The following is a 72,089-nucleotide window of genomic DNA, read 5'->3' as shown; positions in this document are numbered from 1 at the left end:
GAACCATCATCATGTTGTTGTATATAACTGACAGTAATACACAGTGGAACCATCATCATGTTGTTGTATATAACTGAAGTAATACTGGAACCATCATCATGTTGTTGTATATAACTGACAGTAATACACAGTGGAACCATCATCATGTTGTTGTATATAACTGACAGTAATACACAGTGGAACCATCATCATGTTGTTGTATATAACTGACAGTAATACACAGTGGAACCATCATCATGTTGTTGTATATAACTGACAGTAATACACAGTGGAACCATCATCATCATGTTGTATATAACTGACAGTAATACACATGTGTATATAACTGACAGTAATACACAGTGGAACCATCATCATGTTGTTGTATATAACTGACAGTAATAATGGAACCATCATCATGTTGGAACCATCATCATGTTGTTGTATATAACTGACAGTAATACACAGTGGAACCATCATCATGTTGTATATAACTGACAGTAATACACAGTGGAACCATCATCATGTTGTATATAACTGACAGTAATACACAGTGGAACCATCATCATGTTGTTGTATATAACTGACAGTAATACACAGTGGAACCATCATCATGTTGTTGTATATAACTGACAGTAATACACAGTGGAATCATCATCATCATGTTCATGTTGTTGTATATAACTGACAGTAATACACAGTGGAACCATCATCATGTTGTATATAACTGACAGTAATACACAGTGGAACCATCATCATGTTGTATATAACTGACAGTAATACACAGTGGAACCATCATCATGTTGTTGTATATAACTGACAGTAATACACAGTGGAACCATCATCATGTTGTTGTATATAACTGACAGTAATACACAGTGGAACCATCATCATGTTGTATATAACTGACAGTAATACACAATGGAACCATCATCATGTTGTTGTATATAACTGACAGTAATACACAGTGGAACCATCATCATGTTGTATATAACTGACAGTAATACACAGTGGAACCATCATCATGTTGTATATAACTGACAGTAATACACAGTGGAACCATCATCATGTTGTATATAACTGACAGTAATACACAGTGGAACCATCATCATGTTGTATATAACTGACAGTAATACACAGTGGAACCATCATCATGTTGTTGTATATAACTGACAGTAATACACAGTGGAACCATCATCATGTTGTTGTATATAACTGACAGTAATACACAGAGAACCATCATCATGTTGTATATAACTGACAGTAATACACAGTGGAACCATCATCATGTTGTATATAACTGACAGTAATACACAGTGGAACCATCATCATGTTGTTGTATATACAGTAATACTGAACCATCATCATGTTGTATATAACTGACAGTAATACACAGTGGAACCATCATCATGGAACCATCATCATGTTGTATATATAACTGACAGTAATACACAGTGGAACCATCATCATGTTGTATATATACAGTAATACACAGTGGAACCATCATCATGTTGTTGTATAAACACAGTAATACACAGTGAACCATCATCATCATTGTTGTATATAACTGACAGTAATACACAGTGGAACCATCATCATGTTGTATATAACTGACAGTAATACACAGTGGAACCATCATCATGTTCATCATGTTGTATATAACTGACAGTAATACACAGTGGAACCATCATCATGTTGTATATAACTGAACCATCATCATGTTGTTGTATATAACTGACAGTAATACACAGTGGAACCATCATCATGTTGTATATAACTGACAGTAATACACAGTGGAACCATCATCATGTTGTTGTAACTGACATAATACAGTGGAACCATCATCATGTTGAACCATCATCATCATGTTGTTGTATATAACTGACAGTAATACACAGTGGAACCATCATCATGTTGTTGTATATAACTGACAGTAATACACAGTGGAACCATCATCATGTTGTATATATAACTGACAGTAATACACAGTGGAACCATCATCATGTTGTTGTATATAACTGACAGTAATACACAGTGGAACCATCATCATGTTGTATATAACTGACAGTAATACACAGTGGAACCATCATCATGTTGTTGTATATAACTGACAGTAATACACAGTGGAACCATCATCATGTTGTATATAACTGACAGTAATACACAGTGGAACCATCATCATAATACACAGTGTCATCATGTTGTATATAACTGACAGTAATACACAGTGGAACCATCATCATGTTGTATATAACTGACAGTAATACACAGTGGAACCATCATCATGTTGTATATAACTGACAGTAATACACAGTGGAACCATCATCATGTTGTTGTATATAACTGACAGTAATACACAGTGGAACCATCATCATGTTGTTGTATATAACTGACAGTAATACACAGTGGAACCATCATCATGTTGTTGTATATAACTGACAGTAATACACAGTGGAACCATCATCATGTTGTATATAACTGACAGTAATAACAGTGGAACCATCATCATGTTGTTGTATATAACTGACAGTAATACACAGTGGAACCATCATCATGTTGTATATAACTGACAGTAATACACAGTGGAACCATCATCATGTTGTATATAACTGACAGTAATACACAGTGGAACCATCATCATCATGTTGTATATAACTGACAGTAATACACAGTGGAACCATCATCATGTTGTTGTATATAACTGACAGTAATACACAGTGGAACCATCATCATGTTGTTGTATATAACTGACAGTAATACACAGTGGAACCATCATCATGTTGTATATAACTGACAGTAATACACAGTGGAACCATCATCATGTTGTTGTATATAACTGACAGTAATACACAGTGGAACCATCATCATGTTGTATATAACTGACAGTAATACACAGTGGAACCATCATCATGTTGTATATAACTGACAGTAATACACAGTGGAACCATCATCATGTTGTATATAACTGACAGTAATACACAGTGGAACCATCATCATGTTGTTGTATATAACTGAACAGTAATAACACAGTGTGGAACCATCATCATGTTGTATATAACTGACAGTAATACACAGTGGAACCATCATCATGTTGTTGTATATAACTGACAGTAATACACAGTGGAACCATCATCATGTTGTATATAACTGACAGTAATACACAGTGGAACCATCATCATGGAACCATCATACATGGAACCATCATCATGTTGTATATAACTGACAGTAATACACAGTGGAACCATCATCATGTTGACAGTAATACACAGTGGAACCATCATCATGTTGTATATAACTGACAGTAATACACAGTGGAACCATCATCATGTTGTTGTATATAACTGACAGTAATACACAGTGGAACCATCATCATGTTGTTGTATATAACTGACAGTAATACACAGTGGAACCATCATCATGTTGTAACCATAACTGACAGTAATACACAGTGGAACCATCATCATGTTGTTGTATATAACTGACAGTAATACACAGTGGAACCATCATCATGTTGTATATAACTGACAGTAATACACAGTGGAACCATCATCATGTTGTATATAACTGACAGTAATACACAGTGGAACCATCATCATGTTGTTGTATATAACTGACAGTAATACACAGTGGAACCATCATCATGTTGTTGTATATAACTGACAGTAATACACAGTGGAACCATCATCATGTTGTATATAACTGACAGTAATACACAGTGGAACCATCATCATGTTGTATATAACTGACAGTAATACACAGTGGAACCATCATCATGTTGTATATAACTGACATATAACTGAACAGTAATACATAGTGGAACCATCATCATGTTGTATATAACTGACAGTAATACATAGTGGAACCATCATCATGTATATAACTGACAGTAATACACAGTGGAACCATCATCATGTTGTATATAACTGACAGTAATACACAGTGGAACCATCATCATGTTGTATATAACTGACAGTAATACATAGTGGAACCATCATCATGTTGTATATAACTGACAGTAATACACAGTGGAACCATCATCATGTTGTTGTATAAACTGACAGTAATACACAGTGGAACCATCATCATGTTGTTGTATAACTGACAGTAATACACAGTGGAACCATCATCATGTAATAACACAGTAATACACAGTGGAACCATCATCATGTTGTATATAACTGACAGTAATACACAGTGGAACCATCATCATGTTGTATATAACTGACAGTAATACACAGTGGAACCATCATCATGTTGTTGTATATAACTGACAGTAATACACAGTGGAACCATCATCATGTTGTTGTATATAACTGACAGTAATACACAGTGGAACCATCATCATGTTGTTGTATATAACTGACAGTAATACACAGTGGAACCATCATCATGTTGTATATAACTGACAGTAATACACAGTGGAACCATCATCATGTTGTATATAAACTGACAGTAATACACAGTGGAACCATCATCATGTTGTTGTATATAACTGACAGTAATACACAGTGGAACCATCATCATGTTGTATATAACTGACAGTAATACACAGTGGAACCATCATCATGTTGTTGTATATAACTGACAGTAATACACAGTGGAACCATCATCATGTTGTATATAACTGACAGTAATACACAGTGGAACCATCATCATGTTGTATATAACTGACAGTAATACACAGTGGAACCATCATCATGTTGTATATAACTGTTGTGGAACCATCATCAATATAACTGACAGTAATACACAGTGGAACCATCATCATGTTGTTGTATATAACTGACAGTAATACACAGTGGAACCATCATCATGTTGTTGTATATAACTGACAGTAATACACAGTGGAACCATCATCATGTTGTATATAACTGACAGTAATACATGTTGTAGTGGAACCATCATCATCATGTTGTATATAACTGAACAGTAATAACACAGTCATCATGTTGTATATAACTGACAGTAATACAGTGAACCATCATCATGTTGTTGTGGAACCATATAACTGACAGTAATACACAGTGGAACCATCATCATGTTGTTGTATATAACTGACAGTAATACACAGTGGAACCATCATCATGTTGTTGTATATAACTGACATAATAACTGGAACCATCATCATGTTGTTGTATATAACTGACAGTAATACACAGTGGAACCATCATCATGTTGTTGTATATAACTGACAGTAATACACAGTGGAACCATCATCATGTTGTTGTATATAACTAATACACAGTGGAACCATCATCATGTATATAACTGACAGTAATACAGTGGAACCATCATCATGTTGTATATAACTGACAGTAATACACAGTGGAACCATCATCATGTTGTTGTATATAACTGACAGTAATACACAGTGGAACCATCATCATGTTGTTGTATATAACTGACAGTAATACACAGTGGAACCATCATCATGTTGTATATAACTGACAGTAATACACAGTGGAACCATCATCATGTTGTATATAACTGACAGTAATACACAGTGGAACCATCATCATCATGTTGTATATAACTGACAGTAATACACAGTGGAACCATCATCATGTTGTATATAACTGACAGTAATACACAGTGGAACCATCATCATGTTGTTGTTTGATATAACTGACAGTAATACACAGTGGAACCATCATCATGTTGTTGTATATAACTGACAGTAATACACAGTGGAACCATCATCATGTTGTATATAACTGACAACTGGAACCATCATCATGTTGTAATATAACTGACAGTAATAACCATGGAACCATCATCATGTTGTATATAACTGACAGTAATACACAGTGGAACCATCATCATGTTGTATATAACTGACAGTAATACACAGTGGAACCATCATCATGTTGTATATAACTGACAGTAATACACAGTGGAACCATCATCATTTGTTGTATATAACTGACAGTAATACACAGTGGAACCATCATCATGTTGTATATAACTGATAGTAATACACAGTAACCATCATCATGGAACCATCATCATCATTGTTGTATATAACTGACAGTAATACACAGTGGAACCATCATCATGTTGTATATAACTGACAGTAATACACAGTGGAACCATCATCATGTTGTTGTATATAACTGACAGTAATACACAGTGGAACCATCATCATGTTGTATATAACTGACAGTAATACACAGTGGAACCATCATCATGTTGTTGTATATAACTGACAGTAATACACAGTGGAACCATCATCATGTTGTATATAACTGACAGTAATACACAGTGGAACCATCATCATGTTGTTGTATATAACTGACAGTAATACACAGTGGAACCATCATCATGTTGTATATAACTGACAGTAATACACAGTGGAACCATCATCATGTAACTGTTAATATATAACTGACAGTAATACACAGTGGAACCATCATCATGTTGTTGTATATAACTGTAATACAGTGGAACCATCATCATGTTGTTGTATATAACTGACAGTAATACACAGTGAACCATCATCATGTTGTTGTATATAACTGACAGTAATACACAGTGGAACCATCATCATGTTGTTGTATATAACTGATAATACATGTGGAACCATCATCATGTTGTATATAACTGACAGTAATACACAGTGGAACCATCATCATGTTGTATATAACTGACAGTAATACACAGTGGAACCATCATCATGTTGTTGTATATAACTGACAGTAATACACAGTGGAACCATCATCATGTTGTATATAACTGACAGTAATACACAGTGGAACCATCATCATGTTGTATATAACTGACAGTAATACACAGTGAACCATCATCATGTTGTATATAACTGACAGTAATACACAGTGGAACCATCATCATGTTGTTGTATATAACTGACAGTAATACACAGTGGAACCATCATCATGTTGTATATAACTGACAGTAATACACAGTGGAACCATCATCATGTTGTTGTATATAACTGACAGTAATACACAGTGGAACCATCATCATGTTGTATATAACTGACAGTAATACACAGTGGAACCATCATCATGTTGTTGTATATAACTGACAGTAATACACAGTGGAACCATCATCATGTTGTATATAACTGACAGTAATACATGGAACCATCATCATGTTAACTGACAGTAATACACAGTGGAACCATCATCATGTTGTATATAACTGACAGTAATACACAGTGGAACCATCATCATGTTGTATATAACTGACAGTAATACACAGTGGAACCATCATCATGTTGTATATAACTGACAGTAATACACAGTGGAACCATCATCATGTTGTTGTATATAACTGACAGTAATACACAGTGGAACCATCATCATGTTGTCATAACTGACAGTAATACATATAACTCATCATGATAACTGACAGTAATACACAGTGGAACCATCATCATCATTGTTGTATATAACTGACAGTAATACACAGTGGAACCATCATCATGTTGTCATGTTGTCATCATATAACTGACAGTAATACACAGTGGAACCATCATCATGTTGTATATAACTGACAGTAATACACAGTGGAACCATCATCATGTTGTAATAACTGACAGTAATACACAGTGGAACCATCATCATGTTGTTGTATATAACTGACAGTAATACACAGTGGAACCATCATCATGTTGTTGTATATAACTGACAGTAATACACAGTGGAACCATCATCATGTTGTATATAACTGACAGTATAACTGGAACCATCATCATGTTGTATATAACTGACAGTAACCATCATCATCATCATGTTGTATATAACTGACAGTAATACACAGTGGAACCATCATCATGTTGTATATAACTATATAACATCATGACAGTAATACACAGTGGAACCATCATCATCATGTTGTATATAACTGACAGTAATACACAGTGGAACCATCATCATGTTGTATATAACTGACAGTAATACACAGTGGAACCATCATCATGTTGTATATAACTGACAGTAATACACAGTGGAACCATCATCATGTTGTTGTATATAACTGACAGTAATACACAGTGGAACCATCATCATGTTGTATATAACTGACAGTAATACACAGTGGAACCATCATCATGTTGTTGTATATAACTGACAGTAATACACAGTGGAACCATCATCATGTTGTATATAACTGACAGTAATACACAGTGGAACCATCATCATGTTGTTGTATATAACTGACAGTAATAACCATCAGTGGAACCATCATCATGTCATCATGTTGTATATAACTGACAGTAATACACAGTGGAACCATCATCATGTTGTATATAACTGACAGTAATACACAGTGGAACCATCATCATGTTGTATATAACTACAGTAATACACTGAACCATCATCATGTTGTATATAACACAGTGGAACCATCATCATGTTGTATATAACTGACAGTAATACACAGTGGAACCATCATCATGTTGTATATAACTGACAGTAATACACAGTGGAACCATCATCATGTTGTTGTATATAACTGAATACAGTAACCATCATCATGTGGAACCATCATCATCATCATTTGTATATAACTGACAGTAATACACAGTGGAACCATCATCATGTTGTTGTATATAACTGACAGTAATACACAGTGGAACCATCATCATGTTGTTGTATATAACTGACAGTAATACACAGTGGAACCATCATCATGTTGTATATAACTGACAGTAATACACAGTGGAACCATCATCATGTTGTATATAACTGACAGTAATACACAGTGGAACCATCATCATGTTGTTGTATATAACTGAACAGTAATACACAGTGGAACCATCATCATGTTGTATATAACTGACAGTAATACACAGTGGAACCATCATCATGTTGTATATAACTGACAGTAATACACAGTGGAACCATCATCATGTTGTATATATATAACTGAACCATCATCATGTATATAACACAGTGGAACCATCATCATGTTGTTGTATATAACTGACAGTAATACACAGTGGAACCATCATCATGTTGTATATAACTGACAGTAATACACAGTGGAACCATCATCATGTTGTATATAACTGACAGTAATACACAGTGGAACCATCATCATGTTGGAACCAATCATCCATCATCATGTTGTATATAACTGACAGTAATACACAGTGGAACCATCATCATGTTGTTGTATATAACTGACAGTAATACACAGTGGAACCATCATCATCATCATGTTGTATATAACTGATATAACTGACAGTAATACACAGTGGAACCATCATCATGTTGTATATAACTGACAGTAATACACAGTGGAACCATCATCATGTTGTATATAACTGACAGTAATACACAGTGGAACCATCATCATGTTGTATATAACTGACAGTAATACACAGTGGAACCATCATCATGTTGTTATAACTGACAGTATATAACACATCATGTTGTTGTATATAACACAGTGGAACCATCATCATGTTGTTGTATATAACTGACAGTAATACACAGTGGAACCATCATCATGTTGTATATAACTGACAGTAATACACAGTGGAACCATCATCATGTTGTTGTATATAACTGACAGTAATACACAGTGGAACCATCATCATGTTGTATATAACTGACAGTAATACACCATCATCATGTTGTATATAACTGACAGTAATACACAGTGGAACCATCATCATGTTGTTGTATATAACTGAACAGTAATAACACAGTGGAACCATCATCATGTTGTATATAACTGACAGTAATACACAGTGGAACCATCATCATGTTGTTGTATATAACTGACAGTAATACACAGTGGAACCATCATCATGTTGTATATAACTGACAGTAATACACAGTGGAACCATCATCATGTTGTTGTATAACTAACTGAACCATCATCATGTAATAACTGACAGTAATACACAGTGGAACCATCATCATGTTGTTGTATATAACTGACAGTAATACACAGTGGAACCATCATCATGTTGTATATAACTGACAGTAATACACAGTGGAACCATCATCATGTTGTATATAACTGACAGTAATACACAGTGGAACCATCATCATGTTGTATATAACTGACAGTAATACACAGTGGAACCATCATCATGTTGTTGTATATAACTGACAGTAATACACAGTGGAACCATCATCATGTTGTATATAACTGACAGTAATACACAGTGGAACCATCATATAACTGACAGTAATACACAGTGGAACCATCATCATGTTGTTGTATATAACTGACAGTAATACACAGTGGAACCATCATCATGTTGTTGTATATAACTGACAGTAATACACAGTGGAACCATCATCATGTTGTTGTATATAACTGACAGTAGTGGAACCATCATCATGTTGTATATAACTGACAGTAATACACAGTGGAACCATCATCATGTTGTTGTATATAACTGACAGTAATACACAGTGGAACCATCATCATGTTGTTGTATAAACTGACAGTAATACACAGTGGAACCATCATCATGTTGATATAACTGACAGTAATCACAGTGGAACCATCATCATGTTGTATATAACTGACAGTAATACACAGTGGAACCATCATCATGTTGTATATAACTGACAGTAATACACAGTGGAACCATCATCATGTTATAACTGACAGTAATACACAGTGGAATATAACTGACAGTAATACACAGTGGAACCATCATCATGTTGTATATAACTGACAGTAATACACAGTGGAACCATCATCATGTTGTATATAACTCATCATGTTGACAGTAATACACAGTGGAACCATCATCATGTTGTATATAACTGACAGTAATACACAGTGGAACCATCATCATGTTGTATATAACTGACAGTAATACACAGTGGAACCATCATCATGTTGTTGTATATAACTGACAGTAATACACAGTGGAACCATCATCATGTTGTATATAACTGACAGTAATATAAACCATCATCATGTTGTAATACACAGTAATACACAGTGGAACCATCATCATGTTGTTGTATATAACTGACAGTAATACACAGTGGAACCATCATCATGTTGTTGTATATAACTGACAGTAATACACAGTGGAACCATCATCATGTTGTATATAACTGACAGTAATACACAGTGGAACCATCATCATGTTGTTGTATATAACTGACAGTAATACACAGTGGAACCATCATCATGTTGTATATAACTGACAGTAATACACAGTGGAACCATCATCATGTTGTATATATATAACTGGAACCATCATCATGTTGTTGTAACTGACAGTACAGTAATACACAGTGGAACCATCATCATGTTTGTATATAACTGACAGTAATACACAGTGGAACCATCATCATGTTGTTGTATATAACTGACAGTAATACACAGTGGAACCATCATCATGTTGTTGTATATAACTGACAGTAATACACAGTGGAACCATCATCATGTTGTATATAACTGACAGTAAACCATCATCATGTTGTAGTGGAACCATCATCATGTTGTATATAACTGACAGTAATACACAGTGGAACCATCATCATGTTGTATATAACTGACAGTAATACACAGTGGAACCATCATCATGTTGTATATAACTGACAGTAATACACAGTGGAACCATCATCATGTTGTTATATATAACTGACAGTAATACACAGTGGAACCATCATCATGTTGTATATAACTGACAGTAATACACAGTGGAACCATCATCATGTTGTTGTATATAACTGACAGTAATACACAGTGGAACCATCATCATGTTGTATATAACTGACAGTAATACACAGTGGAACCATCATCATGTTGTATATAACTGACAGTAATACACAGTGGAACCATCATCATGTTGTATATAACTGACAGTAATACACAGTGGAACCATCATCATGTTCATCATGTTGTATATAACTGACAGTAATACACAGTGGAACCATCATCATGTTGTTATAACTGACAGTAATACTGGAACCATCATCATGTAATAACAATACACAGTGGAACCATCATCATGTTGTTGTATATAACTGACAGTAATACACAGTGGAACCATCATCATGTTGTTGTATATAACTGAACAGTAATACACAGTGGAACCATCATCATGTTGTTGTATATAACTGACAGTAATACACAGTGGAACCATCATCATGTTGTTATAAACTGACAGTAATACACAGTGGAACCATCATCATGTTGTTGTATATAACTGACAGTAATACACAGTGGAACCATCTGACAGTAATAGTGGAACCATCATCATGTTGTATATACTGACAGTAATCATGGAACCATCATCATGTTGTATATAACTGACAGTAATACACAGTGGAACCATCATCATGTTGTTGTATATAACTGACAGTAATACACAGTGGAACCATCATCATGTTGTATATAACTGACAGTAATACACAGTGGAACCATCATCATGTTGTTGTATATAACTGACAGTAATACACAGTGGAACCATCATCATGTTGTATATAACTGACAGTGTAACCATATAACTGACAGTAATACACAGTGGAACCATCATCATGTTGTATATAACTGACAGTAATACACAGTGGAACCATCATCATGTTGTTATAACTGACAGTAATACACAGTGGAACCATCATCATGTTGTTGTATATAACTGAGTGGAACCATCATCATGTTGTTGTATATAACTGACAGTAATACACAGTGGAACCATCATCATGTTGTTGTATATAACTGACAGTAATACACAGTGGAACCATCATCATGTTGTTGTATAACTGACAGTAATACACAGTGGAACCATCATCATGTTGTTGTATATAACTGACAGTAATACACAGTGAACCATCATCATGTTGTATATAACTGACAGTAATACACAGTGGAACCATACACAGTGGAACCATCATCATGTTGTATATAACTGACAGTAATACACAGTGGAACCATCATCATGTTGTATATAACTGACAGTAATACACAGTGGAACCATCATCATGACTGACAGTAATACACAGTGGAACCATCATCATGTTGTTGTATATAACTGACAGTAATACACAGTGGAACCATCATCATGTTGTTGTATATAACTGACAGTAATACACAGTGGAATAACCATCATCATGGAACCATCATCATGTTGTATATAACTGACAGTAATACACAGTGGAACCATCATCATGTTGTATATAACTGACAGTAATACACAGTGGAACCATCATCATGTTGTTGTGGATATAACTGACAGTAATACACAGTGGAACCATCATCATGTTGTATATAAATACACAGTGGAACCATCATCATGTTGTATATAACTGACAGTAATACACAGTGAACCATCATCATGTTGTATATAACTGACAGTAATACACAGTGGAACCATCATCATGTTGTTGTATATAACTGACAGTAATACACAGTGGAACCATCATCATGTTGTATATAACTGACAGTAATACACAGTGGAACCATCATCATGTTGTTGTATATAACTGACAGTAATACACAGTGGAACCATCATCATGTTGTATATAACTGACAGTAATACACAGTGGAACCATCATCATGTTGTTGTATATAACTGACAGTAATACACAGTGGAACCATCATCATGATATAACTGAGTAATACACAGTGGAACCATCATCATGTTGTTGTATATAACTGACAGTAATACACAGTGGAACCATCATCATGTTGTTGTATATAACTGACAGTAATACACAGTGGAACCATCATCATGTTGTATATAACTGACAGTATACACAGTGGAACCATCATCATGTTGATATAACTGAGTAATACACAGTGGAACCATCATCATGTTGTTGTATATAACTGACAGTAATACACAGTGGAACCATCATCATGTTGTATATAACTGACAGTAATACACAGTGGAACCATCATCATGTTGTATATAACTGACAGTAATACACAGTGGAACCATCATCATGTTGTATATAACTGACAGTAATACACAGTGGAACCATCATCATGTTGTATATAACTGAAATACACAGTAATATCATCATGTTGAACCATAATACACACCATGTTGTTGTATGTTGTTGTATATAACTGAACTGACAGTAATACACAGTGGAACCATCATCATGTTGTTGTATATAACTGACAGTAATACACAGTGGAACCATCATCATGTTGTATATAACTGACAGTAATACACAGTGGAACCATCATCATGTTGTTAACTATATAACTGACAGTGGAACCATCATCATGTTGTGGAAACCATCATCATGTTCATCATGTTGTATATAACTGACAGTAATACACAGTGGAACCATCATCATGTTGTTGTATATAACTGACAGTAATACACAGTGGAACCATCATCATGTTGTTGTATATAACTGACAGTAATACAGTGGAACCATCATCATGTTGTTGTATATAACTGACAGTAATACACAGTGGAACCATCATCATGTTGTATATAACTGACAGTAATACACAGTGGAACCATCATCATGTTGTTGTATATAACTGAGTAATACAGTGGAACCATCATCATGTTGTATATAACAATACACAGTGGAACCATCATCATGTTGTATATAACTGACAGTAATACACAGTGGAACCATCATCATGTTGTTGTATAACTGACAGTAATACACAAACTCATCATGTTGTACAGTAATACACAGTGGAACCATCATCATGTTGTTGTATATAACTGACAGTAATACACAGTGGAACCATCATCATGTTGTATATAACTGACAGTAATACACAGTGGAACCATCATCATAATACACAGTCATGTTGTATATAACTGACAGTAATACACAGTGGAACCATCATCATGTTGTATATAACTGACAGTAATACACAGTGGAACCATCATCATGTTGTTGTATATAACTGACAGTAATACACAGTGGAACCATCATCATGTTGTATATAACTGACAGTAATACACAGTGGAACCATCATCATGTTGTATAACCATCATCATGTTGTCATGTTGTATATAACTGACAGTAATACACAGTGGAACCATCATCATGTTGTATATAACTGACAGTAATACACAGTGGAACCATCATCATGTTGTATATATATAACTGAACAGTAATAACTGACAGTAATACAGTGGAACCATCATCATGTTGTATATAACTGACAGTAATACACAGTGGAACCATCATCATGTTGTTGTATATAACTGACAGTAATACACAGTGGAACCATCATCATGTTGTATATAACTGACAGTAATACACAGTGGAACCATCATCATGTTGTTGTATATAACTGACAGTAATACACAGTGGAACCATCATCATGTTGTTGTATATAACTGACAGTAATACACAGTGGAACCATCATCATGTTGTTGTATAACTGACAGTAATACACAGTGGAACCATCATCATGTTGTTGTATATAACTGACAGTAATACACAGTGGAACCATCATCATGTTGTATATAACTGACAGTAATACACAGTGGAACCATCATCATGTTGTTGTATATAACTGACAGTAATACACAGTGGAACCATCATCATGTTGTATATAACTGACAGTAATACACAGTGGAACCATCATCATGTTGTCATCATGTTGTATATAACTGACATATAACCATCATCATGTTGTTGTATATAACTGACAGTAATACACAGTGGAACCATCATCATGTTGTATATAACTGATACACAGTGGAACCATCATCATGTTGTATATAACTGACAGTAATACACAGTGGAACCATCATCATGTTGTTGTATATAACTGACAGTAATACACAGTGGAACCATCATCATGTTGTTGTATATAACTGACAGTAATACACAGTGGAACCATCATCATGTTGTATATAACTGACAGTAATACACAGTGGAACCATCATCATGTTGTTGTATATAACTGACAGTAATACACAGTGGAACCATCATCATGTTGTATATAACTGACAGTAATACACAGTGGAACCATCATCATGTTGTTGTATATAACTGACAGTAATACACAGTGGAACCATCATCATGTTGTATATAACTGACAGTAATACACAGTGGAACCATCATCATGTTGTATATAACTGACAGTAATACACAGTGGAACCATCATCATGTGACAGTAATACACAGTGGAACCATCATCATGTTGTATATAACTGACAGTAATACACAGTGGAACCATCATCATGTGGAACCATCATCATGTTGTTATAACTGACAGTAATACACAGTGGAACCATCATCATGTTGTTGTATATAACTGACAGTAATACACAGTGGAACCATCATCATGTTGTATATAACTGACAGTAATACACAGTGGAACCATCATCATGTTGTTGTATATAACTGACAGTAATACATAGTGGAACCATCATCATGTTGTTGTATATAACTGACTAATACATAGTGGAACCATCATCATGTTGTATATAACTGACAGTAATACACAGTGGAACCATCATCATGTTGTTGTATATAACTGACAGTAATACACAGTGGAACCATCATCATGTTGTTGTATATAACTGACAGTAATACACAGTGGAACCATCATCATGTTGTATATAACTGACAGTAATACACAGTGGAACCATCATCATGTTGTTGTATATAACTGACAGTAATACACAGTGGAACCATCATCATGTTGTTGTATATAACTGACAGTAATACACAGTGGAACCATCATCATGTTGTATATAAATACTGACAGTAATACACAGTGGAACCATCATCATGTTGTTGTATATAACTGACAGTAATACACAGTGGAACCATCATCATGTTGTATATATATAACTGAACAGTAATACACAGTGGAACCATCATCATGTTGTATATAACTGACAGTAATACACAGTGGAACCATCATCATGTTGTTGTATATAACTGACAGTAATACACAGTGGAACCATCATCATGTTGTATATAACTGACAGTAATACATAGTGGAACCATCATCATGTTGTATATAACTGACAGTAATACACAGTGGAACCATCATCATGTTGTTGTATATAACTGACAGTAATACACAGTGGAACCATCATCATGTTGTATATAACTGACAGTAATACACAGTGGAACCATCATCATGTTGTTGTATATAACTGACAGTAATGGAACCATCATCATGTTGTATATAACTGTGGAACCATCATCATGTTGTATATAACTGACAGTAATACACAGTGGAACCATCATCATGTTGTATATAACTGACAGTAATACACAGTGGAACCATCATCATGTTGTTGTATATAACTGACAGTAATACACAGTGGAACCATCATCATGTTGTTGTATATAAATACTGAACAGTAATATAACTGACAGTGGAACCATCATCATGTTGTTGTATATAACTGACAGTAATACACAGTGGAACCATCATCATGTTGTTGTATATAACTGACAGTAATACACAGTGGAACCATCATCATGTTGTTGTATATAACTGACAGTAATACACAGTGGAACCATCATCATGTTGTTGTATATAACTGACAGTAATACACAGTGGAACCATCATCATGTTGTTATAACTGACAGTATATAACTCATCATGACAGTAATACACAGTGGAACCATCATCATGTTGTATATAACTGACAGTAATACACAGTGGAACCATCATCATGTTGTTATAACTATAACTGAACCAGTAATAACACAGTGGAACCATCATCATGTTGTTGTATATAACTGACAGTAATACACAGTGGAACCATCATCATGTTGTTCATCATGTATATAACTGACAGTAATACACAGTGGAACCATCATCATGTTGTCATCATGTATATAACTGACAGTAATACACAGTGGAACCATCATCATGTTGTTGTATATAACTGACAGTAATACACAGTGGAACCATCATCATGTTGTTGTATATAACTGACAGTAATACACAGTGGAACCATCATCATGTTGTATATAACTGACAGTAATACACAGTGGAACCATCATCATGTTGTATATAACTGACAGTAATACACAGTGGAACCATCATCATGTTGTATATAACTATAATACACAGTGGAACCATCATCATGTTGTTGTATATAACTGACAGTAATACACAGTGGAACCATCATCATGTTGTATATAAACTGACAGTAATACACAGTGGAACCATCATCATGTTGTTATATAACTGACAGTAATACATATAACATCATGTTGTATATAACTGACAGTACACAGTGGAACCATCATCATGTTGTATATAACTGACAGTAATACACAGTGGAACCATCATCATGTTGTTGTATATAACTGACAGTAATACACAGTGGAACCATCATCATGTTGTTGTATATAACTGACAGTAATACACAGTGGAACCATCATCATGTTGTATATAACTGACAGTAATACACAGTGGAACCATCATCATGTTGTATATAACTGACAGTAATACACAGTGGAACCATCATCATGTTGTTATAACTGACAGTAATACACAGTGGAACCATCATCATGTTGTATATAACTGACAGTAATACACAGTGGAACCATCATCATGTTGTATATAACTAACTGAATAGTAATGGAACCATCATCATCAGTGGAACCATCATCAACCATCATCATGTTGTATATAACTGACAGTAATACACAGTGGAACCATCATCATGTTGTTGTATATAACTGACAGTAATACACAGTGGAACCATCATCATGTTGTTGTATATAACTGACAGTAATACACAGTGGAACCATCATCATGTTGTTGTATATAACTGACAGTAATACACAGTGGAACCATCATCATGTTGTATATAACTGACAGTAATACACAGTGGAACCATCATCATGTTGTTGTATATAACTGACAGTAATACACAGTGGAACCATCATCATGTTGTTATAACTGACAGTAATACACAGTGGAACCATCATCATGTTGTTGTATATAACTGACAGTAATACACCATCATCATGGAACCATCATCATGTTGTTGTATATAACTGACAGTAATACACAGTGGAACCATCATCATGTTGTTATAACTATATAACTGACAGTAATAATACAGTGGAACCATCATCATCATGTTGTATATAACTGACAGTAATACACAGTGGAACCATCATCATGTTGTTGTATAAACTGACAGTAATACACAGTGGAACCATCATCATGTTGTTGTATATAACTGACAGTAATACACAGTGGAACAGTGGAACCATCATCATGTTGTTGTATATAACTGACAGTAATACACAGTGGAACCATCATCATGTTGTTGTATATAACTGACAGTAATACACAGTGGAACCATCATCATGTTGTATATAACTGACAGTAATACACAGTGGAACCATCATCATGTTGTTGTATATAACTGACAGTAATACACAGTGGAACCATCATCATGTTGTTGTATATAACTGACAGTAATACACAGTGGAACCATATAACTGACAGTAATACACAGTGGAACCATCATCATGTTGTTGTATATAACTGACAGTAATACACAGTGGAACCATCATCATGTTGTATATAACTGACAGTAATACACAGTGGAACCATCATCATGTTGTATATAACTATAACTGAACCATCATCATGTAATACACAGTGGAACCATCATCATGTTGTTGTATATAACTGACAGTAATACACAGTGGAACCATCATCATGTTGAACCATCATCATGTATATAACTGACAGTAATACATAGTGGAACCATCATCATGTTGTTGTATATAACTGACAGTAATACACAGTGGAACCATCATCATGTTGTATATAACTGACAGTAATACATAGTGGAACCATCATCATGTTGTATATAACTGATATAACTGGAACCATCATCATGTTGTTGTATATAACACAGTGGAACCATCATCATGTTGTATATAACTGACAGTAATACACAGTGGAACCATCATCATGTTGTATATAACTGACAGTAATACACAGTGGAACCATCATCATGTTGTTGTATATAACTGACAGTAATACACAGTGGAACCATCATCATGTTGTTGTATATAACTGACAGTAATACACAGTGGAACCATCATCATGTTGTTGTATATAACTGACAGTAATACACAGTGGAACCATCATCATGTTGTTGTATATAACTGAACCAGTAATACACAGTGGAACCATCATCATGTTGTTGTATATAACTGACAGTAATACACAGTGGAACCATCATCATGTTGTATATAACTGACAGTAATACACAGTGGAACCATCATCATGTTGTATATAACTGACAGTAATACACAGTGGAACCATCATCATGTTGTTGTATATAACTGACAGTAATACACAGTGGAACCATCATCATGTTGTTGTATATAACTGACAGTAATACATAGTGGAACCATCATCATGTTGTATATAACTGACAGTAATACACAGTGGAACCATCATCATGTATATAACTGACAGTAATACACAGTGGAACCATCATCATGTTGTATATAACTGACAGTAATACACAGTGGAACCATCATCATGTTGTATATAACAATACACAGTGGAACCATCATCATGTTGTATATAACTGACAGTAATACACAGTGGAACCATCATCATGTTGTATATAACTGACAGTTATTACGACTACTATTACTATTACTACTACTATTACTATTACTACTACTATTACTGCTACTACTACTATTACTATGATCACTACTAGTACTACTCCCACTATCACTGAAAATTCCACAATAAAACAGAAGTAGTGTTGTACTTGTATACATTATTAAATGTACTACTACTACTACTATACTATTACTACTACTACTCCTACTACATCTACTATTATTTCTACTATTACTACTACTACAACTATTACGACTACTATTACTATTACTACTTTTACTATTACTACTACTATCATTACCATTACTACTACTATTACTACTACTATCACTACTATTACTACTACTATTACTATTACTACGATCACTACTAGTACTACTACTACTATCACTACTATTACTATTACTACTACTATTACTACTACTAATATTACTACTACTATCACTACTACTACTATTACTACTACTACTATTACTAATATTACTACTACTATCACTACTATTACTACTACTAATATTACTATTACTACTACTATCACTACTATTACTACTACTACTACTACTATTACGACTACTACTACTATTACTACGATCACTACTAGTACTACTACCACTATCACTACTATTACTATTACTACTACTATCACTACTACTAATATTACTACTACTATCACTACTACTATTACTAATATAATATTTTTATTTAATTAAAAGGATTGACTGAAAAACAGAAGTAGTGTTGTACTACTACTACAAGTATTACGACTACTATTACTATTACTACTTCTACTATTACTACTACTATCACTACTATTACTACTACTATTACTACTATCACTACTATTACTACTACTATTACTTCTACTATTACTACTACTATTACAACTATCACTACTATTGCTATTACCATTACTACTACTATTACTACTATTACTACTATTACTAATACTACTACCACTACTACTACTGTTACTATTACTACTATTGCTACTATTACCACTTTTACTATTACTACTACTATTACTACTACTATTACTACTACTACTATTACTACTACTATTACTATTGCTAGTACTACTACTACTACTATTACTACTACTATTACTATTACTACTACTATTACTACTACTATACCTACTACTATTACTATTACTATTAATATCACTACAACTACTGCTATTACTATTACTACTACTGTTACTATTACTAACTCTAATATTACTATTACTACTACTATCACTACTATTACTATTACTATAATTACTACTATCACTACTATTACTATTACTACGAATACTATTCTATTAATACTACTATTACTATTACTATTACTACTACCATCACGACTATTACTATTTCATTATTATTACTTTTACTATTACTACTACTACAACTATTACTACTACTACTGCTACTATTACTACTATTTCCACTAGTTTTACTACTATTACTATTACTATTACTACTACTACTAATACTAGTACTACTACCATTAATACTATTACTATCACTATTACTACTACTATCACTACTACTGCTATTACTATTACTACTACTATTAATACTACTACTCGTACTACTACCATTAATACTATTACTATCACTATTACTACTACTATCACTACTACTGCTATTACTATTACTACTACTGTTACTACTACTACTACTACTACTACTACTACTACTGCTACAACTATTACTACCACTAATACTACTGTTAATATTACTACTACTACTATTACTACTACTATTACCACTACTATGACTATTACCACTACTATTGCGGTTACTATTACTACTATTGCTACTACTACTATTACTACTACTATTACTACTACTACTACTACTACTACTACTACTACTATTGCTACTACTGCTACTAGGACTACTATTACTATTACCATTACTACTACTATTACTACTACTATTACTTCTACGATTACTATCACTACTATTATTATTACTACTACTGCTATTACTATTCCTATTACTACTACTCTTACTATTACTACTACTATTATTATTTCTACTACTATTACTATTACTATTATTAGTACTATTACTATTAATATTACTACAGCTACTACTACTATTACTATTACTATTAATACTACTCTACTACTAGTATTACTAATACCACTACTACTACTACTACTATTACTATTACTATTAATACTACTAGTACTACTACTACTACTACTACTATTACTATTACTATTAATACTACTACTACTACTACTACTACTATTACTATTACTATTAATACTACTACTATTACTATTACTATTAATACTACTCCTACTACTAGTATTACTAATACCACTACTACTACTACTACTACTACTACTACTATTACTATTACTATTAATACTACTACTACTACTAGTATTACTAATACCACTACTACTACTACTACTATTACTATTACTATTACTATTAATACTACTACTACTACTAGTATTACTAATACCACTACTACTACTACTACTATTACTATTACTATTAATACTACTACTACTACTAGTATTACTAATACCACTACTACTACTACTACTACTACTACTATTACTATTACTATTAATACTACTACTACTACTAGTATTACTAATACCACTACTACTACTACTACTACTACTACTATTACTATTACTATTAATACTACTACTACTACTAGTATTACTAATACCACTACTGCTACTACTACTGTCACTAGTACTATTAATACTACTAGTACTACTACTACTACTATTACTATTACTATTAATACTACTACTATTACTATTAATACTACTAGTACTACTACTACTAGTACTACTATTACTATTACTACTACTACTATTACTATTACTATTAATACTACTACTACTACTAGTATTACTAATACCACTACTATTACTACTATTACTATTACTATTAATACTACTACTAGTAGTATTACTACTACTACTACTACTACTACTACTACTACTGTTACTAGTACTACTACCACTATTATTGCCACTACTACTACTATTACTACTACTACGACTACTTCCCCATTGCTACTATTAATACTATTACTACTACTACTACTATTACTTCTACTACTATTATTACTACTACTGCCGCTACTATTACTACTACTATTACTACTAATATTACTACTACTACTACTGTTACTATTACTACGTCTACTACAGGTGTCGAGAGACAGAGAGAGCTGTACCACTACAGGTGTCGAGAGACAGAGAGAGCTGTACCACTATAGGTGAGGAGAGACAGAGAGAGCTGTACCACTACAGGTGAGGAGAGACAGAGAGAGCTGTACCACTATAGGCGAGGAGAGACAGAGAGAGCTATACCACTATAGGTGAGGAGAGACAGAGAGAGCTGTACCACTACAGGTGAGGAGAGACAGAGCGGACAGGTGAGGAGAGACAGAGAGAGCTGTACCACTACAGGTGAGGAGAGACAGAGCGGACAGGTGAGGAGAGACAGAGAGAGCTGTACCACTATAGGCGAGGAGAGACAGAGAGAGAGAGAGAGAGAGAGAGAGAGAGAGAGAGAGAGAGAAAAGAGAGAGAGAAAGAGAGAGAGAGAGAGAGAGAGGGGGAGGTAGAGAGAAAGACAGAGAGAAAGACAGAGACATAGAGACAGAGAGAGAGAGAGCGAGAGAAAAGAGAGAGAGAAAAGAGAGAGAGAGAGGGGGAGGTAGAGAGAAAGGAGAGAGAGAGAGAGAGAGTCAGAGAGAGAGATAGAGAGGTAGAGAGAGAAAGGAGAGAGTGAGACAGAGAGAGAGAGAGAGAGAGGGGGAGGTAGAGAGAGAGACAGACAGAGAGAGAGAGAAAGGAGAGAGTGAGACAGAGAGAGAGAGAGAGATAGAGAGGTAGAGAGAAAGACACAGAGAGAGAGAGGGGGGGAGGTAGAGAGAGAGACAGAGAGAGAGTGTGAGCGAGAGAGAGAGAGAGAGGACAATCATTGACTGTTCTGTGTGTCACTTGTAGGTGGAGCTTCCAGCCTCATTTGCATGCCCCGCTCCTTTATACACAGATATGATATGATATATTTCATGGTCCGCAATGGTGAAAATTGACTTGGACAAGAGAGAGTGCTGCTACTTCCACATAAACACATGAATACGTGGAGTAACCCTCATCATACAGCCCACTCACACCTACTAATATGCAGAGGGGGAGGAGCAGCCCCACAGAAACCCGATGATTCACACCTGAGGAGGCAAACAGGAAGAGCAGTAGAAGTTGTTTGGCAGCAACGGCAGCAGGAGCAGGTAGGAGACACAACACACACAGGTTAGTGTTACCGGTTAGTGTTACAGGTTAGTGTTTGGTGTTAACAGTTAGTGTTAACGGTTAGTGTGTGGTGTTACCGGTTAGTGTGTGGTGTTAACGGTTAGTGTTTGGTGTTAACGGTTAGTGTTACAGGTTAGTGTTACAGGTTAGTGTTTGGTGTTAACAGTTAGTGTTAACGGTTAGTGTTTGGTGTTAATGGTTAGTGTTAACGGTTAGTGTTTGGTGTTAATGGTTAGTGTTTGGTGTTAACGGTTAGTGTTAACGGTTAGTGTTTGGTGTTAACGGTTAGTGTTAACGGTTAGTGTTTGGTGTTAATGGTTAGTGTTAATGGTTAGTGTTTGGTGTTAATGGTTAGTGTTTGGTGTTAACGGTTAGTGTTAATGGTTAGTGTTTGGTGTTAACGGTTAGTGTTAATGGTTAGTGTTTGGTGTTAACGGTTATTGTTTGGTGTTAACGGTTAGTGTTTGGTGTTAACGGTTAGTGTTTGGTGTTAATGGTTAGTGTTTGGTGTTAATGGTTAGTGTTAACGGTTAGTGTTTGGTGTTAACGGTTAGTGTTTGGTGTTAACGGTTAGTGTGTGGTGTTAACGGTTAGTGTTTGGTGTTAATGGTTAGTGTTTGGTGTTAACGGTTAGTGTGTGGTGTTAACGGTTAGTGTTAACGGTTAGTGTTTGGTGTTAACGGTTAGTGTGTGGTGTTAACGGTTAGTGTTAACGGTTAGTGTTTGGTGTTAACGGTTAGTGTTTGGTGTTAACGGTTAGTGTGTGGTGTTAACGGTTAGTGTTAACGGTTAGTGTTTGGTGTTAATGGTTAGTGTTTGGTGTTAACGGTTAGTGTGTGGTGTTAACGGTTAGTGTTAACGGTTAGTGTTTGGTGTTAACGGTTAGTGTTTGTTGTTAATGGTTAGTGTTAATGGTTAGTGTTTGGTGTTAACGGTTAGTGTTTGGTGTTAATGGTTAGTGTTAATGGTTAGTGTTTGGTGTTAATGGTTAGTGTTTGGTGTTAACGGTTAGTGTTTGGTGTTAACGGTTAGTGTTTGGTGTTAACAGTTAGTGTTAACGGTTAGTGTTTGGTGTTAACGGTTAGTGTTTGGGGTTAATGGTTAGTGTGTGGTGTTAACGGTTAGTGTTTGGTGTTAACGGTTAGTGTTAACGGTTAGTGTTTGGTGTTAACGGTTAGTGTTACTGGTTAGTGTTTGGTGTTAACGGTTAGTGTTTGGTGTTAACGGTTAGTGTTTGGTGTTAATGGTTAGTGTTACTGGTTAGTGTTTGGTGTTAATGGTTAGTGTTTGGTGTTAACGGTTAGTGTGTGGTGTTAACGGTTAGTGTTAATGGTTAGTGTTTGGTGTTAACGGTTAGTGTTTGGTGTTAATGGTTAGTGTTAATGGTTAGTGTTTGGTGTTAATGGTTAGTGTTTGGTGTTAACGGTTAGTGTTTGGTGTTAACGGTTAGTGTTTGGTGTTAACAGTTAGTGTTAACGGTTAGTGTTTGGTGTTAACGGTTAGTGTTTGGGGTTAATGGTTAGTGTGTGGTGTTAACGGTTAGTGTTTGGTGTTAACGGTTAGTGTTAACGGTTAGTGTTTGGTGTTAATGGTTAGTGTTTGGTGTTAACGGTTAGTGTGTGGTGTTAACGGTTAGTGTTAACGGTTAGTGTTTGGTGTTAACGGTTCATGTTTGTTGTTAATGGTTAGTGTTAATGGTTAGTGTTTGGTGTTAACGGTTAGTGTTTGGTGTTAATGGTTAGTGTTAACGGTTAGTGTTTGGTGTTAACGGTTAGTGTGTGGTGTTAACGGTTAGTGTTAACGGTTAGTGTTTGGTGTTAATGGTTAGTGTTTGGTGTTAACGGTTAGTGTGTGGTGTTAACGGTTAGTGTTAACGGTTAGTGTTTGGTGTTAACGGTTAATGTTTGTTGTTAATGGTTAGTGTTAATGGTTAGTGTTTGGTGTTAACGGTTAGTGTTTGGTGTTAATGGTTAGTGTTAATGGTTAGTGTTTGGTGTTAATGGTTAGTGTTTGGTGTTAACGGTTAGTGTTTGGTGTTAACGGTTAGTGTTTGGTGTTAACAGTTAGTGTTAACGGTTAGTGTTTGGTGTTAACGGTTAGTGTTTGGTGTTAACGGTTAGTGTCAATGGTTAGTGTTTGGTGTTAATGGTTAGTGTTTGGTGTTAACGGTTAGTGTTTGGTGTTAACGGTTAGTGTTTGGTGTTAACAGTTAGTGTTAACGGTTAGTGTTTGGTGTTAACGGTTAGTGTTTGGGGTTAATGGTTAGTGTGTGGTGTTAACGGTTAGTGTTTGGTGTTAACGGTTAGTGTTAACGGTTAGTGTGTGGTGTTAACGGTTAGTGTTAACGGTTAGTGTTTGGTGTTAACGGTTAGTGTTTGGTGTTAACGGTTAGTGTGTGGTGTTAACGGTTAGTGTTAACGGTTAGTGTTTGGTGTTAATGGTTAGTGTTTGGTGTTAACGGTTAGTGTGTGGTGTTAACGGTTAGTGTTAACGGTTAGTGTTTGGTGTTAACGGTTAATGTTTGTTGTTAATGGTTAGTGTTAATGGTTAGTGTTTGGTGTTAACGGTTAGTGTTTGGTGTTAATGGTTAGTGTTAATGGTTAGTGTTTGGTGTTAATGGTTAGTGTTTGGTGTTAACGGTTAGTGTTTGGTGTTAACGGTTAGTGTTAACGGTTAGTGTTTGGTGTTAACGGTTAGTGTTACTGGTTAGTGTTTGGTGTTAACGGTTAGTGTTTGGTGTTAACGGTTAGTGTTTGGTGTTAATGGTTAGTGTGTGGTGTTAACGGTTAGTGTGTGGTGTTAACGGTTAGTGTTTGGTGTTAACGGTTAGTGTTTGGTGTTAACGGTTAGTGTTTGGTGTTAATGGTTAGTGTGTGGTGTTAACGGTTAGTGTTAACGGTTAGTGTTTGGTGTTAACGGTTAGTGTTTGGTGTTAAAGGTTAGTGTTAATGGTTAGTGTTTGGTGTTAACGGTTAGTGTTTGTTGTTAATGGTTAGTGTTAATGGTTAGTGTTTGGTGTTAACGGTTAGTGTTTGGTGTTAATGGTTAGTGTTAATGGTTAGTGTTTGGTGTTAATGGTTAGTGTTTGGTGTTAACGGTTAGTGTTTGGTGTTAACGGTTAGTGTTTGGTGTTAACAGTTAGTGTTAACGGTTAGTGTTTGGTGTTAACGGTTAGTGTTTGGTGTTAACGGTTAGTGTTAATGGTTAGTGTTTGGTGTTAACGGTTAGTGTTAATGGTTAGTGTTTGGTGTTAACGGTTATTGTTTGGTGTTAACGGTTAGTGTTTGGTGTTAACGGTTAGTGTTTGGTGTTAATGGTTAGTGTTTGGTGTTAATGGTTAGTGTTAACGGTTAGTGTTTGGTGTTAACGGTTAGTGTTTGGTGTTAACGGTTAGTGTGTGGTGTTAACGGTTAGTGTTTGGTGTTAATGGTTAGTGTTTGGTGTTAACGGTTAGTGTGTGGTGTTAACGGTTAGTGTTTGGTGTTAACGGTTAGTGTGTGGTGTTAACGGTTAGTGTTTGGTGTTAACGGTTAGTGTTTGGTGTTAATGGTTAGTGTTTGGTGTTAACGGTTAGTGTTTGGTGTTAACGGTTAGTGTTTGGTGTTAATGGTTAGTGTTTGGTGTTAATGGTTAGTGTTTGGTGTTAACGGTTAGTGTTAATGGTTAGTGTTTGGTGTTAATGGTTAGTGTTAACGGTTAGTGTGTGGTGTTAACGGTTAGTGTTTGGTGTTAATGGTTAGTGTTTGGTGTTAACGGTTAGTGTGTGGTGTTAACGGTTAGTGTGTGGTGTTAACGGTTAGTGTGTGGTGTTAACGGTTAGTGTTTGGTGTTAATGGTTAGTGTGTGGTGTTAACGGTTAGTGTTTGGTGTTAACGGTTAGTGTTTGGTGTTAACGGTTAGTGTTTGGTGTTAACTGTTAGTGTTTGGTGTGGGGAGGTGGTATACCACTGAAACTGTTATTTATAGTAATGTAGTAGTATAGTGGTAGTATTGTAGTATAGTGGTAGTAATGCAACAGTATAGTGGTAGTATTGTAGTATAGTGGTAGTAATGCAACAGTATAGTGGTAGTATTGTAGTATAGCGGTAGTAATGCAACAGTATAGTGGTAGTATTGTAGTATAGTGGTAGTAATGCAACAGTATAGTGGTAGTATTGTAGTATAGTGGTAGTAATGCAACAGTATAGTGGTAGTAGTGTAGTATAGTGGTAGTAATGCAACAGCATAGTGGTAGTATTGTAGTATAGTGGTAGTAATGCAACAGTATAGTGGTAGTATTGTAGTATAGTGGTAGTAATGCAACAGTATAGTGGTAGTATTGTAGCATAGTGGTAGTGCTGTAGTATAGTGGTAGTACTGTAGTATAGTGGTAGTATTGTAGTATAGTGGCAGTGCTGTAGTATAGTGGTAGTATTGTAGTATAGTGGTAGTGCTGTAGTATAGTGGTAGTATTGTAGTATAGTGGGAGTGCTGTAGTATAGTGATAGTGGTGTAGTATAGATGCAGTGTTGTAGTATAGTGGTACTGCTGTAGTATAGTGGTAGTGTTGTAGTATAGTGGTAGTGTTGTAGTATAGTGGTAGTGTTGTAGTATAGTGGCAGTGCTGTAGTATAGTGGTAGTATTGTAGTATAGTGGTAGTGCTGTAGTATAGTGGTAGTATTGTAGTATAGTGGTAGTGCTGTAGTATAGTGGTAGTATTGTAGTATAGTGGTAGTACTGTAGTATAGTGGTAGTGCTGTAGTATAGTGGTAGTATTGTAGTATAGTGGTAGTACTGTAGTATAGTGGTAGTGCTGTAGTATAGTGGTAGTATTGTAGTATAGTGGTAGTATTGTAGCATAGTGGTAGTGCTGTAGTATAGTGGTAGTATTGTAGTATAGTGGTAGTATTGTAGTATAGTGGTAGTATTGTAGCATAGTGGTAGTGCTGTAGTATAGTGGTAGTATTGTAGTATAGTGGTAGTACTGTAGTATAGTGGTAGTGCTGTAGTTTACATTTACATTTAAGTCATTTAGCAGACGCTCTTATCCAGAGCGACTTACAAATTGGTGCTTTCACCTTATGACATCCAGTGGAACAGCCACTTTACAATAGTGCATCTAAATCTTTTAAGGGGGGGGGGTGAGAATGATTACTTTATCCTATCCTAGGTATTCCTTAAAGAGGTGGGGTTTCAGGTGTCTCCGGAAGGTGGTGATTGACTCCGCTGTCCTGGCGTCGTGAGGGAGTTTGTTCCACCATTGGGGGGCCAGAGCAGCAGTAGTATAGTGGTAGTGCTGTAGTATAGTGGTAGTATTGTAGTATAGTGGTAGTATTGTAGTATAGTGGTAGTTGCTGTAGTATAGTGTCAGCGTAGTAGTATAGTGGCAGTGCTGTAGTATTGTGGTAGTGTTGTAGTATAGTGGTACTGCTGTAGTATAGTGGTAGTGTTGTAGTATAGTGGTAGTGTTGTAGTATAGTGGTACTGCTGTAGTATAGTGGTAGTGTTGTAGTATAGTGGTAGTGTTGTAGTATAGTGGTAGTGTTGTAGTATAGTGGCAGTGCTGTAGTATAGTGGTAGTATTGTAGTATAGTGGTAGTGCTGTAGTATAGTGGTAGTATTGTAGTATAGTGGTAGTATTGTAGTATAGTGGTAGTATTGTAGCATAGTGGTAGTGCTGTAGTATAGTGGTAGTATTGTAGTATTGTGGTAGTGTTGTAGTATAGTGTCAGCGCAGTAGTATAGTGGTAGTGCTGTAGTATTGTGGTAGTGTTGTAGTATAGTGGTAGTGCTGTAGTATTGTGGTAGTGTTGTAGTATAGTGGTAGTGCTGTAGTATTGTGGTAGTGTTGTAGTATAGCAGTAGTGTAGTAGTATAGTGGTAGTAGTATAATAGTATAGTGTCAGCATAGCAGTATAGTGGTAGTATTGTAGTAGTATAATAGTATAGTGTCAGCATAGCAGTATAGTGGTAGTATTGTAGTAGTATAATAGTATAGTGTCAGCATAGCAGTATAGTGGTAGTATTGTAGTAGTATAATAGTATAGTGTCAGCATAGCAGTATAGTGGTAGTATTGTAGTAGTATAATAGTATAGTGTCAGCATAGTAGTATAGTGGTAGTATTGCAGCAGTATAGTGGTAGTAGTATAATAGTATAGTGTCAGCATAGTAGTATAGTGGTAGTATTGTAGTATAATAGTATAGTGTCAGCATAGTAGTATAGTGGTAGTATTGTAGTAGTATAATAGTATAGTGTCAGCATAGTAGTATAGTGGTAGTAGTATAATAGTATCGTGCCAGCACAGTAGTATAGTGGTAGTATTGTAGTAGTATAATAGTATAGTGCCAGCATAGTAGTGTAGTGGTAGTATTTTATCAGCGTTGTAGTATAGTGGTAGTAGTATAATAGTATCGTGCCAGCACAGTAGTATAGTGGTAGTATTGTAGTAGTATAATAGTATAGTGCCAGCATAGTAGTGTAGTGGTAGTATTTTATCAGCGTTGTAGTATAGTGGTAGTAGTATAATAGTATCGTGCCAGCACAGTAGTATAGCGATGGGTTGTAGTATAGTGGCAGTGTTGTAGTATAGTGGCAGTGTTGTAGTATAGTGGCAGTGCTGTAGTATAGTGGCAGTGTTGTAGTATAGTGGTAGTGTTGTAGTATAGTGGTAGTGTTGTAGTAGTGTAGTATAGTGGTAGTGTTGTAGTATAGTGGCAGTGTTGTAGTATAGTGGTAGTGTTGTAGTATAGTGGTAGTGTTGTAGTATAGTGGTAGTGTTGTAGTATAGTGGTAGTGTTGTAGTATAGCAGTATAGTGGTAGTGTTGTAGTATAGCAGTATAGTGGTAGTGTTGTAGTATAATGTCAGCATAGTAGTATAGCGGTAGTGCTGTAGTATAGCGATCGTGTTGTAGTATAGTGGTAGTGTTGTAGTATAGTGGCAGTGTTGTAGTATAGTGTTAGCGTAGTAGTATAGTGTCAGCATAGTAGTATAGCAATAGTTTTGCAGTATATTGGCAGTGCTGTAATATAGTGGTAGTGCTGTAGTATAGTGTCAGTGTAGTAGCATCGTGGTAGTGTTGTAGTTTATTGGTAGTGTTGTAGTATAGTGGCAGTATTGTGGTATCGTGGCAGTGTTGTAGTATAGTGGTAGTATTGTGGTATAGTGGTAGTATCCCAGTATTATGGCGGTAGTATTTTAGGATAGTGGTAGTATTGTAGTAGAATAGTGGTAGTATTGTGGTTTATTAGCGGTAGTATTGTAATATAGTGGTGGCAATGTAGTAGAATAGTGGCAGTACCGTAGTATAGTGGTAACAGGGAGTAGTATTGCGATCATATTGTAGTATACTGTTAGTATTGCAGCAGTATGGTGTAAATATTGTAGTATAGTGGTAGTTTCGTGGTAGTATAGTGGTAGTATTGTGGTAATATTGTATTATAGTGGTAGTATAGGGGTAGTATTGTATTAAGTAAATGTAATAACGTCTTACAATTCATATCATCACCATTCATCCAATCAGCTTTCACATCATCACCATTCATCCAATCAGCTTTCACATCATCACCATTCATCCAATCAGCTTCCACATCATCACCATTCAGCCAATCAGCTTTCACATCATCACCATTTAACCAATCAGCATTCACGTCATCACCATTCAGCCAATCATCTTTCACATCATCACCATTCAGCCAATCAGGGACTGTTTCTGTTTGTTTTAGTTTCAGAGAGCCAACCAATCCAGGGGGGCCTTCACCTCTCCACCCTATCCCAGACCAGATCAGACCAGTCCAGATCAGAACCAGACCCAGACCAGAACGAAACCAGTTCAAACCAGACCAGACCAGTCCCGATCAAGTTGTTTAAGGTGTAACGGACTGAGAGATGAGGGGTAGGGCTCTCTGACCCCTGACACTAACAAGGTGGTGTAACCTCCAACCCCTGTGGCTCCTCCGATGTTCTCCAGAAAGGACAGCCTTCCCTCCCCCAGCTTGGAAGACTCCTTCTTCCCCCTCTCCTCCACCTCCTCCCATTCTCTCTCTCTCGCTTATCCCTCCTCCCCTTCCTCCTCCTGCTGCCAGGGTGGGAGTGGCTCCATGGGGAAGGCGGGGTTAAAGGCAGAGCTGGAGGCAGGTCTAGAGACAGATCTGATCCTGGCTGCTGAGTTGGGCCAGGCTCTGTTGGAGAGGAATGAAGAGCTGGCCGAGGCACTGACACAGAGAGACAGACATGTAGAGGTGAGACAACTGACAGAGAGACTGACAGACAGGTAGAGGCGAGACAACTGACAGAGAGACAGACATGTAGAGGTGAGACAACTGGCAGAGAGACAGACAGGTAGAGGAGAGACAACTGGCAGAGAGACAGACAGGTAGAGGAGAGACAACTGACAGAGAGACAGACAGGTAGAAGTGAGACCAACTGACAGAGACAGAGAGAAAGGTAGTGGAGAGACAACTGACACAGACAGGTAGAGGAGAGACAACTGACACAGACAGGTAGATGAGAGACAACTGACACAGAGAGACAGACAGGTAGAAGTGAGACATCTGACAGAGAGCAGATAACTGACACAGACAGGTAGAGGAGAGATAACTGACACAGACAGGTAGAGGGGAGATAACTGACACAGACAGGTAGCGGAGAGACAACTGACAGAGAGCAGATAACTGACACAGACAGGTAGAGGAGAGATAACTGACACAGAGAGACAGATAACTGACACAGAGAGACAGATAACTGACACAGACAGGTAGAGGAGAGATAACTGACACAGACAGGTATAGGAGAGATAACTGACACATACAGGTAGAGGAGAGATAACTGACAGAGACAGATAGAGGAGAGACAACTGACAGAGAGCAGATAACTGACACAGACAGGTAGAGGAGAGATAACTGACACAGAGAGACAGATAACTGACACAGAGAGACAGATAACTGACACAGACAGGTAGAGGAGAGATAACTGACACAGACAGGTAGAGGAGAGATAACTGACACATACAGGTAGAGGAGAGATAACTGACAGAGACAGATAGAGGAGAGATAACTGACAGAGAGTAGATAACTGACACAGACAGGTAGAGGAGAGATAACTGACAGAGAGTAGATAACTGACACTGACAGGTAGAGGAGAGATAACTGACAGAGAGTACATAACTGACACAGACAGGTAGAGGAGAGATAACTGACACAGACAGGTAGAGGAGAGACAACTGACACAGAGAGACAGACAGGTAGAGGATAGACAACTGACACAGACAGATAGAGGAGAGATAACTGACACAGACAGGCAGAGGAGAGATAACTGACACAGAGAGACAGACAGGTAGAGGATAGACAACTGACACAGACAGGTAGAGGATAGACAACTGACACAGACAGGTAGAGGAGAGATAACTGACACCGACAGGTAGAGGATAGACAACTGACACAGACAGGTAGAGGAGAGATAACTGACACAGACAGGTAGAGGAGAGATAACTGACACAGACAGGTAGAGGATAGAAAATGGACAGAGATCAGATAACTGACACAGATAGGTAGAGGAGAGAACTGACACAGACAGGTAGAGGAGAGATAACTGACACAGATAAGTAGAGGAGAGATAACTGACACAGACAGGTAGAGGAGAGATAACTGACACAGACAGGTAGAGGAGAGATAACTGACACAGACAGGTAGAGGAGAGATAACTGACAGAGAGCAGATAACTGACACAGACAGGTAGAGGAGAGATAACTGACACAGACAGGTAGAGGAGAGATAACTGACAGAGATCAGATAACTGACACAGACAGGTAGAGGAGAGATAACTGACACAGACAGGTAGAGGAGAGATAACTGACACAGACAGGTAGAGGAGAGATAACTGACACAGACAGGTAGAGGAGAGACAACTGACACAGACAGGTAGAGGAGAGATAACTGACAGAGAGCAGATAACTGACACAGACAGGTAGAGGAGAGATAACTGACACAGACAGGTAGAGGATAGACAACTGACACAGACAGGTAGAGGAGAGATAACTGACACAGACAGGTAGAGGAGAGATAACTGACATAGACAGGTAGAGGAGAGATAACTGACACAGACAGGTAGAGGAGAGATAACTGACAGAGAGCAGATAACTGACACAGACAGTTAGAGGAGAGATAACTGACACAGACAGGTAGAGGAGAGATAACTGACAGAGATCAGATAACTGACACAGACAGGTAGAGGAGAGATAACTGACACAGACAGGTAGAGGAGAGATAACTGACACAGACAGGTAGAGGAGAGATAACTGACACAGACAGGTAGAGGAGAGATAACTGGCACAGACAGGTAGAGGAGAGACAACTGACACAGACAGGTAGAGGAGAGATAACTGACAGAGAGCAGATAACTGACACAGACAGGTAGAGGAGAGATAACTGACACAGATAGGTAGAGGATAGACAACTGAAACAGACAGGTAGAGGAGAGATAACTGACACAGACAGGTAGAGGAGAGATAACTGACACAGATAAGTAGAGGAGAGATAACTGACACAGACAGGTAGAGGAGAGATAACTGACACAGACAGGTAGAGGAGAGATAACTGACACAGACAGGTAGAGGAGAGATAACTGACAGAGAGCAGATAACTGACACAGACAGGTAGAGGAGAGATAACTGACACAGACAGGTAGAGGAGAGATAACTGACAGAGATCAGATAACTGACACAGACAGGTAGAGGAGAGATAACTGACACAGACAGGTAGAGGAGAGATAACTGACACAGACAGGTAGAGGAGAGATAACTGACACAGACAGGTAGAGGAGAGATAACTGGCACAGACAGGTAGAGGAGAGACAACTGACACAGACAGGTAGAGGAGAGATAACTGACAGAGAGCAGATAACTGACACAGACAGGTAGAGGAGAGATAACTGACACCGACAGGTAGAGGAGAGATAACTGACAGAGAGTAGATAACTGACACAGACAGGTAGAGGAGAGATAACTGACAGAGACAGGTAGAGGAGAGATAACTGACACAGACAGGTAGAGGAGAGATAACTGACAGAGAGCAGATAACTGACACAGACAGGTAGAGGAGAGATAACTGACACAGACAGGTAGAGGAGAGATAACTGACACAGACAGGTAGAGGAGAGATAACTGACACAGACAGGTAGAGGAGAGATAACTGACACAGACAGGTAGAGGAGAGATAACTGACACAGACAGGTAGAGGAGAGATAACTGACACCGACAGGTAGAGGAGAGACAACTGACACAGACAGGTAGAGGAGAGATAACTGACAGAGAGCAGATAACTGACACAGACAGGTAGAGGAGAGATAACTGACACAGACAGGTACAGGAGAGATAACTGACACAGACAGGTAGAGGAGAGATAACTGACAGAGAGCAGATAACTGACACCGACAGGTAGAGGAGAGATAACTGACACAGAGAGACAGACAGCTAAGAAAGAACCCGTTTTTTACGAGCAACGATGTATAGATGTAATGTTTTTTGTGGTTGTGTGTGTATGTGTGTGCATGTGTGTGTGTGCGTGTGTGGTTGTGTGTGTGGTTGTGTGTGTATGTGTGTGCATGTGTGTGTGTGTGTGCGTGTGTGGTTGTGTGTGTGTGGTTGTGTGTTTATGTGTGTGCATGTGTGTGTGTGCGTGTGTGGTTGTGTGTGTGGTTGTGTGTGTGTGTGTGTGTGTGCGTGTGTGGTTGTGTGTTTATGTGTGTGCATGTGTGTGTGTGTGTGTGTGGTTGTGTGTGGTTGTGTGTGTGTGTGTGTGTGTGTGTGTGTGTGTGTGTGTGTGTTGTGTGTGTTGTGTGTGTGTGTGTGTGTGTGTGTGTGTGTGTGTGTGTGTGTGTGTGTGTGTGTGTGTCAGGTCCTGCAGCAGGAGAAGCATGTTCTCCGGAGGAGATTGGAGGTATGTGAGCTGTCGTCACAACAGAGAGAGGCGGAGCTAACCTCCGAACTCTCCTCCTTACTGGCCGAGCTGGACCGACATCACAGCCGGGGGCAGGGCCAGAAGCGGGAGGAGAACACACAGCTGACTGAGCTGGCCAATCACAACCACCGCCTGGTGGAAGAGTTGGCAGAGGTACAGACAAACACACACATAGATGAGCTCCAGGCTGACTACATTGTAGACGCCTGCTAGATCTCAACTCCTGGCAAGGTGTTTAACCAGGGTGGCCACACCAGATCCAGTGGAATAGTCGACGTTCGTCCAGGTCACAAGGACATTGGGAGATGTCTTCAAAAGCTTCATGCTGTGGCACACAATTGGTTGATGCAACTTCTTCAATGTAGTCAGACAGGAATCCGACCACGGTCTGTGGAATGGAATGTAGACCAGCCAGCTGAATCAACCACACCTACATTAATCACACGTCAGACAGACAACACAAAACAACTCGTTCTCGCCTCTCCTCCCTCTCTCCCTCCCTGTCCTCCCCCCTCCCTCCCTCCCCCTCCCTCCTCCCCTCCCTCCTGTCCTCCCCCCTCCCTGTCCCCCTCCCTCCCTCCCCTCCCCCCCCCCCTGTCCTCCCCCCTCCCTCCCCCTCCGCTCCCCCTGTCCTCCCCTGTCCTCCCCCTCCCTCCCTCCCCCTCCGCTCCTCCCCCTCCCTCCCTGTCCTCCCCCTCCTCCCTGTCCCCTCCCTCCCTCCCCTCCGCTCCTCCCCCCCCCTCCCCCTCCCCATCCTGTTCTACTCCCCCAGGCGGTGTCAGTAGAACACTCATTGCGTGTGGAACTCCGTTCACTCCGAGAAGAGATGGAAGACTCCTCCCTCAGCAAAACCATTAGTTCTACACAACTAGACAACACACAAGCAGAGGTACACACACACACACACACACACACACGCACACACACACGCACACGCACACACACACACACTCCTCCCTCTCTCCTCTCCTCTCATCCCTCTCTCCTCTCGTCTTCAGAACAGGGTGTTGAAGGAGAGGCTGGGTAATATGGAGGAACAGTTGAGGCTGTGGCAGGAGGACTGTGATAGGCTGAGAGGAGAGAGGGAGAGGCAGAGAGACAGACTGACAGATCTACAGACCAATCTGAGAGAGAGAGAAGCCCAGGTGAGAACACAGGAGGAGGGACTGGGTTGATTGCTTAATTTGGATGTAGGTGGAGGGACATTGGGGATAGAGACAGGGAGTAGGGTGGGGGGGGGCATTGGGGATAGAGACAGGGAGTAGGGTGGGGGGCATTGGGGATAGAGACAGGGAGTAGGGTGGGGGGGGGCATTGGGGATAGAGACAGGGAGTAGGGTGGGGGGGCATTGGGGATAGAGACAGGGAGTAGGGTGGGGGGGCATTGGGGACAGAGACAGGGAGTAGGGTGGGGGGCATTGGGGATAGAGACAGGGAGTAGGGGGGGGGGGGGCATTGGGGATAGAGACAGGGAGTAGGGGTGGGGGAGGGCATTGGGGATAGAGACAGGGAGTAGGGGGGGGGGGTGGGGCATTGGGGACAGAGACAGGGAGTAGGGTGGGGGGCATTGGGGACAGAGACAGGAGTAGGGTGGGGGGTGGGGGGGGCATTGGGGATAGAGACAGGGAGTAGGGTGGGGGAGTGGGGGGGGCATTGGGGATAGAGACAGGGAGTAGGGTGGGGGGTGGGGGGGGATAGAGACATTGGGGATAGAGACAGGGAGTAGGGTGGGGGGTGGGGGGCATTGGGGATAGAGACAGGGAGTAGGGTGGGGGGGGTGGGGGGCATTGGGGATAGAGACAGGGAGTAGGGGTGGGGGGAGGCATTGGGGATAGAGACAGGGAGTAGGGTGAGGGGATGGGAGGAACTAACCCTGCTAACCCAAGCCTGTGTGTGTGTGTGTGTGTGTGTGTGTGTGTGTGTGTGTGTGTGTGTGTGTGTGTGTGTGTGTGTGTGTGTGTGTGTGTGTGTGTGTGTGTGTGTGTGTGTGTGTGTGTGTAGTTGGAGCAGGAACAGAGTGTGGTGTTTGAGTTGCGGACACTGAGCCGTTCTCTAGAGCGGAGAGTCCAGAGGCTGGAAGAGGACACCAGTCTGGACGACACACACACTCACACATACCCTCTGTCCCTGCTCAGTGAGATACAGCAGACTCAGGTACTCACACACCCTCTGTCCCTGCTCAGTGAGATACAGCAGACTCAGGTACTCACACACCCTCTGTCCCTGCTCAGTGAGATACAGCAGACTCAGGTACTCACACACCCTCTGTCCCTGCTCAGTGAGATACAGCAGACTCAGGTACTCACACACCCTCTGTCCCTGCTCAGTGAGATACAGCAGACTCAGGTACTCACACACCCTCTGTCCCTGCTCAGTGAGATACAGCAGACTCAGGTACTCACACACCCTCTGTCCCTGCTCAGTGAGATACAGCAGACTCAGGTACTCACACACCCTCTGTCCCTGCTCAGTGAGATACAGCAGACTCAGGTACTCACACACCCTCTGTCCCTGCTCAGTGAGATACAGCAGACTCAGGTACTCACACACCCTCTGTCCCTGCTCAGTGAGATACAGCAGACTCAGGTACTCACACACCCTCTGTCCCTGCTCTCAGTGAGATACAGCAGACTCAGGTACTCACACACCCTCTGTCCCTGTGAGATACAGCAGACTCAGTACTCACACACCCTCTGTCCCTGCTCAGTGAGATACAGCAGACTCAGGTACTCAGTGCTCAGAGATACAGCAGACTCAGGTACTCACACACCCTCTGTCCCTGCTCAGTGAGATACAGCAGACTCAGGTACTCACACACCCTCTGTCCCTGCTCAGTGAGATACAGCAGACTCAGGTACTCACACACCCTCTGTCCCTGCTCAGTGAGATACAGCAGACTCAGGTACTCACACACACCCTCTGTCCCTGCTCAGTGAGATACAGCAGACTCAGGTACTCACACACCCTCTGTCCCTGCTCAGTGAGATACAGCAGACTCAGGTACTCACACACCCTCTGTCCCTGCTCAGTGAGATACAGCAGACTCAGGTACTCACACACCCTCTGTCCCTGCTCAGTGAGATACAGCAGACTCAGGTACTCACACACACCCTCTGTCCCTGCTCAGTGAGATACAGCAGACTCAGGTACTCACACACCCTCTGTCCCTGCTCAGTGAGATACAGCAGACTCAGGTACTCACACACCCTCTGTCCCTGCTCAGTGAGATACAGCAGACTCTGGTACTCCACACACCCTCTGTCCCTGCTCAGTGAGATACAGCAGACTCAGGTACTCACACACCCTCTGTCCCTGCTCAGTGAGATACAGCAGACTCAGGTACTCACACACCCTCTGTCCCTGCTCAGTGAGATACAGCAGACTCAGGTACTCACACACCCTCTGTCCCTGCTCAGTGAGATACAGCAGACTCAGGTACTCACACACCCTCTGTCCCTGCTCAGTGAGATACAGCAGACTCAGGTACTCACACACCCTCTGTCCCTGCTCAGTGAGATACAGCAGACTCAGGTACTCACACACCCTCTGTCCCTGCTCAGTGAGATACAGCAGACTCAGGTACTCACACACCCCTCTGTCCCTGCTCAGTGAGATACAGCAGACTCAGGTACTCACACACCCTCTGTCCCTGCTCAGTGAGATACAGTCCCTGCTCAGTGAGATACTCAGGTACTCACACACCCTCTGTCCCTGCTCAGTGAGATACAGCAGACTCAGGTACTCACACACCCTCTGTCCCTGCTCAGTGAGATACAGCAGACTCAGGTACTCACACAGTGAGATACAGCAGACTCAGGTACTCACACACCCCTGCTCAGTGAGATACAGCTGTCCCTGCTCAGTGAGATACAGCAGACTCAGGTACTCACACACCCTCTGTGAGATACCCTGCTCAGTGAGATACAGCAGACTCAGGTACTCACACACCCTCTGTCCCTGCTCAGTGAGATACAGCAGACTCAGGTACTCACACACCCTCTGTCCCTGCTCAGTGAGATACAGCAGACTCAGGTACTCACACACCCTCTGTCCCTGCTCAGTGAGATACAGTCAGGTACTCACGCACACCCTCTGTCCCTGCTCAGTGAGATACAGCAGACTCAGGTACTCACACACCCTCTGTCCCTGCTCAGTGAGATACAGCAGACTCAGGTACTCACACACCCTCTGTCCCTGCTCAGTGAGATACAGCAGACTCAGGTACTCACACACCCTCTGTCCCTGCTCAGTGAGATACAGCAGACTCAGGTACTCACACACCCTCTGTCCCTGCTCAGTGAGATACAGCAGACTCAGGTACTCACACACCCTCTGTCCCTGCTCAGTGAGATACAGCAGCTCAGGTACTCACACACCCTCTGACTCAGGTACTCACACACCCTCTGTCCCTGCTCAGTGAGATACAGCAGACTCAGGTACTCACACACCCTCTGTCCCTGCTCAGTGAGATACAGCAGACTCAGGTACTCACACACCCTCTGTCCCTGCTCAGTGAGATACAGCAGACTCAGGTACTCACACACCCTCTGTCCCTGCTCAGTGAGATACAGCAGACTCAGGTACTCACACACCCTCTGTCCCTGCTCAGTGAGATACAGCAGACTCAGGTACTCACACACCCTCTGTCCCTGCTCAGTGAGATACAGCAGACTCAGGTACTCACACACCCTCTGTCCCTGCTCAGTGAGATACAGCAGACTCAGGTACTCACACACCCTCTGTCCCTGCTCAGTGAGATACAGCAGACTCAGGTACTCACACACCCTCTGTCCCTGCTCAGTGAGATACAGCAGACTCAGGTACTCACACACCCTCTGTCCCTGCTCAGTGAGATACAGCAGACTCAGGTACTCACACACACCCTCTGTCCCTGCTCAGTGAGATACAGCAGACTCAGGTACTCACACACCCTCTGTCCCTGCTCAGTGAGATACAGCAGACTCAGGTACTCACACGCACCCTCTGTCCCTGCTCAGTGAGATACAGCAGACTCAGGTACTCACACACCCTCTGTCCCTGCTCAGTGAGATACAGCAGACTCAGGTACTCACACACCCTCTGTCCCTGCTCAGTGAGATACAGCAGACTCAGGTACTCACACACCCTCTGTCCCTGCTCAGTGAGATACAGCAGACTCAGGTACTCGCACACCCTCTGTCCCCGCTCAGTGAGATACAGCAGACTCAGGTACTCACACCCCCCCTTCTGTCCCTGCCCAGTGAGATACAGCAGTCTCAGGTACTCACACACCCTCTGTCCCTGCTCAGTGAGATACAGCAGACTCAGGTACTCACACACCCTCTGCCCCTGCTCAGTGAGATACAGCAGACTCAGGTACTCACACACCCTCTGTCCCTGCTCAGTGAGATACAGCAGACTCAGGTACTCACACACCCTCTGTCCCTGCTCAGTGAGATACAGCAGACTCAGGTACTCACACACCCTCTGTCCCTGCTCAGTGAGATACAGCAGACTCAGGTACTCACACACCCTCTGTCCCTGCTCAGTGAGATACAGCAGACTCAGGTACTCACACACCCTCTGTCCCTGCTCAGTGAGATACAGCAGACTCAGGTACTCACACACACCCTCTGTCCCTGCTCAGTGAGATACAGCAGACTCAGGTACTCACACACCCTCTGTCCCTGCTCAGTGAGATACAGCAGACTCAGGTACTCACACACACCCTCTGTCCCTGCTCAGTGAGATACAGCAGACTCAGGTACTCACACACCCTCTGTCCCTGCTCAGTGAGATACAGCAGACTCAGGTACTCACACACCCTCTGTCCCTGCTCAGTGAGATACAGCAGACTCAGGTACTCACACACCCCCTCTGTCCCTGCCCAGTGAGATACAGCAGACTCAGGTACTCACACACCCTCTGTCCCTGCTCAGTGAGATACAGCAGACTCAGGTACTCACACACCCTCTGTCCCTGCTCAGTGAGATACAGCAGACTCAGGTACTCACACACCCTCTGTCCCTGCTCAGTGAGATACAGCAGACTCAGGTACTCTGTCCCTGCTCACACACCCTCTGTCCCTGCTCAGTGAGATACAGCAGACTCAGGTACTCACACACCCTCTGTCCTGCTCAGTGAGATACAGCAGACTCAGGTACTCACACACCCTCTGTCCCTGCTCAGTGAGATACAGCAGACTCAGGTACTCACACACCCTCTGTCCCTGCTCAGTGAGATACAGCAGACTCAGGTACTCACACACCCTCTGTCCCTGCTCAGTGAGATACAGCAGACTCAGGTACTCACACACACCCTCTGTCCCTGCTCAGTGAGATACAGCAGACTCAGGTACTCACACACCCTCTGTCCCTGCTCAGTGAGATACAGCAGACTCAGGTACTCACACACCCTCTGTCCCTGCTCAGTGAGATACAGCAGACTCAGGTACTCACACACCCTCTGTCCCTGCTCAGTGAGATACAGCAGACTCAGGTACTCACACACCCTCTGTCCCTGCTCAGTGAGATACAGCAGACTCAGGTACTCGCACACCCTCTGTCCCCGCTCAGTGAGATACAGCAGACTCAGGTACTCACACCCCCTCTGTCCCTGCCCAGTGAGATACAGCAGACTCAGGTACTCACACACCCTCTGTCCCTGCTCAGTGAGATACAGCAGACTCAGGTACTCACACACCCTCTGTCCCTGCTCAGTGAGATACAGCAGACTCAGGTACTCACACACCCCTCTGTCCCTGCTCAGTGAGATACAGCAGACTCAGGTACTCACACACCCCTCTGTCCCTGCTCAGTGAGATACAGCAGACTCAGGTACTCACACACCCCTCTGTCCCTGCCCTCTGTCCCTGCTCAGTGAGATACAGCAGACTCAGGTACTCACACACCCTCTGTCCCTGCTCAGTGAGATACAGCAGACTCAGGTACTCACACACCCTCTGTCCCTGCTCAGTGAGATACAGCAGACTCAGGTACTCACACACCCTCTGTCCCTGCTCAGTGAGATACAGCAGACTCAGGTACTCACACACCCCCTCTGTCCCTGCTCAGTGAGATGAGATACAGCAGACAGCAGTCTCAGGTACTCACACACCCTCTGTCCCTGCTCAGTGAGATACAGCAGACTCAGGTACTCACACACCCTCTGTCCCTGCTCAGTGAGATACAGCAGACTCAGGTACTCACACACCCTCTGTCCCTGCTCAGTGAGATACAGCAGACTCAGGTACTCACACACCCTCTGTCCCTGCTCAGTGAGATACAGCAGACTCAGGTACTCACACTCCCTCTGTCCCTGCTCAGTGAGATACAGCAGACTCAGGTACTCACACTCCCTCTGTCCCTGCTCAGTGAGATACAGCAGACTCAGGTACTCACACACACCCTTTGCACCTGCTCAGTGAGATACAGCAGACTCAGGTACTCACACACCCTCTGTCCCTGACCAGTGAGATACAGCAGACTCAGGTACTCACACACACCCTCTGTCCCTGCTCAGTGAGATACAGCAGACTCAGGTACTCACACACCCTCTGTCCCTGCTCAGTGAGATACAGCAGACTCAGGTACTCACACACCCTCTGTCCCTGCTCAGTGAGATACAGCAGACTCAGGTACTCACACACCCTCTGTCCCTGCTCAGTGAGATACAGCAGACTCAGGTACTCGCACACCCTCTGTCCCTGCTCAGTGAGATACAGCAGACTCAGGTACTCGCACACCCTCTGTCCCTGCTCAGTGAGATACACCAGACTCAGGTACTCACACACACCCTCTGTCCCTGCTCAGTGAGATACAGCATACTCAGGTACTCACACACCCCCCTTCTGTCCCTGCCCAGTGAGATACAGCAGACTCAGGTACTCACACACCCTCTGGCCCTGCTCAGTGAGATACAGCAGACTCAGGTACTCACACACACCCTCTGTCCCTGCTCAGTGAGATACAGCAGACTCAGGTACTCACACGCCCTCTGGCCCTGCTCAGTGAGATACAGCAGACTCAGGTACTCACACACCCTCTGTCCCTGCTCAGTGAGATACAGCAGACTCAGGTACTCACACACCCTCTGTCCCTGCCCAGTGAGATACAGCAGACTCAGGTACTCACACACCCTCTGTCCCCGCTCAGTGAGATACAGCAGACTCAGGTACTCACACACCCTCTGTCCCTGCTCAGTGAGATACGGCAGACTGAGGTACTCACACACACCCTCTGTCCCCGCTCAGTGAGATACACAGCTAGCACAGCTAGGATGGAATCCCAGACCCCTCTATAGCACAGCTAGGATGGAATCCCAGACCCCTCTATAGCACAGCTAGGATGGAATCCCAGACCCCTCTATAGCACAGCTAGGATGGAATCCCAGACCCCTCTATAGCACAGCTAGGATGGAATCCCAGACCCCTCTATAGCACAGCTAGGATGGAATCCCAGACCCCTCTATAGCACAGCTAGAATGGAATCTCAAGCTTATTTTGTACTGTTGTTGCTATGACAGTGTGTGTTGTTGTTATGACAGTGTGTATTGTTGTTGTTGCTATGACAGTGTGTGTTGTTGTTATGGCAGTGTGTGTTGTTGCTATGACAGTGTGTGTTGTTGTTGCTATGACGGTGTGTGTTGTTGTTATGACAGCGTGTGTTGTTGCTATGACAGTGTGTGTTGTTGTTGCTATGACAGTGTGTCGTGTTGTTGCTATGACAGTGTGTCTTGTTGTTACTATGACAGTGTGTGTTGTTGTTGCTATGACAGTGTGTGTTGTTGCTATGACAGCGTGTCTTGTTGTTACTATGACAGTGTGTCGTGTTGTTGCTATGACAGTGTGTCTTGTTGTTGCTATGACAGTGTGTGTTGTTGCTATGACAGTGTGTGTTGTTGTTATGACAGTGTGTGTTGTTGCTATGACAGTGCGTGTTGTTGCTATGACAGTGTGTGTTGTTGCTATGACAGCGTGTGTTGTTGCTATGACAGTGTGTGTTGTTGTTGCTATGACAGTGTGTGTTGTTGCTATGACAGTGCGTTGTTGTTATGACAGTGTGTGTTGTTGTTATGACAGCGTGTGTTGTTGCTATGACAGTGTGTGTTGTTGTTATGACAGTGTGTATTGTTGTTGTTGCTATGACAGTGTGTGTTGTTGTTGTTGCTATGACAGTGTGTGTTGTTGCTATGACAGTGCGTGTTGTTGCTATGACAGTGTGTGTTGTTGCTATGACAGTATTTGTTGTTGTTATGACAGTGTGTGTTGTTGTTATGACAGTGTGTATTGTTGTTGTTGCTATGACAGTGTGTGTTGTTGTTGTTGCTATGACAGTGTGTGTTGTTGTTATGGCAGTGTGTGTTGTTGCTATGACAGTGTGTGTTGTTGTTGATATGACGGTGTGTGTTGTTGTTATGACAGTGTGTGTTGTTGCTATGACAGTGTGTGTTGTTGTTGCTATGACAGTGTGTGTTGTTGTTATGACAGCGTGTGTTGTTGCTATGACAGTGTGTGTTGTTGTTGCTATGACAGTGTGTCGTGTTGTTGCTATGACAGTGTGTCTTGTTGTTACTATGACAGTGTGTGTTGTTGTTGCTATGACAGTGTGTGTTGTTGCTATGACAGTGTGTCTTGTTGTTGCTATGACAGTGTGTGTTGTTGTTATGATAGTGTGTGTTGTTGCTATGACAATGTGTGTTGTTGTTATGACAGTGTGTGTTGTTGCTATGACAGTGTGTGTTGTTGCTATGACAGTGTGTGTTGTTGCTATGACAGTGTGTGTTGTTGTTATGACAGTGTTTGTTGTTGTTATTACAGTGTGTGTTGTTGCTATGACAGTGTGTGTTGTTGCTATGACAGTGTGTGTTGTTGTTATGACAGTGTGTGTTGTTGCTATGACAGTGCGTGTTGTTGCTATGACAGTGTGTGTTGTTGTTATGGCAGTGTGTGTTGTTATTATGACAGTGCGTGTTGTTGCTATGACAGTGTGTGTTGTTGCTATGACAGTGTGTGTTGTTGCTATGACAGTGTGTGTTGTTGTTATGACAGTGTGTGTTGTTGCTATGACAGTGTGTGTTGTTGTTATGACAGTGTGTGTTGTTGTTGACATGTGTGTTGTTGTTATGACAGTGTGTGTTGTTGTTATGACAGTGTGTGTTGTTGCTATGACAGTGTGTGTTGTTGTTATGACAGTGTGTGTTGTTGTTATGACAGTGTGTGTTGTTGCTATGACAGCGTGTGTTGTTGCTATGACAGTGTGTGTTGTTGTTGCTATGACAGTGTGTCGTGTTGTTGCTATGACAGTGTGTCTTGTTGTTACTATGACAGTGTGTGTTGTTGTTGCTATGACAGTGTGTGTTGTTGCTATGACAGTGTGTCTTGTTGTTATGATAGTGTGTGTTGTTGATATGACAGTGTGTCTTGTTGTTGCTATGACAGTGTGTGTTGTTGTTATGACAGTGTGTGTTGTTGCTATGACAGTGTGTGTTGTTGCTATGACAGTGTGTGTTGTTGTTATGACAGTGTTTGTTGTTGTCATTACAGTGTGTGTTGTTGCTATGACAGTGTGTGTTGTTGCTATGACAGTGTGTGTTGTTGTTATGACAGTGTGTGTTGTTGCTATGACAGTGCGTGTTGTTGCTATGACAGTGTGTGTTGTTGTTATGGCAGTGTGTGTTGTTATTATGACAGTGTGTGTTGTTGCTATGACAGTGTGTGTTGTTGCTATGACAGTGTGTGTTGTTGTTATGACAGTGTGTGTTGTTGCTATGACAGTGTGTGTTGTTGTTATGACAGTGTGTGTTGTTGCTATGACAGTGTGTGTTGTTGTTATGACAGTGTGTGTTGTTGTTATGACAGTGTGTGTTGTTGCTATGACAGTGTGTGTTGTTGTTATGACAGTGTGTGTTGTTGTTATGACAGTGTGTGTTGTTGCTATGACAGCGTGTGTTGTTGCTATGACAGTGTGTGTTGTTGTTACTATGACAGTGTGTGTTGTTGTTGCTATGACAGTGTGTGTTGTTGCTATGACAGCGTGTCTTGTTTTTACTATGACAGTGTGTCGTGTTGTTGCTATGACAGTGTGTCTTGTTGTTGCTATGACAGTGTGTGTTGTTGCTATGACAGTGTGTGTTGTTGTTATGACAGTGTGTGTTGTTGCTATGACAGTGCGTGTTGTTGCTATGACAGTGTGTGTTGTTGCTATGACAGTGTGTGTTGTTGCTATGACACTGTGTGTTGTTGTTATAACAGTGTGTGTTGTTGTTATGACAGCGTGTGTTGTTGCTATGACAGTGTGTGTTGTTGTTGCTATGACAGTGTGTGTTGTTGTTATGACAGTGTGTATTGTTGTTGTTGCTATGACAGTGTGTGTTGTTGTTGCTATGACAGTGTGTTGTTGTTGTTGCTATGACAGTGTGTGTTGTTGCTATGACAGTGCGTGTTGTTGCTATGACAGTGTGTGTTGTTGCTATGACAGTATTTGTTGTTGTTATGACAGTGTGTGTTGTTGTTATGACAGTGTGTATTGTTGTTGTTGCTATGACAGTGTGTGTTGCTATGACAGTGTGTGTTGTTGTTATGGCAGTGTGTGTTGTTATTATGACAGTGCGTGTTGTTGCTATGACAGTGTGTGTTGTTGCTATGACAGTGTGTGTTGTTGCTATGACAGTGTGTGTTGTTGTTATGACAGTGTGTGTTGTTGCTATGACAGTGTGTGTTGTTGTTATGACAGTGTGTGTTGTTGCTATGACAGTGTGTGTTGTTGTTATGACAGTGTGTGTTGTTGCTATGACAGTGTGTGTTGTTGTTATGACAGTGTGTGTTGTTGTTATGACAGTGTGTGTTGTTGCTATGACAGCGTGTGTTGTTGCTATGACAGTGTGTGTTGTTGTTGCTATGACAGTGTGTCGTGTTGTTGCTATGACGGTGTGTCTTGTTGTTACTATGACAGTGTGTGTAGTTGTTGCTATGACAGTGTGTGTTGTTGCTATGACAGTGTGTCTTGTTGTTATGATAGTGTGTGTTGTTGATATGACAGTGTGTCTTGTTGTTGCTATGACAGTGTGTGTTGTTGTTATGACAGTGTGTGTTGTTGCTATGACAATGTGTGTTGTTGATATGACAGTGTGTGTTGTTGTTATGGCAGTGTGTGTTGTTGCTATGACAGTGTGTGTTGTTGCTATGACAGTGTGTGTTGTTGTTATGGCAGTGTGTGTTGTTGCTATGACAGTGTGTGTTGTTGCTATGATAGTGTGTGTTGTTGCTATGACAGTGCGTTGTTGCTATGACAGTGTGTCTTGTTGTTATGATAGTGTGTGTTGTTGCTATGACAGTGTGTGTTGTTGCTATGACAGTGCGTTGTTGCTATGACAGTGTGTCTTGTTGTCCAGGCTACAGAGACACTGTTGGCCCACTCTACCATCCTACAAGACAAAGACCAGGAGATAGACACACTGAGAGAAAAGGTGAGTTAATACACATGTAAAGGACGTCACTCTGCTTGTATAGCGAGTACCACTTCCTCCTCTTTCGGCTCATGCCTTATACACCACCCTCCTTGACAACATTACAACGGATTGAGACTCCCAAAAGCTACCTCTTGCTATGTGGATACATACTAAGGTATTGGAAATTTGTTTTAAAAAGGTCCTATCAGGGATAATTTTGCTATTTGATTTTGAAGACATGGAGCAACAGATAGTACTCCTAAAGGAAGTTTATTCTGTCTGTCCCTTTATCAGAGCGATATAAGAAAGATCAGAAAACATATATATTTTTTTAAATGTATTTAACCCCTAAGTTTTTGTTACTAAAGTCTCAACATATACTGTACTACCATTAGTTCTTTCAACTGGTACCTGGGGACATTCAGGCCTGTGGGCATCCTAGAGCAAAACAACCAATATGTACGTGTTTGTGAGAGTCTCACCTTTCCACAGTCGTTAATATTTTAATAGTTTGTAGGACAAACCGTTCAGAAGCTAAAAATAATTTTGTGAGAAGACCGATTTTCGGGATGTCCCGTGGTCTGACAAACATCGCTCTAGCTCTGTCACCTTTCACCACAGATGTCTCATGGTCTGACAAACATCACTCTAGCTCTGTCACCTTTCACCACAGATGTCTCATGGTCTGACAGACATCACTCTAGCTCTGTCACCTTTCACCACAGATGTCTCATGGTCTGACAGACATCACTCTAGCTCTGTCACCTTTCACCACAGATGTGATGTCTCATAGTCTGACAAACATCGCTCTATCTGTCACTTTTCACCACAGATGTCTCATGGTCTGACAGACATCGCTCTAGCTCTGTCACCTTTCACCACAGATGGGATGTCTCATGGTCTGACAGACATCGCTCTAGCTTTTTCACCACAGATGTCTCATGGTCTGACAGATGCGGAAGTGTGACATAGGCGGATTGAGTCACATCCAATGAAAAATAATAGATACTGTGTCTCTATCTTAAATTGAACGATTTTAATGGGGATTTTTTTATTATACTAATTAGATTTCCGAGGACATCGACCTTAGGGGATTAATGGAAGCTTCTCTAATGTCAAACATGGAAAGTGTGGTGTACCACAGGGCAGCTCTCTAGGCCCTCTACTATTTACCAATGATCTGCCACTGGCATTAAAAAAAGCATATGGGTCCCATGTATGCTGATGATGCCACTAAGCACAAATCAGATGGGATGGCGTATTGCTGCAGAATGCTGTGGTATCCATGCTGGTTAAGTGTGCTTTGATGGAATGGTCGTTTATCTTTGCTTATTTAAGCTTATTTAAGTGTGTAATGCTGTCATCATGGCAAAGGGTGGCTACTTCTCAAATATAAATTATGTTTTTATTTGTTTAACACTTTTTACATGATTCAATATGTGTTATTTCATAGTTTTGATGTCTTCGCTATTATTCTACAATGTAGAAAATAGTTTAAAAAAATTAAAAGAAAAAAACTTGAATGAGTAGGTGTGTCCAAACTTTGACTGGCACTGTATGTAAATTGTAGTCTTTTGTCTATAATGTATTTTTAGTTTAATGTTGGAGCCAGGTAAGACTCGCTGTCGCCATTGGCGACGAATTAATGAGGATGCTAATAAATCAAATAAAAAACACACTAATCTCCAACACACCTCTCTCTAACACACTAACCTCTCTCTAACACACAAACCTCTCTCTAACCTCTCTCTAATCTCTCTCTAACACACTAACCTCTCTCTAACACACTAACCTCTCTCTAACACACTAACCTCTCTCTAACCTCTCTCTAACACACAAACCTCTCTCTAACCTCTCTCTAACACACTAACCTCTCCCTAACCTCTATCTAACACACAGACCTCTCTCTAACACACTAACCTCTCTCTAACCTCTCTCTAACACACTAACCTCTCTCTAACATACTAACCTCTCTCTAACACACTAACCTCTCTCTAACACACTAACCTCTCTCTAACACACTAACTTCTCTCTAACACACTAACCTCTCTCTAACACACTAACCTCTCTCTAGCACACTAACCTCTCTCTAACACACGGATCTCTCTGTAACACACTAACCTCTCTCTAACTTATAACCTCTCTCTAACCTCTCTCTAACCTCTCTGTAACACACTAACCTCTCTCTAACCTCTCTCTAACACACAGACCTCTCTCTAACCTCTCACTAACCTCTCTCTAACCTCTCTCTAACACACTAACCGCTCTCTAACACACTAACCTCTCTCTAACACACAAACCTCTCTCTAACCACTCTCTAACCTCTCTCTAACACATGAACCTCTCTCTAACCTCTCTCTAACACACTAACCTCTCTCTAACCTCTCTCTAACCTCTCTCTAACCTCTCTCTAACACATTAACCTCTCTCTAACCTCTCTCTAACACACTAACCTCTCTCTAACCTCTCTCTAACCTCTCTCTAACCTCTCTCTCTTGTTCTCCTCAGCTATGCTCCAGAGAGGCGGAGCTTGATTCTCTGAGGGAGGAGCTACAGCCATTCAGGAGCTGTCAAGGAAAACCCAGCTACAGGTACACCCGTATGCACTCAGACACACTCAGACACACTTACACACACTTACACACACACACACACACACACACACACACACACACACACACACACACACACACACACACACACACACACACACACACACACACACACACACACACACACACACACACACACACACACACACACACACACACACACACACACACACACAGATCATTTTGTTAATGTGAGCCATTACCAGCCTTTCAAAGGACTTCATGTCTACAGACATGAGTGCTACGGGTCAGTAGTCATTTAGGCAGGTTACCTTGGTGTTCTTGGGAACAGGGTTGGTATTACAGACTCAAACAGGGACAGGTTGGTATTACAGACTCAAACAGGGACAGGTTGGTACTACAGACTCAAACAGGGACAGGTTGGTATTACAGACTCAGACAGGGACAGGTTGGTATTACAGACTCAGACAGGGACAGGTTGGTATTACAGACTCAGACAGGGACAGGTTGGTACTACAGACTCAGACAGGGACAGGTTGGTACTACAGACTCAGACAGGGACAGGTTGGTACTACAGACTCAGACAGGGACAGGTTGGTACTACAGACAGGGACAGGTTGGTACTACAGACAGGGACAGAGACAGGGACAGGTTGGTACTACAGACAGGGACAGGTTGGTACTACAGACTCAGACAGGGACAGGTTGGTACTACAGACAGGGACAGGGACAGGTTGGTACTACAGACTCAGACAGGGACAGGTTGGTATTACAGACTCAGACAGGGACAGGTTGGTACTACAGACTCAGACAGGGACAGGTTGGTATTACAGACAGGACAGGTTGGTACTACAGACAGGGACAGGTTGGTATTACAGACAGGGACAGGTTGGTACTACAGACAGGGACAGGTTGGTATTACAGACAGGGACAGGTTGGTACTACAGACAGGGACAGGTTGGTACTACAGACTCAGACAGGGACAGGTTGGTATTACAGACAGGGACAGGTTGGTATTACAGACAGGGACAGGTTGGTATTACAGACAGGGACAGGTTGGTATTACAGACAGGGACAGGTTGGTATTACAGACAGGGACAGGTTGGTATTACAGACAGGGACAGGTTGGTATTACAGACTCAGACAGGGACAGGTTGGTACTAAAGACAGGGACAGGTTGGTACTACAGACACAGACAGGGACAGGTTGGTACTACAGACAGGGACAGGTTGGTATTACAGACTCAGACAGGGACAGGTTGGTACTACAGACTCAGACAGGGACAGGTTGGTACTACAGACTCAGACAGGGACAGGTTGGTACTACAGACTCAGACAGGGACAGGTTGGTACTACAGACTCAGACAGGGACAGGTTGGTACTACAGACTCAGACAGGGACAGGTTGGTACTACAGACTCAGACAGGGACAGGTTGGTATTACAGACAGGGACAGGTTGGTATTACAGACTCAGACAGGGACAGGTTGGTACTACAGACTCAGACAGGGACAGGTTGGTACTACAGACTCAGACAGGGGCAGGTTGGTACTACAGACAGGGACAGGGACAGGTTGGTACTACAGACAGGGACAGGTTGGTATTACAGACAGGGACAGGTTGGTATTACAGACTCAGACAGGGACAGGTTGGTATTACAGACTCAGACAGGGACAGGTTGGTACTACAGACTCAGACAGGGACAGGTTGGTATTACAGACTCAGACAGGGACAGGTTGGTATTACAGACAGGGACAGGTTGGTACTACAGACAGGGACAGGTTGGTATACAGACTCAGACAGGGACAGGTTGGTATTACAGACAGGGACAGGTTGGTACTACAGACAGGGACAGGTTGGTATTACAGACAGGGACAGGTTGGTATTACAGACTCAGACAGGGACAGGTTGGTATTACAGACAGGGACAGGTTGGTATTACAGACAGACAGGGACAGGTTGGTATTACAGACAGGGACAGGTTGGTAGACAGGGACAGGTTGGTACTACAGACTCAGACAGGGACAGGTTGGTACTACAGACTCAGACAGGGACAGGTTGGTATTACAGACTCAGACAGGGACAGGTTGGTATTACAGACAGGGACAGGTTGGTACTACAGACAGGGACAGGTTGGTATTACAGACAGGGACAGGTTGGTATTACAGACAGGGACAGGTTGGTACTACAGACAGGTTGGTATTACAGACAGACAGGGACAGGTTGGTATTACAGACAGGGACAGGTTGGTACAGGGGACAGGTTGGTATTACAGACAGGGGACAGGTTGGTACTACAGACAGGGACAGGTTGGTACTTACTCAGACAGGGACAGGTTGGTACTACAGACAGGGACAGGTTGGTACACAGACTCAGACAGGGACAGGTTGGTACTAGACTACAGACAGGGACAGGTTGGTACTACAGACTCAGACAGGGACAGGTTGGTACTAGACTCAGACAGGGACAGGTTGGTACTACAGACTCAGGGACAGGTTGGTACTACAGACTCAGACAGGGACAGGTTGGTACTACAGACAGGGACAGGTTGGTACTACAGACAGGGACAGGTTGGTACTACAGACTGGTACAGACAGGGACAGGTTGGTATTATTACAGACTCAGACAGGGACAGGTACAGACTCAGACAGGGACAGGTTGGTACTACAGACTCAGACAGGGACAGGTTGGTATTACAGACAGGGACAGGTTGGTATTACAGGGACTTGGTACAGACAGGGACAGGTTGGTACTACAGACTCAGACAGGGACAGGTTGGTACTACAGACTCAGACAGGGACAGGTTGGTACTACAGACAGGGGGACAGGACAGGGACAGGTTGGTACTACAGACTCAGACAGGGACAGGTTGGTATTACAGACTCAGACAGGGACAGGTTGGTATTACAGACTCAGACAGGGACAGGTTGGTATTACAGACTCAGACAGGGACAGGTTGGTACTACAGACTCAGACAGGGACAGGTTGGTACTACAGACTCAGACAGGGACAGGTTGGTACTACAGACAGGGACAGGTTGGTACTACAGACAGGGACAGGTTGGTATTACAGACTCAGACAGGGACAGGTTGGTACTACAGACTCAGACAGGGACAGGTTGGTACTACAGACAGGGACAGGTTGGTACTACAGACAGGGACAGGTTGGTATTACAGACAGGGACAGGTTGGTATTACAGACAGGGACAGGTTGGTATTACAGACTCAGACAGGGACAGGTTGGTATTACAGACTCAGACAGGGACAGGTTGGTACTACAGACTCAGACAGGGACAGGTTGGTACTACAGACTCAGACAGGGACAGGTTGGTACTACAGACTCAGACAGGGACAGGTTGGTACTTACAGACAGACAGGACAGGTTGGTATTACAGACTCAGACAGGGACAGGTTGGTACTACAGACAGACAGGGACAGGTTGGTACTACAGACTCAGACAGGGACAGGTTGGTACTAGACAGGGACAGGTTGGTACTCAGAGACAGGGACAGGTTGGTACTACAGACTCAGACAGGGACAGGTTGGTACTACAGACTCAGACAGGGACAGGTTGGTACTACAGACTCAGACAGGGACAGGGACAGGTTGGTACTACAGACTCAGACAGGGACAGGTTGGTTGGACTAGACAGGGACAGGTTGACTCAGACAGGGACAGGACAGGTTGGTTGGTACAGGGACAGACTCAGACAGGGACAGGTTGGTACTACAGACTCAGACAGGGACAGGTTGGTACTACAGACAGGGGACAGGTTGGTACTACAGACTCAGACAGGGACAGGTTGGTACTACAGACTCAGACAGGGACAGGTTGGTACTACAGACTCAGACAGGGACAGGTTGGTACTACAGACTCAGACAGGGACAGGTTGGTACTACAGACTCAGACAGGGACAGGTTGGTACTACAGACAGACAGGGACAGGTTGGTACTACAGACAGGGACAGACAGGGGACAGGTTGGTACTACAGACTCAGACAGGGACAGGTTGGTACTACAGACTCAGACAGGGACAGGTTGGTACTACAGACTCAGACAGGGACAGGGTACTGGGACAGGTACTACAGACTCAGACAGGGACAGGTTGGTACTACAGACAGGGACAGGTTGGTACTACAGACTCAGACAGGGACAGGTTGGTACTACAGACTCAGACAGGGACAGGTTGGTACTACAGACAGGGACAGGTTGGTATTACAGACAGGGACAGGTTGGTATTACAGACAGGGACAGGTTGGTACTACAGACAGGGACAGGGACAGATTGGTATTACAGACTCAGACAGGGACAGGTTGGTACTACAGACTCAGACAGGGACAGGTTGGTATTACAGACTCAGACAGGGACAGGTTGGTACTACAGACTCAGACAGGGACAGGTTGGTACTACAGACTCAGACAGGGACAGGTTGGTACTACAGACTCAGACAGACTCAGGTACAGGGACAGGTTGGTACTACAGACAGACAGGGACAGGTTGGTACTACAGACTCAGACAGGGACAGGTTGGTACTACAGACTCAGACAGGGACAGGTTGGTACTTACAGACTCAGACAGGGACAGGTTGGTACTACAGACTCAGACAGGGACAGGTTGGTACTACAGACTCAGACAGGGACAGGTTGGTACTACAGACTCAGACAGGGACAGGTTGGTACAGACAGGTTGGTACTCAGACAGGGACAGGTTGGTACAGACTCACAGACTTGGTACAGACAGGGACAGGTTGGTACTACAGACTTGGTAGACAGGGACAGGTTGGTACTACAGACTTGGTACAGACAGGGACAGGTTGGTACTACAGACTCAGACAGGGGTACTACAGACAGACAGGGACAGGTTGGTACTACAGACTCAGGGACAGGGACAGGTTGGTACTACAGACTCAGACAGGGACAGGTTGGTACTACAGACTCAGACAGGGACAGGTTGGTACTACAGACTCAGACAGGGACAGGTTGGTACTACAGACTCAGACAGGGACAGGTTGGTACTACAGACTCAGACAGGGACAGGGACAGGTTGGTACTTACAGACTCAGACAGGGACAGGTTGGTACTACAGACTCAGACAGGGACAGGTTGGTATTACAGACTACAGACTCAGACAGGGACAGGTTGGTACTACAGACTCAGACAGGGACAGGTTGGTACTACAGACTACTACAGACTCAGACAGGACAGGTTGGTACTACAGACTCAGACAGGGACAGGTTGGTACTACAGACTCAGACAGGGACAGGTTGGTACTACAGACAGACAGGGACAGGTTGGTACTACAGACTCAGACAGGGACAGGTTGGTACTACAGACAGACAGGGACAGGTTGGTACTACAGACTCAGACAGGGACAGGTTGGTACTACAGACTCAGACAGGGACAGGTTGGTACTACAGACTCAGACAGGGACAGGTTGGTACTACAGACTCAGACAGGGACAGGTTGGTACTACAGACTCAGACAGGGACAGGTTGGTACTACAGACTCAGACAGGGACAGGTTGGTACTACAGACTCAGGGGACAGGTTGGTATTACAGACTCAGACAGGGACAGGTTGGTACTACAGACTCAGACAGGGACAGGTTGGTACAGACTCAGACAGGGACAGGTTGGTACTACAGACAGGGACAGGTTGGTATTACAGACAGACAGGGACAGGTTGGTACTACAGACTCAGACAGGGACAGGTTGGTACTACAGACTCAGACAGGGACAGGTTGGTACTACAGACTCAGACAGGGACAGGTTGGTACAGGGACAGGTTGACTCAGACAGGGACAGGTTGGTATTACAGACTCAGACAGGGACAGGTTGGTACTAGACAGACAGACAGGGACAGGTTGGTACTACAGACTCAGACAGGGACACAGGTTGGTACTACAGACAGGGACAGGTCAGACAGGGACAGGTTGGTACTACAGACAGGGACAGGTTGGTATTACAGACTCAGACAGGGACAGGTTGGTACTACAGACAGGGACAGGTTGGTATTACAGACAGGGACAGGTTGGCATTACAGACTCAGACAGGGACAGGTTGGTACTACAGACTCAGACAGGGACAGGTTGGTACTACAGACTCAGACAGGGACAGGTTGGTACTACAGACAGGGACAGGTTGGTATTACAGACTCAGACAGGGACAGGTTGGTATTACAGACTCAGACAGGGACAGGTTGGTACTACAGACTCAGACAGGGACAGGTTGGTACTACAGACTCAGACAGGGACAGGTTGGACTACAGGTTGGTACAGACTCAGACAGGGACAGGTTGGTACTACAGACTCAGACAGGGACAGGTTGGTACTACAGACAGGGACAGGTTGGTACTACAGACTCAGACAGGGACAGGTTGGTACTACAGACTCAGACAGGGACAGGTTGGTACTACAGACTCAGACAGGTTGGTACACAGACAGACAGGGACAGGTTGGTACTACAGACTCAGACAGGGACAGGTTGGTACTACAGACAGGGGACAGGTTGGTACAGGTACAGACTCAGACAGGGACAGGTTGGTACTACAGACAGGTTGGTACAGACAGGGACAGGTTGGTACTACAGACTCAGACAGGGACAGGTTGGTACTACAGACTCAGACAGGGACAGGTTGGTACTACAGACTTGGTACACAGACAGGGGACAGGTTGGTACTACAGACTCAGACAGGGACAGGTTGGTACTACAGACTCAGACAGGGACAGGTTGGTACTACAGACTCAGACAGGGACAGGTTGGTACAGGTTGGTACAGGTTGGTACTACAGACTCAGACAGGGACAGGTTGGTACTACAGACTCAGACAGGGACAGGTTGGTATTACACAGACTCAGACAGGGACAGGTTGGTACTACAGACAGGTTGGTACTAGACAGGGACAGGTTGGTACTACAGACTCAGACAGGGACAGGTTGGTACTACAGACAGGGACAGGTTGGTATTACAGACAGGGACAGGTTGGTACTACAGACTCAGACAGGGACAGGTTGGTACTACAGACAGACAGGGACAGGTTGGTACTACAGACTCAGACAGGGACAGGTTGGTACAGACTCAGACTCAGACAGGGACAGGTTGGTACTACAGGCAGGTTGGTACTACAGACAGGGACAGGTTGGTACAGACAGGGACAGGTTGGTACTACTCAGACAGGGGACAGGTTGGTACTTACAGACTCAGACAGGGACAGGTTGGTACTACAGACTCAGACAGGGACAGGTTGGTACTACAGACTTGGTACTACAGACAGGGACAGGTTGGTACTACAGACTCAGACAGGGACAGGTTGGTACTACAGACAGGGACAGGTTGGTACTAGACTCAGGGGACAGGTTGGTACTACAGACTCAGACAGGGACAGGTTGGTACTACAGACTCAGACAGGGACAGGTTGGTATACAGACTCAGACAGGGACAGGTTGGTACTACAGACTCAGACAGGGACAGGTTGGTACTACAGACTACAGGGACAGGTTGGTACTACAGACTCAGGGGGACAGGTTGGTACTACAGACAGGGACAGGTTGGTACTACAGACTCAGACAGGGACAGGTTGGTACTACAGACTCAGACAGGGACAGGTTGGTACTACAGACAGACAGGGACAGGTTGGTATTACAGACAGGGACAGGTTGGTACAGACTAGACAGACTACAGACAGGGACAGGTTGGTACTACAGACTCAGGGGACAGGTTGGTACTACAGACAGGGACAGGTTGGTATTACAGACTCAGACAGGGACAGGTTGGTACTACAGACTCAGACAGGGACAGGTTGGTACTACAGACAGGGACAGGTTGGTACTACAGACTCAGACAGGGACAGGTTGGTACTACAGACTCAGACAGGGACAGGTTGGTACTACAGACTCAGACAGGGACAGGTTGGTACTACAGACAGGGACAGGTTGGTATTACAGACAGGGACAGGTTGGTATTACAGACAGGGACAGGTTGGTATTACAGACTCAGACAGGGACAGGTTGGTATTACAGACTCAGACAGGGACAGGTTGGTATTACAGACTTGGACAGGGGACAGGTTGGTATTACAGACTCAGACAGGGACAGGTTGGTATTACAGACTCAGACAGGGACAGACAGTTGGTACTACAGACTCAGACAGGGACAGGTTGGTAGACAGGGACAGGTTGGTACAGACTCAGACAGGGACAGGTTGGTACTACAGACTCAGACAGGGACAGGTTGGTATTACAGACTCAGACAGGGACAGGTTGGTACTACAGACTCAGACAGACAGGGACAGGTTGGTACTACAGACTCAGACAGGGACAGGTTGGTACTACAGACTCAGGGACAGGTTGGTACTACAGACTCAGACAGGGACAGGTTGGTACTACAGACTCAGAGACAGGGACAGGTTGGTATTACAGACTCAGAGGGACAGGTTGGTATTACAGACTCAGACAGGGACAGGTTGGTATTACAGACAGGGACAGGTTGGTACTACAGACAGGGACAGGTTGGTACTACAGACTCAGGGACAGGTTGGTACTACAGACAGGGGACAGGTTGGTACTACAGACTTGGTATTACAGACAGGGACAGGTTGGTACTACAGACTCAGACAGGGACAGGTTGGTACTACAGACTCAGGGGACAGGGACAGGGGACAGGTTGGTACTACAGACTCAGACAGGGACAGGTTGGACTCAGGGACAGGTTGGTACTACTCAGACAGGGACAGGTTGGTATTACAGACTCAGACAGGGACAGGTTGGTACTACAGGGGACAGGTTGGTATTACAGACAGACAGGGACAGGTTGGTACTACAGACTCAGACAGGGACAGGTTGGTACTACAGACAGGGACAGGTTGGTATTACAGACTCAGACAGGGACAGGTTGGTATTACAGACTCAGACAGGGACAGGTTGGTATTACAGACTCAGACAGGGACAGGTTGGTACTACAGACAGACAGGGACAGGTTGGTATTAGACAGACAGGGACAGGTTGGTACTACAGACTCAGAGGGACAGGTTGGTACTACAGACTCAGACAGGGACAGGTTGGTACTACAGACAGGTTGGTAGACAGGACAGGTTGGTATTACAGACTCAGACAGGGACAGGTTGGTACTTTGGTACAGACTCAGACAGGGACAGGTTGGTACTACAGACTCAGACAGGGACAGGTTGGTATTACAGACAGGGACAGGTTGGTATTACAGACAGGGACAGGGACAGGTTGGTACTACAGACTCAGACAGGGACAGGTTGGTACTACATACTCAGAGGGACAGGTTGGTACTACAGACTCAGACAGGGACAGATTGGTACTACAGACTCAGACAGGGACAGGTTGGTACTACAGACAGGGACAGGTTGGTACTACAGACAGGGACAGGTTGGTATTACAGACTCAGACAGGGACAGGTTGGTACTACAGACAGGGACAGGTTGGTATTACAGACAGGGACAGGTTGGTATTACAGACTCAGACAGGGACAGGTTGGTACTATTAGACAGGGACACTGGTATTACAGACAGGGACAGGTTGGTACTACAGACTCAGACAGGGACAGGTTGGTACAGACTCAGACAGGGACAGGTTGGTACAGGTTGGTACTACAGACAGGGACAGGTTGGTACTACAGACAGGGACAGGTTGGTATTACAGACAGGGACAGGTTGGTATTACAGTACAGGGACAGGTTGGTAATTACAGACTCAGACAGGGACAGGGGGACAGGTTGGTACTACAGACAGGGACAGGTTGGTATTACAGACAGGGACAGGTTGGTACTACAGACAGGGGACAGGTTGGTACTACAGACTCAGACAGGGACAGGTTGGTATTACAGACTCAGACAGGGACAGGTTGGTACTACAGACAGGGGCAGGTTGGTATTACAGACAGGGACAGGTTGGTATTACAGACAGGGACAGGTTGGTATTACAGACTCAAACAGGGACAGGTTGGTATTACAGACAGGGACAGGTTGGTATTACAGACAGGGACAGGTTGGTATTACAGACTCAAACAGGGACAGGTTGATATTACAGACAGGGACAGGTTGAAAATGTCAGTGAAGACACCTGCCAGATGGTCAACGTGCTCTCAGTTTGCGTCCTGGTGGATGGGACTACCAGCTCTCTGTAACCTAGAGGGCAACCAGTGGGTCCATCTCCTCAGACAGGGACAGGTTGGCATACCATTGTTTCAGACACCAGACAGGGACAGGTGGTAGTGTGGTGGATGGAACTAGACCAGGGACTTGGTACTGCTCTGTAACCTAGAGGACAACCAGTGGGTCCGTCTCCTTGGTATTACTATACCACCCACCTGGTAGTGTGGTGGATGGGACTACCAGCTCTCTGTAACCTCAGACAGGACAACCAGTGGGTCCATCTCAAACAGGGACAGGTTGGTATTACTATACCACCCACCTGGTAGTGTGGTGGATGGGACTACCAGCTCTCTGTAACCCAGCTCTCTGTAGAGGACAACCAGTGGGTCCATCTCCTCTATACCACCCACCTGGTAGTGTGGTGGATGGGACTACCAGCTCTCTGTAACCTAGAGAACAACCAGTGGGTCCATCTCCTCTATACCACCCACCTGGTAGTGTGGTGGATGGGACTACCAGCTCTCTGTAACCTAGAGGGCAACCAGTGGCTCCATCTCCTCTATACCATGTTTCACAGGGGTGGTGGTTGGTGGCTGTGTGAGACACACCTGGTAGTGTGGTGGATGGGACTACCAGCTCTCTGTAACCTAGAGGACAACCAGTGGGTCCGTCTCACTATACCACCCACCTGGTAGTGTGGTGGATGGGACTACCAGCTCTCTGTAACCTAGAGGACAACCAGTGGGTCCGTCTCCTCTATACCACCCACCTGGTAGTGTGGTGGATGGGACTACCAGCTCTCTGTAACCTAGAGGACAACCAGTGGGTCCATCTCCTCTATACCACCCACCTGGTAGTGTGGTGGATGTGACTACCAGCTCTCTGTAACCTAGAGGACAACCAGTGGGTCCATCTCCTCTATACCACCCACCTGGTAGTGTGGTGGATGGGACTACCAGCTCTCTGTAACCTAGAGGACAACCAGTGGGTCCATCTCCTCTATACCATGTTTCACACCTGGTAGTTTGGTGGATGGGACTACCAGCTCTCTGTAACCTAGAGGTCAACCAGTGGGTCCATCTCCTCTATACCACCCACCTGGTAGTGTGGTGAATGGGACCACCAGCTCTCTGACACCTAGAGGTCAACCAGTGGGTCCATCTCCTCTATACCACCCACCTGGTAGTGTGGTGGATGGGACTACCAGCTCTCTGACACCTAGAGGTCAACCAGTGGGTCCATCTCCTCTATACCACCCACCTGGTAGTGTGGTGGATGGGACCACCAGCTCTCTGTAACCTAAAGGGCAACCAGTGGGTCTGTCTCCTCTATACCATGTTTCACACCTGGTAGTGTGGTGGATGGGACTACCAGCTCTCTGACACCTAGAGGGCAACCAGTGGGACTGTCTCCTCTATACCACCCACCTGGTAGTTTGGTGGATGGGACTACCAGCTCTCTGTAACCTAGAGAGCAACCAGTGGGACTGTCTCCTCTATACCACCCACCTGGTAGTTTGGTGGATGGGACTACCAGCTCTCTGACACCTAGAGGTCAACCAGTGGGTCCATCTCCTCTATACCACCCACCTGGTAGTGTGGTGGATGGGAATACCAGCTCTCTGTAACCTAGAGGGCAACCAGTGGGTCCGTCTCCTCTATACCACCCACCTGGTAGTGTGGTGGATGGGACCACCAGCTCTCTGACACCTAGAGAGCAACCAGTGGGACTGTCTCCTCTATACCACCCACCTGGTAGTGTGGTGGATGGGACTACCAGCTCTCTGTAACCTAGAGGACAACCAGTGGGTCCATCTCCTCTATACCACCCACCTGGTAGTGTGGTGGATGGGACTACCAGCTCTCTGTAACCTAGAGGGCAACCAGTGGGTCCGTCTCCTCTATACCACCCACCTGGTAGTGTGGTGGATGGGACTACCAGCTCTCTGTAACCTAGAGGACAACCAGTGGGTCCATCTCCTCTATACCACCCACCTGGTAGTGTGGTGGATGGGACTACCAGCTCTCTGTAACCTAGAGGACAACCAGTGGGTCCATCTCCTCTATACCACCCACCTGGTAGTGTGGTGGATGGGACTACCAGCTCTCTGTAACCTAGAGGACAACCAGTGGGTCTATCTCCTCTATACCACCCACCTGGTAGTGTGGTGGATGGGACTACCAGCTCTCTGTAACCTAGAGGACAACCAGTGGGTCCGTCTCCTCTATACCACCCACCTGGTAGTGTGGTGGATGAGACTACCAGCTCTCTGTAACCTAGAGGTCAACCAGTGGGTCCATCTCCTCTATACCATGTTTCTTGTAGGATGACCATGTCTGTATTTCTTTGAAGTCCAGGTTCCTGCTCTTTAGGCCAAAGGCAGATGACCTCAGGCCTTGGAAATTCCAGGATGAGATAGTGAAGGCTTTGTGTTCCATAAAGTGTCCAATGTTGTTGGTTGTGTGGTTTGGCCTCAGACCAAACATTTGGTTCTGAAGATCTCTCTCTGTGTGTGTAGCTCCCTGGAGAGCGAGGTGTGTACGGTGCGAGCGGAGAGAGACAGTCTGACCCAGCAGCTGCTGAACACCATCCAACACAAGGTGGTGCTGTCGCAGGAGGTCGACGCATGGCAGGTGGGTCTGGGGGGTGACGGTGGGCTTGTTTTCTCAGACTGACAGTTACAGTACAAAGAAGAAAACATTTCAATTTACTATTTTATTTTATCGACCTCTCTTCCCCACTTTCAACCCCTTCTATCGCTCTCTCTCGCTCTCTCCCCTCCTTCTCACCCTCCCTCCCTCTCTCCTCCCTCTCTCTCTCCCTACCTCTCTCTCCCCCTCCCTCTCGCTCTCTTCCCCCTCTCGGCCTCCCCCTACTCTCCCTCCCCTCCCCCTCTCGCTCTCTCCACTCCGCTCTCTCTCCTCTCCCCTCTCTCTCCCCCCTTCTCTCTCTCCTGCTCCCCCCTCTCTCTTTCTTTCAGGAGGACATGCGGCTGCTGATAAGTCAGCAGGTGCAACAGCAGGCAGAGGAGAAAGAGAGAGAAAAAGAACGAGAGAAAGAGAGCAAGAGTAAGGGGCTGCAGAGAACCCGGTCCATGAGAGTCAGAGGAGAGAGAGGGAAAGGAGGATTCTTCTCTTCTCTCTTTAAAGGGGATGAATAGAGAGATGGAGGGACAGAGAAATGGGGGAGAGAGGGAAAGAGAGGACAGGTATTTGATGTAAATATTGAAATATAGATCACATGGTTAAACATTAAGATATTTAGTTTATACTGTAATGTTTTACACATTCGAAAGTCTCTCAGCCTATCACACAATGTTATGCAAATTAGTTCCTGTATGTGAGGATACTGGGGGAAGTTTTTGGTGAGGCGTTTGTACAGCGGGTCAGTGCTGGTGTGCACTGTCTGTGTTCATCCAAATAAATTACAACTTGATTATTTTATGGGAAATCAGTGTCCTAGACTGTTTACGCTAGTCAACAAACTACATGCGCCTGTCGGTGACCTTACAGGCTCATTACAATACTATACCACGCCCATGTAATGTTGAGAATGTTCTACTGTGTATATTTAGAATGTTCTACTGTGCATATTTAGAAGGTTCTACTGTGTATATTTAGAATGTTCTACTGTGCATATTTAGAAGGTTCTACTGTGTATATTTAGAATGTTCTACTGTGCACATTTAGAAGGTTCTACTGTGTATATTTAGAATGTTCTACTGTGTATATTTAGAATGTTCTACTGTGTATATTTAGAATGTTCTACTGTGCATATTTAGAAGGTTCTACTGTGTATATTTAGAATGTTCTATTGTGTATATTTAGAATGTTCTACTGTGTACATTTAGAATGTTCTACTGTGTATATTTAGAATGTTCTATTGTGTATATTTAGAATGTTCTACTGTGTACATTTAGAATGTTCTACTGTGTATATTTAGAATGTTCTATTGTGTATATTTAGAATGTTCTACTGTGTATATTTAGAATGTTCTACTGTGCATATTTAGAATGTTCTACTGTGTATATTTAGAATGTTCTACTGTGCATATTTAGAATGTTCTACTGTGTATATTTAGAATGTGCTCTTGTGCATATTTAGAATGTTCTACTTTGTATATTTAGAATGTTCTACTGTGTATATTTAGAATGTTCTACTGTGTATATTTAGAATGTTCTACTGTGTATATTTAGAATGTTCTTGTCACGGTTCATGAATCCACTGCCTCCTTTTCCTTTTCTCTCTCTCTCTCTCTCTCTCTCTCTCTCTCTCTCTCTCTCTCGTGTTTGTGTGGGCGTGGTTCCCAATCTCGGCCTGATTGTCTGCGCCAGCTGGAATCACTTATCTTCCCTTTATATGTTCTGTAACCAGTGTTTCTTGTTGTCAGATCGTTGTTACTTCCCTGAGGTTGTGTCGTGTGTCCGTACTCATCTCTCGCCGCCCTTGTGTGGATTATCTGCTGTGCTCCTTCCTACCCATCCGGACACTCTCCCCTGGGTTTCTCAGCACGCTCACATAGGAGGATGCGCCCTAGTCCCTGGGTCGGATTCCGTCTGAGTACAGTCTGTCTGTCCTGTTGCTGCTGTAACCTGTATTCATTAAACCATCGTTGCTTGCATCTTGCATCCGCCTCTGTATTGTTACAGAACGATCTGACCAGACCATGGATGCAGCGAGTTCAACGAGTCTGACCGAATTCATTTCCCGTAGTATCACGAGAATGGATCAACAAGAGGAGAACATCTCCAGCACAGGTCGGGAAGTACAAGCCATTGCGACGCAGGTATCCCAGCTGACCCAACAATTACAACATCTGAGGGGTCTCGCTGCGCCACCTACACCGGCAGTTCAACCCGCCCCGCCAGAGCCGGATTCCCAGCTAGAGCCACGGCTACCGACACCAGAGGGTTATTCAGGTGATCCTGACTATTGCAGAGCTTTTCTTACGAGATGTTCCATGCATTTCTCGTTGCAGCCACGGACCTTCAACCGTGAACAGTCTAAGGTAGCATTCGTACTCACACTGCTATCAGGCAAAGCGGCTCTTTGGGGAACGGCGGTGGGGCGAACCAGGACCCATGCTGCACCTCTTTCCAGACACTCTCCGAGGAGATGAGAAGGGTCTTCGATCGGGCCGTGGCGGGTAGGGAGGCGGCCAGACTACTCGCTGACCTTCGCCAAGGAGACCGTTCAGTATCGGAATACTCCATCCAATTCCGCACTCTGGCCGCAGAGTGTCAGTGGAACGAGGAGGCGCAGTGGGACATGTTCCTGCATGGGCTGGAGGACCGGATCCAGAAGGAGATTTATGTTCTGGACCTTCCCAGGAGTTTAAATGGACTAGTGGAACTAGCCTTGAGGGTCGACGCTCGTCTGAGTCGTGTTGGCCGCCGAGCATGCCCTAACAGACCGTATAACGACACGGAGGGCTGGCATGCCAGCGGCGGGAACACGGCCAGTTCAGCCTCCGCTCACGAACCCATGCAGCTGGGAGAGCTCGCCTCCCGGGAAGAGAGGGAGAGGCGGAGATCCCAAGGACTCTGTCTCTACTGTGGTAGAGCGGGCCACTTTATCCACTCCTGCCCGGTAAAAGATTAGGCCCGGTAGTAAGCATGAGGCTACTATCGGGTGGTGTCACCACAGAGAAGACCTCATCATCTACTCTCCTCCCGGTAAGACTAAGATGGGCCAACCACACGCACGACACCCAAGCCTTACTGGACTCAGGAGCAGAGGGTAATTTCATGGACTTCAAGTTCGCTCACAAACTCCAGATTCCTATCACCTCACTCACGCACAAGATATCCGTCAACGCTCTCAATGGTCAAGAACTACCCAACATTTCTCACACCACTGAACCTATCACACTCATCACTTCTGGCAATCACACTGAGACACTATCATTTCTACTCATGGACTCACCCCTTGCACCATTAGTTCTCGGCCACCCTTGGCTCACCCAACACAACCCCAGAGTTGACTGGGGTCATAACTCTATATCCATGTGGAGTAACAAATGTCTTGAGTCCTGTTTAGTGTCTGCTTGTTCGTCTGTGTCTGATTCTGTGTTTCTAGAGGAGGCAGTGGATTTGTTTAACGTGCCCGTTGAATACCTCGACCTGAAGGAGGTGTTCAGTAAGTCCCGTGCTGCTTCTCTTCCTCCGCATCGTCCCTATGACTGTGCAATAGAATTATTGCCAGGTGAGTCTCCGCCTAAAGGCAAGTTATATTCACTCTCTGTTCCTGAGAGGGAGGCTATGGAGAGATACATCTCTGGTTCTCTGGCATCTGGATTCATTTGTCCTTCCTCTTCTCCAGCGGGGGCGGGGTTCTTCTTTGTGGAGAAGAAGGACGGATCTCTGCGTCCTTGCATTGATTACCGTGGGTTGAATAACATCACAGTGAAGAATACCTATCCCTTACCGTTGATGTCCTCAGCCTTTGAAAGGTTACAGGGAGCATCCGTGTTCACTAAGTTGGATTTACGTAATGCATATCATTTGGTTCGCATAAGGAGGGGGGACGAATGGAAGACCGCGTTTAACACCACCAGAGGGCACTTCGAATATTTGGTCATGCCTTTTGGGCTATCCAACTCCCCAGCGGTTTTCCAGGCACTCGTAAATGACGTGCTGAGAGATATGATTGATCAGTTCATATATGTTTACCTGGATGACATACTGATTTTTTCTTCTTCTCTCCAGGAACACGTTCAGCACGTCAGACGAGTGCTTCAGAGGTTGTTGGAGAATGGACTTTTTGTCAAGGCGGAGAAATGCATTTTTCATGCACAATCCGTTCCATTCCTAGGTTACATCGTCTCGACTGAAGGTATTCGCATGGATCCTGACAAGGTTAAGGCTGTGGTGGATTGGCCAAGCCCAGATTCCCGTAAGGCCCTACAGAGGTTTCTGGGATTCGCCAATTTCTACCGGCGTTTCGTTCGCAACTTTAGCCAGATAGTCGCTCCTCTTACCGCCTTAACCTCCCCCAGAGTGACGTTCAGGTGGTCCGATACAGCCGAGGCTGCATTCGTCAAACTCAAGAGCCGCTTTGTTTCGGCTCCCATCCTCATAGCTCCCGATCCTCGCGTCAGTTCGTGGTGGAGGTGGACGCTTCAGAGGTGGGGGTAGGTGCGGTACTTTCCCAACGTTCCTCTTCTGACGACAAGATGCACCCTTGCGCGTTCCTTTCCCATCGGTTATCACCTGCGGAACGCAACTACGACATTGGCAACAGAGAGTTGTTGGCAGTGAAGTTAGCACTGGAGGAGTGGCGCCATTGGTTAGAGGGTTCGGGGTACCTTTTATAGTTTGGACCGATCACAAAAATTTGGAATATATCAGAACCGCCAAGCGACTCAACTCCAGGCAGGCGCGGTGGGCACTCTTTTCGGACGTTTTGACTTCTCTCTCTCGTATCGCCCGGGTTCCAAGAATGTCAAACCCGATTCCCTTTCTCGCATTTTTGACCATTCCGAACGCCCATCCACTCCCGAGTGCATCCTACCCGGGACCCTAGTGGTCTCCACACTCACATGGGAGGTTGAATCGAGGGTCAAAACGGCCTTAGAAGGGGTAACGCCTCCGCCCGGTTGCCCGCCTAATCGGTTGTTTGTGCCGGAGGGGTGTCGGTCCGATGTTATTCGGTGGGGGCATTGCTTCAACGTAGCGTGTCATCCAGGAGTCAGTCGCACTAGCTTTTGGTTAAGCAACGCTTTTGGTGGCCACTGATGGCTCGTGACATTCACAGTTTTGTCTTGGCTTGCTCGGTTTGTGCCACTGGGAAGACTTCTAATCGACCCCCAGATGGGTTACTCCAACCGCTGTCGGTCCCTTCGAGACCCTGGTCCCACATCGCGCTAGATTTTGTTACCGCCCTCCCGCCCTCCCAGGGCAAGACGGTTGTTTTGACCGTGGTGGACCGGTTCTCGAAGGCGGCTCATTTTATTCCCTTGCCTAAATTACCATCTGCCAAGGAGACAGCGGTAACTGTCGTGGATCACGTCTTTCGCTTACATGGTCTGCCGATGGACGTAGTTTCTGACAGGGGGCCCCAATTTGTGTCCAAGTTTTGGCAAGAGTTTTGTAGGTTACTGGGAGCGAGTGTCAGCCTGTCTTCAGGGTTTCATCCCCAGAGCAACGGTCAAGCGGAGAGGGCCAACCAAGATTTGGAGAGAGTGTTGCGATGTTTGGTTTCTAAGAATCCCTCTTCCTGGAGTCAACAACTCTCTATGGTTGAGTACGCTCACAATTCGTTGCCAGTGGCAGCCACGGGTCTCTCTCCGTTTGAGTGTAGTTTAGGTTACCAGCCACCTATCTTTCCCAGTACGGAGTCCGAGGTGTCTGTTCCCTCCGCTCACGCTTTCATCCAGAGGTGCCGTCACGCATGGAGCAGAGCCCGTGAGACTCTTCTCCGGGTGGGGCGCGCACCAAGACTAAGGCCGATCGCCACCGGTCGAAGCCTCCGGTATACGTCGTTGGCCAAAGAGTGTGGCTTTCTACTAAGAACATTCCACTCCGATCCGTTTCGAACAAGCTTGCCCCCAAATTTATCGGCCCGTTCAAAGTCACCAGGATCATTAGTCCGGTGGCGGTCCGGCTCCAGCTTCCTCCGGCGTATAGGAGAATTCATCCTACCTTTCATGTGTCTAAAATAAAACCTGTGTTTCAGGCACGCATTAACCCACCGGTCCCGGTTCCCCCGCCGCCACGACTTGTTGATGGGGAACCCACCTTTTCTGTCAATCGTATTTTGGACTCTAGAAGGAGGGGACGCGGATTCCAGTACCTGGTGGACTGGGAGGGTTACGGCCCGGAGGAGAGAAGTTGGGTACCTGCTAGGGACATTCTGGATCACTCCCTTATCGATGATTTCAATCGACAGGTAAATTCGCCTGGGAACGCCAAGAGGCGTTCCTAGGGGGGGGGTATTGTCACGGTTCATGAATCCACTGCCTCCTTTTCCTTTTCTCTCTCTCTCTCTCTCTCTCTCTCTCTCTCTCTCTCTCTCCCGTGTTTGTGTGGGCGTGATTCCCAATCTCGGCCTGATTGTCTGCGCCAGCTGTAATCACTTATCTTCCCTTTATATGTTCTGTAACCAGTGTTTCTTGTTGTCAGATCGTTGTTACTTCCCTGAGGTTGTGTCGTGTGTCCGTACTCATCTCTCGCCGCCCTTGTGTGGATTATCTGCTGTGCTCCTTCCTACCCATCCGGACACTCTCCCCTGGGTTTCTCAGCACGCTCACATAGGAGGATGCGCCCTAGTCCCTGGGTCGGATTCCGTCTGAGTACAGTCTGTCTGTCCTGTTGCTGCTGTAACCTGTATTCATTAAACCATCGTTGCTTGCATCTTGCATCCGCCTCTGTATTGTTACAGTTCTACTGTGCATATTTAGAAGGTTCTACTGTGTATATTTAGAATGTTCTACTGTGTATATTTAGAATGTTCTACTGTGTATATTTAGAATGTTCTACTGTGTATATTTAGAATGTTCTACTGTGTATATTTAGAATGTTCTACTGTGTATATACAGTGCATTGCAAAATTATTCAGCCCTTTTTGGATTTATGACAATGAAATACATTTTTTCATCCCACATTTTCATAACACAATAAAATATGAAGAAATCCAAGGGGTCTGAAAACATTATGCAAGGAGCTGTATATACAGTATATTCATGATACTATTGTGTTTATATACAGTATATTCATGATACTATTGTGTTTATATACAGTATATTCATGATACTATTGTGTTTATATACAGTATATACATTCATGATACTATTGTGTGTATATACAGTATATTCATGATACTATTATGTTTATATACAGTATATTCATGACACTATTGTGTGTATATACAGTATATTCATGATACTATTATGTACTTCCGGGTTGGAGCGAGCGGTCGCATCTGCACTCGGTCCGCAGGTAGTATTACATTTCATTTTTCATTACATTTCATTATAGTACAACGGTTTGATTTGTCTAATCTTATCAATTTCTTCTTAGCTAGCTACACAGCCGTCTTTGTATCATAGATAATTGCGTAATTATCGTATTTCGTCGTCCTAACGCAGTCTACACTGCCCTGCAGCTAGCCAGCTAGCTAACGTCCACCGTTAGCTAGTCCACCGTCTACCGATTAGCAGCACAACTATTACACTCAACTGAACGACTTGATTAGTGTAGTGTTAGCTAGCTACATAGTTGTCTTTGCTGTCTTCGTACCCAAGATAATTGTGTAGTTTAGAGTGTG

General features: G+C 43.0%; 1 protein-coding gene across 2 annotated transcripts; it reads left to right on the top strand.

Moving 5' to 3' along the window:
- Positions 1-24,428: 24,428 nt before the first annotated feature.
- On the top strand, positions 24,429-65,477 carry bicdl2 (BICD family like cargo adaptor 2). Of its 2 annotated transcripts, none has more exons than XM_065016245.1 (10): positions 24,429-24,765; positions 32,493-33,008; positions 36,660-36,875; positions 37,495-37,611; positions 37,721-37,867; positions 38,723-38,875; positions 49,091-49,165; positions 51,656-51,738; positions 64,343-64,457; positions 64,805-65,477. In XM_065016245.1, exons 2-10 carry the CDS (start codon positions 32,727-32,729, stop codon positions 64,982-64,984), a joined length of 1,368 nt encoding a protein of 455 aa, XP_064872317.1. In that variant the 5' UTR covers positions 24,429-24,765; positions 32,493-32,726; the 3' UTR covers positions 64,985-65,477. The 2 variants fall into 2 exon arrangements, with proteins under 2 accessions (XP_064872317.1, XP_064872318.1); XM_065016246.1 differs by having other exon boundaries at positions 24,429-24,787.
- Positions 65,478-72,089: the final 6,612 nt, after the last annotated feature.

The sequence above is a fragment of the Oncorhynchus nerka genome, unplaced genomic scaffold (assembly GCF_034236695.1).
Source record: "Oncorhynchus nerka isolate Pitt River unplaced genomic scaffold, Oner_Uvic_2.0 unplaced_scaffold_1066, whole genome shotgun sequence".
Classification (NCBI taxonomy): Eukaryota; Metazoa; Chordata; class Actinopteri; order Salmoniformes; family Salmonidae; genus Oncorhynchus; species Oncorhynchus nerka.
This window is presented reverse-complemented; position numbering and strand designations above follow the sequence as displayed.

Coding starts and splice junctions, on each gene's coding strand:
- bicdl2 (XM_065016245.1), top strand. CDS start 32,727: ATGTTCTCCAGAAAGGACAGCCTTCCCTCCCCCAGCTTGGAAGACTCC. Junction 33,009..36,659: donor AGAGAGACAGACATGTAGAG/GTGAGACAACTG, acceptor TGTGTGTGTCAG/GTCCTGCAGCAGGAGAAGCA. Junction 37,868..38,722: donor TGAGAGAGAGAGAAGCCCAG/GTGAGAACACAG, acceptor GTGTGTGTGTAG/TTGGAGCAGGAACAGAGTGT.